The sequence below is a fragment of the Akebia trifoliata genome, chromosome 4 (genome assembly GCF_017979445.1).
Source record: "Akebia trifoliata isolate Shusen 1 chromosome 4, ASM1797944v1, whole genome shotgun sequence".
Classification (NCBI taxonomy): Eukaryota; Viridiplantae; Streptophyta; class Magnoliopsida; order Ranunculales; family Lardizabalaceae; genus Akebia; species Akebia trifoliata.
This window is the reverse complement of record NC_141378.1, coordinates 25,342,543-25,414,631: the sequence shown is the minus strand read 5'-3', so window position 1 is coordinate 25,414,631 and position 72,089 is coordinate 25,342,543. Positions and strand designations below refer to the sequence as shown.

The window sequence follows — 72,089 nt, the reverse complement described above, 5'->3', positions numbered from 1 at the left end:
GTATTGGGCCAGGATTCCTAGGCACAATCGATAATCTCTAGTGGCTCGCCAGGCTTCGGGTTTTACATTGATAGGGTGACAGCGAAAGCGATACGGGCCTAGTAAAGGTACTAAGTCCAATCTTCCGTTATGGACTAAGGCTTGGCTTCTTCCTTGGAAATGTTCAGTCCTGTGGCGAGGTTACCAGAATATCTAATCTTCAATAAGGGCCTGACTAGCGGTCCTGAAGTAGATATCCCCATGATGCCACAATAGTCATCGTGAGTGGGGCACAAGTTCATATGCCCTATATGGAATATATGAAGATAGGGGTTCCATCGCTTAGCCATAGAACGTAAGAGGTTACAGTCTATCTCAAATTCGTGGAAGTAAAGAGCACTGTTCAACATGAATCTTTCAAAATTGATTTTCTCTACAGGGTGCATCCCTATGACGGTTGTTTTGACTAAATGGTCGATCGGGTTATTACCAGCGGCTAACATCCTGGTTTGACACAAAAGGATATTTTAGTACTCTTTCAAGGTCCATGTAAAATATCAATTTTTTTATTTTCTTTTGGAAAAATCTTGTTCTTATGGAAAATATTTTCTGAAAATATTTTTTCTTGGAAAACATTTTTTCTAGAAAACAATACTTTTTCTGGAAAACACTTCTTTTGGAAAACACTTTTTTCTAGAAAATACTTTCCCTTCGTTAACAATTTTTCTTCTTTGAAAATTTGATTTCTATTTTGATTTAAATTGCCTAGTCCATCATGATTGTTGGATCGAGATGGACTGGGTCATTATTGAATTTTTGCAAGAAACAGATTCTTTATTGGGTCGGTGCACCCCTTTTAATTTTCGAAAACAACATTGTTGATCCTTGAGGACAATCATACACTCTGATCTCATCATTCACATCATTCACATACACTCATCAATCAAAAGGTTCCATTCATTAAACAATCCGGGAACACCCACGATAAGTTCGAGTCGTGACCTATAGGAAAGGTTTCTAGACTCTAAGCTTACTACGTGCAATGCATTTTATCTGGCCACCCTTGCCCAAATACACCTATATACCTCTCGATACGTGGTGACTTGGTTTGATATACCGTATAGGTGATAATCTAAAACCTCAACTCACTTCTCTGAAGCCAAAAACAGCTAGTTTGATCTCCAATTGAGAGGTGGCGCACGATGCAGAGCAAGGGCCCACTTAAATAACTCTCGTCTAGAATAGACATAATCTATCCCCCTCGTACAGTAGGGTACAGCGGGGCAAGATCTCGCTTAGGCACCGGTTTTGACTAAGAAGTGCAATTGATATACTTAGATTATCTTTTACATACCTATGGGTACGAGTCAAGAGTTGTAGCTTTCATAAATGATTTGGCATCTCACGAGGGGACCAACCACGTACTACTACTACGTTGGCAATCGGGACATGTGACTGTGTGGCTCACAATAGGTCAAAGGCTCAGGTCGTTCCAGCCTCAGTGCATCAATATACCTTTTAAAGTCACCTGATCAGATGGTACTGATGTCTCAGTTTAATATACCCTAAGGTACATGATTGGAGTTGTGGTTTTCATGAATGACGTCGCATCTCCAAAGAGACCGAGTCACGCACTAGTGTCACGTTGGCTATATGGGACGTGTAAGTGTGCAAAACAATATACGTGCATGTGGTGTGTGCAAAACAGGATGGGGTGTGCCCGAGGCCTTTTTCAAACAAATGGGCCCATGGGTCCAATCAAACCAATCATTATAACATAAACCACATGAATATTTAATCAAAATAAACACCATTCCAATCACATAAGTAAAGGTAAACACATTAAACATATACCAATGTTAGAAGCAAGCATTTAATCCAACATTATTTCCTTATGTATTCCAATCAAAGGTTATTTTGGGTGATCCAAAATGATTCAAAATTTCAAGGGATATCGAATTGAGGATATAACAATGATTGATGAGATAAAGAGGATGTTTTTTTTATTTTTTTAGAAAACAAGTTGATTTCAATCAAAAGAATTTTATGAAACAAAACCAAAACAAACAGATATACACCCCTATGTTGATGTCGGCAACATTCAAGACTTGATTTTTTATTTTTCTTTTGAACTTTTTTTTTTTTTTAAACTTTCTTATCGATTTAGGGACTTGATGGAGATATAATTCAATGTAAGTTAAACCCCTTAATTGACAGAAAATTGTTCGAAAATTGTAATAATTTTATGGAATCTGATTTTAAATCAAAATTGTTAGATCGATATTTTTCGATTGATAAAAACCTGCAAAAATAGAAGAACAGATCGGGAAACGGCTTGATGCAACAACGTTATGTGATTGGTTTTTTGGAACCAATGGGTGCTTAGCAGCCATCCCCGTTGTGATGTGTTACAATCATTGTTGCTGTAAGAAAAGCTGATTATCTATTTCGTTCTACCATCTCCCGTCCAATTAATATTCGGCCATTAACATTCTTGACTATCCAAAACCGAGGGCAGCAAAGAAAAAAAAATTCTAAAATCCCACAAAGCCATTCAAGAAAAGAGTCGAGAGAGCATGTAACATTGTAAAAACTCATAGAATCTCTTGGTGACTCATCTGTCATATTAACTTGCTGGAGAAAAAAATTCTTTAATTTGGTAATAATTTCCTCTAACAAGCTGATTTAAATCCATTATCCGAGATGAAGAAGTTCTCTCTGAAATGTCTCTTTGAGTCTTTTGTTTGAAAACCAATAAAAATCAAAAATCAAACTCATCTCTATGAAGAATATCGTACTCAAAGTCGAGATAAAAAAAAAACACCTAAACCATAAACGATTGATCGAGAGAGGAAAAAGAAAAAACAAACACAGCCACCAAAATCGAGAGGCGAAACGATATTCGAATGAAAAGAAGCACAGAGGTGGAGGTTGAAATCGAGTTGATTCATGCAATCTTTGATTTTCGTTGAATTTCTCATCTCACAGAGGAAATCGCACCTTCTGCCAGCCCTCTTTGTTCATTGTTATCCGTTTTATCGAGGAGCAACAAAATGAGAACAAACTCGTACAGCAGATCTCTTCGTTGATTGAGATTTACAAACCTAAATATGGGTTAAGAACCCTTGGGGAGTCGATTTCTCTGTTTAGGCCGACAGAAACAAATGGGGAAGAAGACGATGGATTCTTTTTAAAAAAAAACTGTTTTAAAAGGGTGAAAAAGTAATAAATAAGTAAAAGGAATTTTTTACTAACAACGTCCCATTGAACATCGTTGGGTTTAAATGTTTAAACTGATTTTTGCTAGGGACACACCACCAAGAGCTACTGTCCGTAGAAACTTAAAAAAAGAAAAAAAAAAAAATTTATTTTTGTTGTCAATGGGCAGCATATCTTGCCTAAAAGAAACATCTAAATAATAAGTGAAAAACAAATAACTAATAAAAAACAAAAAAAAAGTTATATATCAAACATGTTTTTTTTTTTTAATCCTTTGTTATCCAAAAACGGATCGACATACCTTAAAAGGAAGAATAACTATAAAAAAAAAAAAAATCATTTTTGTTTCATTATTCCATCATCAATGATCATTATTCCACCCTCAACAAAATTATCCATTAAAATTTGGTATTATTATTTAAAGTCACCCTAAGTGACTCTCGATTGAACTATACAAGAATAATAATATGCCAGATTAACGTATCCAAAATTGAACCGAAATTAATGATTGGACCCACCAATATATAAAAAAAATGATAAACGAACAACAAAGAAAAACAAACTAAAAATTAAATAGAATCAAATAAAAATAAAACAATTAGGTCATTGGCAATGTTCCCATACTTGGGATTTTTCAAGTTTGATCATCAATGTCCCCAGTGGAGTCGCCACTGAAAGCGCCCTCGATCCGCGGGGTGCGCGGATCCGCTTTTTACCTTTGAGGTTTGGGAGTTGCCACCTAGTTATTATGGTCTAGGAACCGGACTGACTCTAAAAAAAGGTAAATATTACTAATCTACGAAAGAAAAAGAGTCTGGGGATCACGTTACGGGGTTGGAAGGTGTTAGGCACCAACCCCGCCCGACAAATGCCGGTCTCTACCAATTCCCAAATAACCTACATCGCTAAAAGACCAAGCAATAATAAAAAAGTTAAGAAACCTATACCTTTCCGAAGACAACATTCTCGTTCCCTCAGATATGATAAAACTGCTCCTTGTACCATACTCTTTGCTCCATTCTGTCTCCGAATCTGATTTCTGATCTCTGAGGCGAGGTATCTCTTTCTTGGATCTGAATTCTTTAGATTTATTATGGATTTTGGGGTGTTTTTGAAGGGCTTCTAAGTATTTTTCAAGCTAAAATCGAAGTATGGGTGTTAGGTAAGGAGTTGGGACTTCAAAACTGGGGTTTATGGGAGGCTAGAGGGGCTTTTTGACCTACTTCTCTTAGGATTTATGATTTGATACGAAAATAAGGTGTGAGGACCCATATTTATAGATTTTTTTTAAGGGTTGATTTAGATAGAATTAGTGTTTAATTAGAATTCTTTTAATTAGAGTTATATTTTAATTAGAATTATTTTAGGTAGAGTTGTATTTTAATTAGAATTATTTTAGGTAGAGTTATATTTTAGTTAGAATTCTATTAAATAGAGTTATTATTTACTTAGAACTCTATTAGTGTTTTGACTTTTGGTCTTATTTGATTGACTTTAATTTTTTTTACTTTAGTCTTACTTGGTTCACTTTAATATCTTGACTTTAGTCTTACTTGATTGATTGACTTTAATACCTTGACTTTAGTCTTGCTTGATTGACTTTAATTTTTTTGAGAACCCCGTTCTATTATATCTTTAATTCTTTAGACCCCCAAATGGAGGGGTCCTTAAAGAAATATCTTGGCAACCCTCAACAATTTTGCCTGAGAGCCTAATTGATCGATTTTTTTTGTTCAAATTTTTAAATTAATTTTATTAATGTTTCACTTTAATTATTTAATATTTTATTTATTAATTTCGAAAATTTTAATTATAAAAATTGTGAAATTATCGTTTTGCCCTCGGAGAGGACTTTTCATGTTTTAAGTCGATTTTCAATGTTCCAGGATGTTTTGGAATCAATTTTTCGTATGGAATTCAATGGGAATGTTGGTTTTTGTCATTTATAAAAATTTTTGTGTGAAATGGTTGTGAACTTTATGAGGGGCATTTTCGTAATTTTATCAAATTTTGTGAAAATTGGCGAAATGATTTATTTGATTTTGGATTTGTTATTTTATATGTTCAAAAATATTTTCCTAAGCGTAATGTAGGCTCTAAGGTTGTTTTGATGTTAGGGGTATTTTGGTAATTTTATCATTTTTTAGTAATTTTTATCATAAAGCTTCTTTTTGGTCTGCAAGATGATGATTTCTATGTTTCTGGGGTGTATTTTCCTAGCGTAGCGTGGTTTCTACAGTTTTGTCAGTTCGAGATACCTCATCCGGATTTCTGAAACATATCTAGTAACAAAATAAAGCGTTGGAATAATCATCCATCATTGAGAACCGTTGCGATCGGGTTGATGAGTTGATTAATCAGGCGAATGCAAAAATGGAGTGTCTACAGTCGCTAATAGTACCATCATTATATGTTATATCGACGGCGAACTATTCACGTTAGTGTAGGACTTATAGCGACACCCAATATTGGCCGTCGCTATAACGTATCGTTTTAAAAAAAAATAATTTACTCTATAGCTACACTTTTGGCCATCGTTGTAAAGGTTGTTGAAGAAAAAAAAATTTTATTTTACACCAGCTCCCTCATGTATTGCAGAATTTTGGAGATACCCCTATGTTTTGAAATTGATGACCATGACCCCAATTACCAATATGAAAAGACCCAAATGCCCTAGTCTACTAGAGTTCATTGTGTTACTATTACCAGATTATGATACAAGATGAGCTACTAATTTTACTTTTACATTACAAAAATTAATGGACATGGAGTAATTATAACTAATTAGTTGCCTTTGCTAAGGTCTTGATAGGATATGAAGCATCCGTGGCGATACCACATATTCCCTCTTCATCGGCTATGTCGCACTGCATCCTTATGTAACCTTTCTCACCCCATTCTGGTCCCCATGAGCTCTTCACTCTCCAATACTTGGTCCCATCTAGAGTTGCTCCATAGCCCACGATCGCCACCCCATGATCTAATTCTTTGCCACAATCTCCCGTGAATACGCCCTGTGATCATAGTCAAGTCGATTCATGCATATAAATTAAATTCAAGGAATTTTATGTATTTAGAATATAAGAACTGCAAACTAACCTAACAGTATATCTATATATATACTAATTGAGGGCCACTACCATTATTTGTTATCCTCCATACTTCAAGGGAGTTGGAAGAAACTTTCTCGATGTCCAAAATAAGTCAAATGAGAAACATTTGGTAGTCCTAGTGTTACTATATGTATAATGTTACACAGTAAGTTTCAAGAGTATACCTTGGCATAAAACAGAATATTTAAACCCAAATTCAACTATGGATTATCAAGAATCTAATTTAGAGCTTGTCAAAAATAAAATTAAGTGCAAGATTTACTTAAAGGTATCTAACTTCCACTTTGAAAACCCAAATTCATAAATTTTTTTAATGAGAAATTAAGCTCACAACTAAGAAAAAACAAAGGTTAGCATCTTCAGTTCCATGGAACAGAACAATCACCAAATTAATTGATTTTTCTTAGATTACACCAAACCCAACAACTACATTTCATCAACTTTTGCTAACACCAACCTAAATATGTGTTAGTCTTTGGTGATTTACACATGAATTGGGGTGGCGTTAGCAAAAGTTGGTGTTGTAATAGAATCTTTCTACTCAAATTCTTAAGAGAAATACCTCGAAATAAAATTTGAAGTGAGAACCATCAGCGTCAATGGCAACAGATACGGGCTGAATAGCAATAGCTTTCGTCAAGGCATTCTCGTTGTTGGCAGGTACATTTTCATGTCCATCAATTGATACCGCACAAGAATCTATTGTCCAACATCCTCAAACTCTCCAATATAACCTGAAATGGGAAACTATTGAACCTCAAAAGCTAATCGTATTAGATCCATAATTAATAAAGAAATACAGCTCCATGATTTTCTAGTGATTGGCATATACTCACTTAAAGAAAGAGTCAGACTATCCTTCCAGATTGACAGAAATCTTCTGAAATTTAATGTCAAAGTAACTCTACCTTCATCATAGCCCCAAATATACTATCTGTGAGAAATAGAAAAATGGAAGAGAGATGTAATAATATTAAATCCATGATAGAAGAAATCAAGACAAGGGACACTACTAAAATGAGATAGGATATAGAATTATCAGTATGTACTATGAAAAAACGAGCAACTCAAGAAGGAGCCCAAAGAAGATGGCAATACCTCGGCTAGATCTTCTACAAGGCATTAGAGCTGGTCTGTCTTTGGAGAGTTGGAATATCAAGTTTTGCCTGTTTCAGTTCCATGGTGTAGAGGCCATGGGAGATGTAGATGTGGGTGCCATTGCCTTTGGGGGGAAAGCAATTGGAGCATGAGATGGTGGTGTAATTTCGTTGGGAGGTGGACCAATGGGTGTTTTGATGGATTTTGTTGTATTGCATTTGAAGGAATCATCTTTGTTTACAACCAATAGAGAGTCTGATCCTTTCTTGTACTTAACAACTACAAAACAATTAGACCCACAGAATCAATCAAATAACAATAATTATAAAAAATTAAATAAATAAAATACAGAAGAAGCATACCATGAGGGACACATGTATTTGGTAGTCCTTTTTTTCATCTTTGACCAGAAAGGATCGATACAGACTGTGAAGTTAAAGAACTTGAATCGGCTTCTCTTGCAGCCTCCATTGGTGGAAAAGTTAAGAAGTTAAAGTCGGAGATGGGTTCCATATCGATTACGCCTTCTAAAACCTTCACCACCATTAGCATGGATGGCCTTAAATTGCAATCACCTTATAAACAACGAATGACACATTATGTGAGAATGATCTCCATGGTGTGATCATCCTCACTAAAAACCAGCCACTTGACCCATCTTCTTACAGGCCCAATGACCATGTGTGGTATCAACTTCCAAGACGTCTATGGATCCCAACCAAGCCACATGATTAGATCAGTGGTATTGTCTATGGATCCCAACAAGCCACATGACTAGGTGAGTTATATTTCAAGCAACTAGAGAGAAAAAAAAGGTGGACATGAAAGTGTCCAAACCACTCTGATACATACCAGGGTATGGTACAGCCTGCACTTACCCAATGAGTGTAGTGAAGGAGGATAGCACAACTCCCAGGGGGAGTTATAGTCTCACCTAAGGTGGGGATTCTCCCAGAGATACCAACAAAAGGGGGAAAAATTGAAATAATAGAGAACCATAACAAATGAGAATACAAATGAAAGAGTGGGCTAACAGGAAAAGCAAGAAAAATGTGAAACTGATAATTGATAGATGCATTTATGCTGCAAAATGCAAGTGGAATTATGAATTATTCTTACCACACACAGCTTCAGGATTGGACAGCCTGTGACAACCAGAAATAAAAATTAATAAAAAATAAAAAATAAAAATCTGCCATAAATAATAATCTGGACTCGACAAAGAGATGTTTGTGCCCATCACTAGATCAGTCCTTTATTTAAAATTTAACCAAGATGGTGCATAGATAAAAACTAAGATGAATGTCATCATTCATACATAAAAAGCTTTGTCCTTCTACCTACCTTTTATTGCTTTCTGCCATACTAAGATGGAAGCCGCTTACTCATCCACACCCAACCCATTCCCACCACCAGCACCTTTTATATCTAAGAGTAAGCCTCTTACTCTTGGGGCTCCAATGCATGCTGTGTGCCAAAGTTCAGAGTTTCTCATTGGTTGAGAAGCTATGGATCAACTCTGCTCCAATTGTCGTGTTGGTCCAGGGGCTCACTGTTTGATAATAGGATGCATTCAATGTGTCACCTTTAACTCCTTCGTCCACAACAAAACATATAATAATTAATAAACCAAACAATGATGCACTCTACATCCATCATCCCCACTAGTTGATTTGGTCACAAAATTTTATACTTCGGATCTGGGAAGAGATTTGTTGAGTATGAGATTCATAGATAGTGATATCAGAAAGCCTAGTACAGCTGCCACAAAGTTGACACCAAGTCCACACGCGTGGCAATGGAGATAATAAGGCATATGTATATGAACCTGGGCTTGCCAAATCAGACATTTTTTTTTCATTTCCTTACAAGTTGTGATACCTTCACTACAACGTTCTGAATTTTCTCAATAAACCAAAGTTTATTCAAATGGTTTGATACATTGAACCATAAGTTGGGTTTAAATATAATTCCTGTGTGTGACAGGAATTAATAATTTTTATCAGATTGTTTCTATAATTACAAGTAGAATTAATAATTAATATGGAACTAGCATTTGATAATATAAGAATCAAAAGCTCATATTTACATGGCAGGACACACATTAAAAACAAAAAAGAAACATAAAGAGAGAAAAAAATCATCACCACAAGCCTGATCTCATCTTTGCTCCACTGCCTTTGTTGCCGACTAGAGAGCTTCAAAGCTACATACACTACAAAGATTTGCTACATATAAAAAAAAAAGTTCAGATATCTACCAAACCTAATTATTTATGTCTTGAAATATGAAACAATACCTTATCTTTTCCCTCCTCCTTTATCTGGGCTTGGGACCGGCAATGTAAAATATTTAATTTTACATTGGTGGAGTTAAAAAGGGGTTAGTTACAAAAAAATAGTTATTAATTAAATAATATGTATGTAAAAAAGTCTAAAGTGGAGAAATTAAATGTACCAAAAACTAAATGTATCCAATTGACTTTCAAGGTCATTGACTGGGAGGATGACTATTAGGAAACATGGTGCGAAAGTATAGGGCTATATGCTCTTGGACTTGGCTATGGATCTCTCTTTGCATTTGCATCTGCATCTACATATGTATCTGCATCTGCATCTGCATCTCCATCTCCCTCTGCAGCTCAGCAATCCTCTCCTCATGTTGTCGATCACGTTCCACTTGCTTGTTTTGCAACTCAGCAATCATCTCCTCATATTGTCAATCATGTTCCACTTGCGTGTTTTGCATCTCATTCAATTGGGATTGCATCTTGGCATAAGTACTACTACAAGATGAGTTAGAAGTAGATGTAAAGACCGAACTCGGGGTCGGGCCTAGGCCATATGTACACACTTTACCATGCCGCTCTGGTCCTAACTCCTCAGTAAATATCTTCTCGCTTATGGGTGTAGAATCAGATCCATCACTATCTTTATGTTTTTTTTATCATATTATTCTGTAAAAAAAAAAAAAAATACAATAGTAATTATCTTAGAATAAATAATTTATCTTACAATTGACTTCTTACGTACAATAAGCTTGGCCTATTTAGGATCACTGTAAGACCCATTTTTCCTAGTATGAATTTTCTTGAAAACTTCAGCCCGGGTAGATGGACTACCATCTTCTTTCTTGGCCTATAATAACATTAAAAAAAAAGAATTAGTATATATCGTAGGTCACTTAAATATTAAAAAAAAAAATATATATATATATATATTAATTAACATATAAATATGCACCATCTCCGACCAATACTGTGCACAACTCTTTGTCCCCCCCCCCCCCGTATGTTTAATTACTTGGTTTTCCTATTCTTGCTATTTCTTTTTTAGATAACCTACACAAATTTAATAACACTACAAACATATAATTCTTTAAAAATGATTAATTAAGAAATTTGTAATAATTTATACCTGAGCCTCGAGGGTACTTCAATAATAGACAAGCCAAGTCCAATCAGCCTTTGAGACGCCAGTAGGAATATGTAGCAATCTCTCCTCATGTGTCTTATATTTTTTGTAATCATTCTTTAAATCATTCTTCCAATCTCTATACCTCGCCGACATACGTTGCATCACCCACTTCTTCTTTGAATCATCAATTTCGGTCTTATTTTACAAAAACACATAATTTAAGAAATAAATAAAAAAATGATATAATTAGAAAAATAACAAACACATTAATTTATATTTACCTTGACCGCTTGCCATAGTGAGTCCTTTGAATGCTTTGGAATGTCAGCTTATTTCTTATATTGCAAAGGGGCATAACCAGAATGCCTAACAATAATCCCCAATAATTGTGAAAAATGACTAGCATTCTCTCCTATCACTTGATCATATTTATTCTAATCTAATGACATTTTTTGGCCCATCTTCTGGTCAAAATTAGCCAGGCCTCGCGTAGGACCTCTCTTCCTCGTGCTAGTAGAAGCTAAAAAGATGAAATCATAACAGAACAAAACAAAAATATGTTAACGATAAATTATCTAGATGCACATGTCATTAACGATAGTACATAATATTCAAAATAATTTAATACAACATATCATACCTGCACTACTCACACTATCTCCAACGTCCCCGGATGGCATAACTCTAGAAGATTCTCCACGAGACATATCTAACTAAGCAATTCATAACAATGAAAATCAATAAATTCACCAATTAAAAGGAAATTTCACTTAACAAACTATCATTAAGTAAAAAAATTTATTGAAAAATAGGTAAGGAGTCCTCAAGAGAAAAACAAGCAACAAGAAAAAAAAAGTAAAACAAAATGACTAAACATCATCATCATCATCATCATCATCATCATTAATGAAGTCATGGTCACCGCCATTTCCTTCAACAAGTACTCCTTGGATATCATTCCTATACCGAGTGACAACATAGTCATCAATGTCGACTTCGATTTGGTACAATTCATGCTCATTCTCATTCTCTTGAAAAGGCTCTTCTTCAAAATCCTATTCAGGTATCATATTGTATAAGTTTCGTGATTGCGTATTTATTACTACACGCCAATCATCATTAGTGTTATCTTTAATATAAAAAACTTGTTGTGCTTGGTTTGCAAGGATATAAGGTTCGTTAGTAGATAATGTCCATGTAATATTCATACAATTGAACCCGTATTCATTTTGCTTGAATCCCCCACGACTCAAAACATCCCACCAATGACATTTGAATAAAATAACTCGATACCCATTAGGATACTTTAACTCTAAAACATCATTTAAGATACCATAATATCCAACATTGTCTGTCACTGGATTCATGTCCGTCGCGCTTGCAAAACTATGTGTCTCTGCAGATACGAACACACCACTGTTTTGAGTCTTTCGCTGTCTGTCGCGCTCTTTTGTGTGAAATCTAAAGCCATTCATAATATATCCCTTAAAATAAATCACATTATGTGATGAACCCAAAGCTAGATTATCGATACATTCATCTACAGGCTCACCATGTAATCGCATTTGAGTAACCTATTTAAAATTTGAAAATGGGATAACTAAAGTTACAAGTATATTGAAATGTACTTAATAAAAAAAAAATGTAATCATGATATTGAATACATACGTGATGTTTAAACCATTCAAAAAATTCTTTAATATGTTTTCACTCCATATCCCTCGCACTCATGTGATTATGAGTGTCTTTAATTAACTGTCTATATTGTCTATAAAATAAATTGTTCCATTAATAAGTGAATAATGAAAATTATGAATATATAAAGAGTAGATTTGAAAAAATTTATCTTACCGAACAAATGGAGTAATTTCATTACAGTTGTTCAACATGTAAAGACGTGTTTGTTCCTACTCACTAGTCCCCAATATTTGTGGGATAGCCTTTCTAATAGAACGACTATTTTCCATAAAAATTGATAACATTCCACTCGAGCCAACATCAATACTATTGTTATTACGCTCTAGTCGGTTGAATCTTGTCTCGACCCCATGCAAGTACCTCGAGCAAAATGTTAACGATTCTTCACAAACATAACCTTCTGCAATTGAACCCTCGGGATAATTTTTTACTACGCATATATGACTTTAGCGTGTGCAAGTACCTTTCTATTGGATATATCCACCTGTAGTGCACTGGACCAGCAATCTTGGCCTCACTAGCTAAATGAATTGGTAGATGCACCATAATATCAAAGAATGCCAACGGAAAGATCATCTCCATTTTACAGAGTGTTAAAACAATTTGATGTTCAAGACACTCTAGTTCCCTTACCTTGAGTACCTTACAACATAATTGTCTGAAAAATGTGGACAACTCAATCAAAACAGAACATACATTCTTAGGCAAGAGTCTCCGTATTGCAAGTGGAATAAATTGTTGCATCAGTACATGAAAATCATGACTCTTCAGTCCTGAGATCTTCCATTGTTTAACTTGAACATATCTTGAAAAATTTGAAGAATAACTATTTGGAACCTTTACACCATTTAAGCATTCACAAAACTTCTTCATTTCAGGTGACGACATTGTCTAACATGCAGGTAGTAGTAACAGTTTCCCCATTTCCGGTATCTGGTTAAGTTCTTTCCTTATACCCATTAATTGCATATCAATACGACTTTTCAAATTGTATTTTGTTGCACCCTCAATGTTCAAAAGTGTTCCAATCAAATTACCGCATACATTTTTTTCGATGTGCATAACATCCAAATTATGATACAATAAAAGATTTTTCCAATTCGGTAAATTGAAAAAGATATTTTTTTTCTTCCAATTTTTTGGTAACTTGCAATCATCCTTTTTTCTCTTCTTCCCAATCTTATCTTTATTTGTCTTACCAAAAATAATTTGCTCATATTCTCATAATTGATCAAGCATATCATCTCCACTCAATGGTTTTGGTGTATATTCCAACTCTTTTTTTCCATTAAATGAATTTTTATTTTTTTGAAATCTATGATCAAGTGATAAAAATCGACGATGTCCCAAGTAACATTCTTTATTTCATTTCTGCAATCTGACTGAACAAGTGTCTTCGTGGCAAAAGAGACAAGCAAGTTTACCTTTAATACTTCATCCTGATAAGTTCGCATATACAGGAAAGTCGTTGATAGTCCATAAAACGGCTGCATACATCTTAAAATTTTATTTTCTTGAGGCATCATATGTCTCAACTCCATCTATCTACAATTCATTCAATTCGTCTATCAATGGTTGTAGATACACATCGATGTCGTTCCTAGGAGCCTTAGGACCTAGAATGAGTAACGACAATATAAAATAAGTTGGTTTCATACACATCTATGGAGGTAAGTTATACGGAATCAAAACAACAGGCCATGTACTGTGAGGAGTACTCATGTAACTGAAAGGAGTAAAGTCATCACTTGCCAATCCAAGTCTAACATTCCGAGGTTCAAAATCAAATGACGGATACTCCTTGTCTAAAGTTTTCCACGCCATAGAGTCAGCTGAATGCCTGAACACGCCGTCTTTTATACGATTATCAGAATGCCATCTCATGTTCTCAGCTATTTTTGAAGACATAAACAATCGCTTAAGCCTCGGTTTTAACGAAAAATTACGTAAAATCTTTGCAGTTATTTTCTTATCTTTTGTAGACAAACGAGAAGGTTCCTCAGTTGACTGGCATCTAATTGATCTCCATCTAGACTCACCACACACTACGCATTCATTTGCATTCTCATGCTCCTTCCAATATAGCATGCAGTCATTCGAGCACGAATGTATCTTCTTATAATGTAAGCCAAGTTCCCGCAGGATCTTCTTCGATTCGTAATAATTCTTTGCAACTTTTCACCAATAGGAAATGCATCTTTTAACAATTCGAGTAACATATCAAATGATTTATTACTTCATCCATTAAGACATTTTAGATGTAACAACTTTACAATGAAATATAGTTTCAAAAATTTAGTACAACCCGAATATAACTCAGTCTTGACAGCTTTTAACATTTAATAAAACTTGTTTGCATCCTCATTTGGCTCATCTGAACTGTCATCATTCGACTCATTAACATCTTCACAATAAGAGTTTGGGATTTCAAATGCATCTTGTAACATTCCTTGCATATCATCACCCTCTTTGGGCTCATCAATTATATATTCATCTTCGAATGTCTCACCATGACGTGTCCAATGTATATATCCCTTATCTATCCCATACCATAATAAATCACCATACACATTTTCTCTATTATTTACCACGTTGAGACATTTGACACAAGGACATTGGATCGCATTATCGAACCTTGAATGAGAAAATGCAAAATCCAAAAACTTAATAACTCCTGCTTCATACTCAAGGGTATCTCTAGGCAACTGAATCCAACTTTTATCTTATCGGCATATCCACTTCACAGCAATATCACCTTTAAACCAAAGCACATGGTCACATACAACTAAAACTAAGGAAACAACTAATCAACTATTGACAAAATATTTTACTCAAATGAAACGATCCATCTACAGATCGTACTTGACCAAATATTATCTATGAATTAACCCAATTTACCCAACCCAACCCATTAAAGTGAAAAATAAGCTAAGCAATCTTCCATGAACGATTATCAAATATGTATTATTAGTAATACATAACAAATCAACATACCCATTATTTAACAACTTATCAAATATGTATTATTAATAATATAAGTCGCAATTAATATAATATGGTGTTATCTACAAAGCTCTTATCCCTTACTAATGAAAATAGATAGAAGTGTCTATAAAAGAATATAAGTCAAAGAGATTAAAAAAAGAAAAAAGAATTATTGATAAGGGTTGACATTGGATAGGAAACAAAGCCACAAGAATGATGTTAAAATATAACATACAAAGTACCATAAACTATAAATGCAATAGTGGTATAACTAAATCCAGGCACACAATTAGACTCGCACAACCTATGGTTTTAATTAGATTATATATGTTGTACTAGAACTATAGCCCAACATTGCAAAATAGCTTCCTTTGGTACAAGGGAGACAATATTAATCCACCATTGCTTCTATTGCAAAAGTATAGATTCCCTTATCCTTTCCTAATTTTCTTCCTAGCTATTATCATTGGTAGTTATATACGTAATTCTAAATTATTAGCTAGTAGAGTAGGAGAAATCCTACCTCTATTAATCTTGAAAAAACATGGAACTTTTGTATAAGTGTGAAAAATATAGGAAAGTATTATCCTTTCCCATGAGGTGATGAAGAGTAAGGGTAGTTTTTTTTATAAGGATATTTTTGAAATTTAAGGGAGAAAAGAAGTTTGTGATTCCATTCCAAATCATGAGGATTCTTTACAGTCTCCTCCGTTGAGGAGATCAACTTTGAGATTTGGTTCTATGTTAGCAATAATGGATCAAACAAAGGTTACTCCAATTCCCTTATTGATCCAACCCGTCTTCTCCAATCAACATCAACCAATGCAGGTGGAGTACTCAATGTTGGTTCATGTTGTGGATCATAGTCTCATGGTTTCATATCTTTATCTCGATATCAAGATCATTTTTAAGTCCAATTCGGATTTGTGAATCAGAAAGAAGAGAAAGACCTTACTACTGGAGAATAATAAGTTAAATCCTGATCTTGGCATCTTGCATCATTCACAAATGATATTAAGATGATTAGGGAGAGTCATCTCTATTTCCAACGATTTTAATAACCATGTATCATGCATGCAAGTAAATTCTCAAATAGTTTATGCGTTCTACAAATAAAATATCGCAACTTGATAAACTTTAACGAAATGAATAGAAGAAATAATAATTCACAAAAATCACAGCCTCGCAATGTTTATCATTCATCATAGGTTTATTCTTAGTCGGTCATTAATTTTCAATGGTCAAGTTATTGTAAGCGGATAGTTTAACAACCCGTCTTCTCCAATCAACCCATGGAATCTAATTATATTTGTTTATGTTCCCATGCATTTTTCTATTACAACAACGGAAACTACAACAGTAATTTTAACCAAAGCTCAAACAACTCAACATCAACCAATTTAATAATTCATTAAAAAGAAATAAACCACAATTTAGTTAGGAATAAAAAAATTCAAAAGACTAAGGAAGCCAAGGAGTACATACATGATCATAGCAAACTATTACATTACTTATTTAAATTTCTTTTTCCTACAAAATTAGCACAAAAATCTTTTACAAAATGAAACTTACTTCAAGCTTATTCCCTCCACCTATTACATACAAGCTTAGTTAATCTGAACTTAAAGCAAATAAAAAAATTAATACAGATCTGAGAGTAAACTTGATAATCTGAGTGAGATCTCAGATTTGATAAGCAAAATTAGGGAGTGATGGTCTCCTGAAATCTGATTTTGTCCAATTGAATATTAGTTAGCTATAAAAATGAGAAATTAGGATCTTGGTTTGAAATTGAACCAAAAATTGAATTAAAATCATAGAAATTGGGATTTTGGTTTGAAATCGAACTAAATTTGAATCAACACTATAGAAATTAGGATTAAACAGAAAAATCAATAAAATATGCAGGAAAGTAAAATATATAGAAAAATCTAGGATTTAGTGATCGATTGAAGAGAAAAATTAACAAAATATGTATGGAAATATAGACATGAAATGTTCGTCATGAACCTCAATACTACATTGTTTAGAGTCACCACCATTCTTTTTTAAAAATGGGTGTGAATGGACACTCGAATCGATTTTTGAAAACCATTTTTTCCATTGCATTGTAGTGACTCTTATTTGTTGGAAAGGGCAAAGTCTACCTAAGATCTAAGTAAGAAGATCCGGTTAGAGGATGGGAAGGTGTTAGGCACCCCATCCTCTCCACCAAAGGTGGTTACCATGCTTGGCTATTTTATTTTGTAAAAATTTAAGAAAATAAATACTAAAATGCATGAGAATGCATGACAAGGGTGGTGTGTGCATTAGAGTGAAATGTCCCATTTGACAAAGGGTTTTGATTTCAACATAACATTAAGGGCATTCTATAGAAAAGAATGACCCATGTAGTTACATTAAATTTATGAATATGAATGTAGGTTTGAACTTTTAAAAAAACTTCATGATGGAGTTCCCTTGACGTCATAATCTTGATGCATGTATGCATGACTAGAAATTTAGTGTTTTACCCCATCAAGAGGGTGACACATTTCTTCATCATTGCCATGCATAGGTGAGTATGTGCATTGTATACAATATGATGCATGATTTTAAGATAAAAATGGACTTCAACCCCCATCCTTTCGATCGAACCTTAGTCCAATCTACCAGGGATGGGAGAGGGTATACATTACATCTTAGAAATTTCTTAAAATAAAAAAAAATGAGAGGGTTAGAAGAAGAGAATGCAAACTTTGAAATAAAATCTATATGTTAAATCCCACCTTGTCCCTTGATGAACTTGAACCTTGAAAAGTAGACTTGAGAGTTGAGTGAGATGATTGAGGGTTGAGTCAAAGTTTAGAAGATGAGAGAATGAGTAAGAATTTTGGTAGAGTTTTAGGTTGAGGGATGGGGACTTGAGAGCATGCATTGTTCATAGAAAATGAGGGTATTTATAGAGTTTTTGGAGAACTTTTGGGGATAAAGTGGTCCAACCCTAAAAATAAAGAAAATAGACATGGGATTTAGGTTATTTCTTTTTGGATTTTTCATTTGTATGAGGGTAAAAATGACATTTGTGAAGAAACCCTAAAAGCATTATTTGATCTTTAGTTTTTGATAAATAGAGATAAGAGAATAAAAGTACTTTTGAGAGGATGAATAGGGGAGTGACATGTGTAAAGGTGGAGTGGTAGGTGAAAAGTAAACCTTGATTCATTTGTAAATAACTTATAAAGTAAGGGTGGAAGGATATTTTTTGAAATGGACCAATGGGAGAACAAAGTGCTTTTTGGGAGGGTGCGTAGGAGAATTACATGTGTAAAGGTAAAATGGTAGGTGAAAAGTAGATCTTGGTTCATTTGTAAATAACTCATAAAGCAAAGGTGAATAAATATTTTTGAAATGGACTAATGAGAGAACTCCATGTATGTACTTGAAGATTCCCACCTTTTGAGGGTATGATTGGAAGTTTTCTCACCTTTATGGATTATTACCAAAGACCAAAGTATCTTTTTGGTTTGACTAACATTTTTGGGAAGGGCATTCTTGAATTTTCACAAGGGGGAGTTGACTCTCTAATTAGATGATGCATTGGGTATTGAGGGCTTATGGGAGATCAACATGTGTCACCTTTTGAGGGGATGCAAGAAAATGGGCTTGGTGTTGGGCTTAGAGTGAACTTGGGTTATGTACTTTGGACTTTGAAAGTGGGCTAAAATAATGGACTTGGATTTGGGTTAGAAGATGGACTTTTTCTTGGACTTAGATAGGGTTAGGAATTGGGTTTGGTTATGGTATGGGTGATAGAGTAGTGAATGGGCGATAGACTCGGATTAGGGACAAGGTTGAGCATGCAAACTATGTGACATGATGCATGTATGCATGAAAATGATGCCAAGTGGCGATGCGACTCCGTGATAGGCTTGAGTTCTTAGTTGGAATCAATTCGAGAAAATTTGAATTTTTCTACGGGTTCGTGCAAATTGGGGTGTCTACATGAAACATACCTAAATTTTCGAGGTCGAAATCAGATCAGATCTGTATAGTTGAACCCTCATGCGTTTGAGAGATCAAGAGAGAAAGAGATCGATAGAGAAGCAGAGAGAGATCAACAGAGACAGAGGCTTCTTTTTCGATTTGTAGACGAGAGAGAGTGAGTGAAGCTTCGTTTTTGAGTGTCGATTCCTTCTCTACTAAAGCAATCAACGGAGATGAGAGAGAATGTGTGAGGCTTCGTTTTCAAATTTCAGATGTGAGAGAGTGAGTGACATTCGAGTTACACGAGAGAGAGAGAGAGAGTGTGACATTCGAGTTTCAGACAAGAAAGGGTGACTGGTTTCGTTTGAGACGAGAGACAGCGAGGATAAAGGAATTGAAAATGAGAGTTTCAAACAAAGTCGGACAAATTTTCAGCGTGAGTGAGTGAGTGAGTTAAGAGCTAGAGTTAGTGATTTAGGCGAAATAAACATTATATAGCGATGGTCAAACTTTGACCGTCACTAAAAGTGGTTGTGGTAGCTAATTTTTCTTGTAGTGTACCCTTTATATACTTAGGGTTATAAAGAGGTTAAATGGGTCGGATCCAAAACCAAACCAAATGGGCCCAATATTTTTCCCAGGGGTGAACCCCCGATTATGGTGGGGAAACCCCACACATTACTAATTAAACGGGTCATACAGGTCGTTAACGGATTATAAAAAGATTCGCTTTGAATCCACGACAATCCCATATATAAGAATAGAAGACATAACCCAACATGTACACATGAGCACAATTAATAAAGTAGCCCCCAAAGACTTGAGATGTATCTCTTGGCTTCTCTGAAGACCTTGTATGTCAATGTCCCTTTTTTCTTGCTATTTACTTCTACAATGACATCCCCAATACCATTGTAATCATTAAATCCTAGATCATGAACGTATGAATCCACAAAAAAATAGTTGACATTTCAGCGAGTCCCAATGCTTCCACTGCAACACACTTTTTCCAATAACATAATTGGTTTTCACTTTAGTGAGATACATAGATTCCTTTGCTTTCTTCTTGGATAAAATTCCTCCTCACATATCGGGGATCATCTCTACTTAAGCCACTAGTCAACATATCTAAAAACTAACACTACTACAAACGGAATAGGAAGCGCTCAAGTTTTTATCTTTAATGTCAGATTTTTAGTAAACAATGTTATAAAGGTGTAATTTTCACAGAAAATTGCGCAAAATTTCTATAAAGGTTTATAAATTATATAGAATTTTTGCGGTTTTTCACACGAACTCTAGAAAAGTTTATAATAACTGTTTTTCCAAAATCGACGTGACAATCAATTATTAAATAGATTTTGTTCACATACTTTAGTCATTAATCAACCACCTTAGTGTATGTTCGGAGACCATGAAGAAGAAAAGAAAATACCTTGGCATATTAGCATGAAAGGGTTTAGGAAAGTTTTGACTTTTTGTTGTTGGATTGCACTCTTCATAGTGGCTGCAAACGTCAGGTGGGGTAATGTGCTTAGACTTTAAAAATTGATGTTCTCTTTGTGAATGAAAAGGAAAGCAAAACTAGTATAAGCAACCAGTGTGTAGCCAAGAAAGCATAGGTAAGTTGTGGACACGTGATTTATTCATTCTTGAATAGATCATCCACTTTGGGGTGTTTTGGAGTCGCCACCATTCATATTTGAAATGGGTGTGAATGGTCACTCGGATTGCATTTTTATAAAAAATCATATTTTTTGGCATTTGATGACTCTCATACGGACAAGGTACATGGTCCAACTATTGATTATAAGTAAGAGGGTCCATTTATGGAGTAGGGAAAGTGTTAGGTACCCTGCTCCATCTACCGCAGGTGGTAACCTCGGATTCGATCCATTATTGAAAGTGAAATAAAATAATCGAAAAACCCAATATGTTCCCTCGAGTATGAGGGGCTTAATGTTGGTTCAAATCATTGAGGGCACCCTTATTGAAAAATTGGCCCTTTTGATGATTCAAATAATCATGGTGTATGCAAAAGTGTAAAGAGAGGGATAAGTAGAAGAGGGGAGTTGGAGGGGGTGTTCTTTTGTCCAAACCCACCTTGTTCCTTCTTTGACCTCCATTGACTTTTCTTGATGAGTCTTCCTTGACTTGCTTGAGAGGAAATTGGGAGTTGAAAGTTGAAGGTGGTGGAGTAAGTTGAGAGTGAAGAATGAGGGTGGTTTTATAGGATTTGAAAAGTTATTTTAGGGGTAAGATAGGGTGAAATAAAGAGAAATGGTATAATAGTATGGGGTTTAAGAGAAAGGTGGGGGTAAATTAGAAAGGATTGGAGGGTATTTGTATAAGAAGGTTAAATGGGTTGTTTTACAATCCAAATGGGTTGGATCTTTCAACCCATTTGGGTTGAGTGTTACGTGAAGGATAATAAATGGTGAATATGGGGTGTAAGAAAGTGATGGATGGATTTGAGAGAATGAGGGGTGTAAGAGGGTGGTTGATGATATTTTGGGAGGGTGTGAGAGATGATGCCATGTGTTAAAATGGGTGGAAATGAAAGGTTGAGATGAGTTGATGGGAGAGGATGAGTGTTTGATTTGAGAGAATGGGTGTAAGTTTAGATTGTAGATGTGAATTTTATAGGGAATGATGAGGGTAGATTGGGAGGAGGTATGGGTTAGGGGTGTAGGTAGATTAGATTTTTTTAGAGAAAAGGTGATGGGTTGATGTGGGTAGATTAGGGGAGATATGGGTTAGGGGTGTGGGTAAATGATGTTTTGAGAAAAGGTGATGGGATAGGTTGGGGATGAGGGAAGTGAGTTGGGGTGGTGACATGTGTCCCACCTTGATGATCATGGTGATTGGTATAATGTTGGGTTGGGTTGAATTGGGTTTGGGTAATGTGTTGGGCTTTGGGATTTGGTAGTAGATTGGATTAAAATATGGTTGGGTTTTAAGTGATGTGCTTAGGTTGGGTTGGGTTGAGGAGTATAAAATAAGAACAGGTTGGGCTTATATTGGGTTGAGTTTAGAAGTGTAGAAAAATGGTTTGTAAGTAAGCTAAGACCATTTGTTGAAAGAGAGAGGACTTTTGGAGGTTTGGACTTTGAGGGCCTGATACAATTTTTGTTATCTTTTGGGGCATTTTTGCATCAAGGGCCCGTTCAAATTTTGGTGTCTACAGCTGCCCTTCTTTGCAGGAATTGCGTGTAAAGAATTGCAAAAAATAGACGAAATCCTGATTTGTGCGGGTCCGAGGATTTTACTCAGACAAAGTTTTGAAAACACCGATTTGATTTGAAGAATTTGATAACAAGAAATGGCTACCCAAGCACGGGATCTGACAGGGTCTCGGTTTTGGATAGTTTGGTGAAAAACTTTGAAATGGAGATTTTCAAACAAGTCTTTAGGCAAATGAATTTGGCTTTTGCAAAAATACCATTTTGGATTTTGATTTTTTGATTTTTTTTGATTTTTTTTTATTTTTTGATTTTTTAGATTTTTTATTATTTATTATGGTCCGTTCTTGGAACACGGACTGTTTAAAATTTATTCAGTCCATGCATGAAGCACGGACTCTATTTTAAAATATTTTGGTCTGTGTATGAAGCACGGACTGTTCGGAATTAATTCAGTCTGTGCATCATGCATGGACCAGAACCTTTTAAATTCCAAACGATGCGCCAAGGCGTTTCACTTGGCCATTTTGCTTCGTTTTCTCCTATGGTTCTACTTCTTCCCTTCTTCTTGCTTTCTTACGTTCTTGGGTGGTCGAACAGGCTTTTGCGTGGACATTTGCACGTGGAGATTTGGATTTTAGATACTTGTAGCATTTCTTTGGATCTCCTTCTTGTGTGGAGGTGGGTCATTCTTCCTTTCTTTTTAATTATCTCTTTTTAATATGTAAAAACCTATATTGTACTCGTTTTGAACAATCCATGATGAACACAAAATTTTGATGTACGCTTGTTTGTTAGGATATAATCCCTTTTTATGCCTTTGCCATGTTCGTTTTCTTTAAAATTTCTTTCGCATGAAAACCTTGTCGTGTATTTATTTTGAATGCTTATTTTGCTTTTCATGCTCTTTTGGGAACTTTTGTCGCGTGTGTTTTTAAATACAAAATGTTTGTGGCATGTTCATTGGGATTTATTTATTTTGCCTTGCACGCTTTCCCTATTTATCATGTTAACATTCGAATATGCTCTCTTAGAACCCATAGGATTTGCTTTAGACTTTGGGCAGGTCCCTTAGATGTAGGTGTGATTAGATGGGGTGATGAGTAGGAAAATGGTTAGGTCGTTTGAATGGAATGGGGCATTTTTGATAAGCTGGGGTTGGTTTTGTGGGGTTCAAAGTAGTGAGGTGTAGTTATTGGGGAGGGATAGGCAGAACTTTTGATTTGTGGGAGTCAACTTGGATGAATTTACTTGGCTGGGTCAAATTCTTGGTTGTAGGTAGGTTTTGGTTTGGGTCAGGATTTAGGTCAGTGGGTTTGGTGACAGTTAAAGTTTTGGTTTTGGTAGGCTTTTATCGGGTAGTTGGTCTTCTCCTGTAGATGGTACGCACTAGAGGGAGCAAGGCTGCTTTGATTGGTAAGTCCGGGGGCAGATCGACTATGAGGACCAGATATGAGCAGGAGACTGTCAGGGAGTCGCCTGTGGAGGAGGCGACTCAATCTTCATCGAGTGGTTCGTCTTCCGAGAGCAAGGAGATGGGTGCTTCCCGACGTCAGGCTGTAGTTCGACGTGTGCCTGGCAGGAGCAGGACTAGAGAGGCGGCCAGTCATGGTGGTCGTGGTGATGGTGGTAGCAACAGTGGTAGCGGTGGTGGCCATGGTAGGGGTGTCAAGGGAGCCCGTACTACTATACTTGCAGAGGCTCGAGAAGGCGTAGCAGATACTCCCCTTCTCACTGGATTGAGTAGGCATGTTTCGATGTACGTGCGGATGGACGTGCCGACTCCTTACCCGTCTAGCAGCTACAGGGGCAGTTGGAGGACTTTCATGTTGGAGTTCGCCCTATTCACTGAGGATCTGAAAGGCTAGTTTACCCGGGCCAGTTTTGGCGCTTTTTTGCGGATTCCCTACTTCGGATCAGATTGACCGATTTTTGTCGTGATGATGGAGAGGTGGTTCCTAACTACACACACATTTCATATGCCCGAGACAGAGATCGGCATCAGGCCATCAAATTTTGTCACTGTTAACGGGATTTCCATGGAGGAAGAGGCATTCTCCCCCATATGCTGCCATTGGAGGAGATTGCAGAGTTGATTGGGGTTCCTTACATTCCAGCTGCCGAAGTCGGCAAGCTTCACAAGCTTGGCATGAGATTTTTGTGGTCAACACTAGGCCAGCGGGGTCGTACCGTGAGGCGAGGAGATGTTGATTTTGCCGCAATCTTTCGTCTTAGCTTTTTTACTTCTGCTGGGGAGCTATTTTTTCTTGGAGGACGACTCCACGGTGATGACATAGTTTCTCCCCTTCCTCCAAGACATTCAACGCGTAGCTACCTATGATTGGGGGAGTCTGATCTATGGCACCATCCTTGGTGGCCTAGATTGTATTGTGGAGGGCATCACTGCCCCACGAGGTGGCGGTATCTCTGCCAGGTTCTTCTGGCCTTTTATCGAGGTACTTTTCTTCTCAAGTCTTGAACTCTTGGCATTTCATTTCTCTTGATCTATTGGTCTGATCTTTTTGCTTTCTTTTCCTCCTAGCTTTTTGTACATGTACATTTCCCTATTATCTACTCGAGATGCGCCATCCCGATGAGGGCTATCCTCTTGGTGCTTTCCGGGTGACTCGAGATGGACGCGTTATCAATAGCAATGCTCGTAGCGCCTGAGCCCACTTCGACTGGTGTAGGCTTCATGAGGTGAGTAACTTTTGTTTCAGTTTGTAGCACTAGGATTTCTTTCTAGCATTTTGGAATCTCATTATTTCTGCTGTGCAGATATTTTCAATTACCTTCCCAGATCTTTCTCATTCAGTCTAAGAGCACTGAGAGGTGTGGGAAGCCTTCGATCGAGACATGCGATAGGAGATCTATCCTTGCTTCCTTGGTCGTCTCTTCTATGTATAATATTTTGGAGATCGGCTGCTCTTTCATCATGATCGATCTCTCAGTATCTCGGCAGCTCCGGTGACGCCTTCTTCTACAGATCTATCGGCTGAGGAGTACTTGGCCCAGGCCAATGGGGTACCAGCGCGAGGGCTTCTAGTGGAGGGCAATTATATCAGTTGGTTCAGGACTGCCTCCATTGGTTGCCTGATGCCTACTATGCCTATGCGTGTCAGGATTACTGAGATTGGTGGAGTCTTCATCCGGGAGCATGATGATACCGCGAGTCATGATTTTTGTCTTTCTTTTGCCTTTTGATTCTCTATATCTATTCATGTCTAATTTTCTGATTCTTTCTTAGATTGATGATCTGCGTCGCCTCCAGGAGGGGTATAATGTAATCGAGGCCCAGGCGGTCCGTTGTGCTGAGATGGAGGCTCGGTGGAGAGCGGCTCAAGCGGAGGTGGCAGCTCAGGCAGAGCGCATCCATGAGCTTGAGATGATGCTGGCCATGAGAGAGTCCCGTTCACAGGCTGAGACGATATGTTCTTCTCTTCCCTTAACTATTTCAATTCAGTATTCTTATCACAGTTAGTTGATTTTCTATTGCTTTGTTCTCTTGCGGTGTTTCAAGACTATCGTCGACGTCATGATGGGGCCAGTACATCTGCTCATCCACCCCTTCCTACTCAAGTATATTTAATTTTAGTCATTTCTTTCGCTAGCATACTTGTATATTTACTATCATTTGATTGCTTCTGTTTGTTTTTAGGCTTCGGGTGGTGCCGAACCTTCTACCCGACCCTCAGTTTTCACGGTAGATTTTTCAGAGACTTCTGATATGGGTTTAGGGATGCATGATCTGCTTGCTTCTTCTAGTACCGGTTCTGTCTTCTCCGGTTTGAGGGACGTAGACTTATCTGGTATCGACTCTGCTGCCCAAGGTGTTCCTGGATCAAATGACGATAGATCTTAGGATGTATTCATGAACATTGAACGTATGTATATATTTTTTATCTTTTGTGCACATTGTATAACCCCTTTTGATAATATATAGCAGTGTTTATTTCATTTTGGATTTGAGATCCCTTTGCAAAATTATAAGACCTTTTAGGGTGTTTGAATTCACCAATCCATGACTCCTAGTTGACACATTTCTTGATCAAGGTCTCTCAAAACCCCGAGTCGCATGTTATGAGCTAATTAGGTATGCAAAGGCCTTTTAGGTGTGATCAGGATTTTAGACACCCCAGTTGAGCACGATTGGGACATCGAGGTCTTAGAGGACTTGTTGTGGTCCCCATTGAGTAATCGAGATTTAAAATTGATAACTTCGAACGATCGGGGCTTGGGGGCCCCTCATGAATTAATTCAACATAAAATTTTGAATGTACTGGTCCGTGCATGAAGCACGGACTACGCAAAATTTTGAACGGTCCATGCTTCATGTTGTAGACGCCCCATTTTTGCACTCGCTTGATTAATCAACTCGTCAACCCGATTGCGACGGCTCCTAATGATGGATGGTTATTCCAATTCTCTGTTTGTTACCAGATATGTTTCAGAAATTCGGATGAGGTATCTCAAGCAAACAAAATTGGAGAAACCACGTTACGCTAGGAAAATGTGCCCAAAAACATAGAAATCATCATTTTTCAGACAAAAAGAAGCTTTATGATAAAAATTATTAAAAAATGACCAAATTACCAAAATACACCTAACATCAAAACATCCCTAAAGCCAACAGTATGCTTAGGAAAATCCTTTTAAACAATAAAACAACAAATTGAAACCAAATAAACTATTTCATAAATTTTCACCAAATTCGACAAAATTATAAATATACCCCTTATAAAGTTCACAGTCATTTCATGCCAAAAACATTATAAGCAACACAAATCGATAATTCCATTGAATTCCTTACGAAAAATCGATTCCAAAACATCCTGGAACATCGAAAACCAACTTGAAACACAAAAGTTCTATTCAGGAGCAAAACGATAATTTTTCAATTTAAAAAATTTTAAATTTTGAAATTAATAAATAAAACATTAAATAATGTAAAGTGAAACATTAATAAAATTAATTTAAAAATCTAAACCAAAAAAATCGATCAATCAGGCTCTCAGGCAAAATTGTTGATGGTTGCCCAGATATTTATTAAAGGACCCCTCCATTTGGGGGTCTAAAGAATTAAAGATATAATAAAGGGGGGTTCTCCAAAAAAATAAAAATATATTCTTAGTCAATTTAATAAGACCAAAGTCAAACCCTAACCTTAATAGAATTCTAATTTAACTCTAAAACTATCTAAAAGAAACATAATCTAACTCTAACTCTATCTAAAAAGCTCTTAAAAAAATCTATAAATAAGGGTCTCCACACCCTAATCTCGTATGAAAAAATAAACCCTAGAAAAAGTAGGTCAAAAAGTCTCTCTAACCTTCTCCAAACCCTAATTTTGAAGCCTTAACTCCTTACCTAACACCAAACCCCAACTTTTGCTCAAAAAACACCCAGAAACCCTTCAAAAATACCCAGAAATCCATCAAAAATTATGAAGCACTTAGATCTAAGGAGAAGATACTTCATCTTGAAAATCTGAAGTGAATCTAATAACGAAAACAAAGCAAAGAATCTCTCCACCAACTCTGAGGGAACTATCGTTATGATCATCTAGGTATTTTTCATTCTTATTTTTTTATTATTTATTTAGGTCTTTTAGCAATGTAGTTTTATTTGGGAAAAATAGAAACCGACGTTTACCGAGTGAGGTTGGTACCTAACACCTTCCAATCCCGTAACGTGATCCCTGGACCCATTTTTTTTTTTTGTAGATTAGTATTATTTACCTTTTAGAATCAATGTTCGATTCATAGATCGTAATAACTAAGTGGCGACTCCCAAACCTCAAAAATCAAAAGTGGATTCGCACACCCTACGGATCGAGGGCGCTTTCAGTGGCAACTCCGTTGGGGATTATTGAAGATCAAACTTGAAAACCCCCAAGTATGGGAACATTTCCATTTAGACCTTGTTTTTTTTTTGTTTTTTTTTAGTTTATTTGATTCGTTTATTTTTGGGATTGTATTATATTCTCTCGGCATCATTTTTAACGCATTATTATGGAATATTATTTGCTATGATTCAATTTAGGGTCATTTGAGATGACCCTAAATAATGTAGGATATTAAGAAAAGGGGATTATGTAAGAGGGTAATTAATTTGTGATGTGAAAGGGGAGTGGTGTTTGGTTTAAGAGAATGGATTGTGTAAGAGGATAATTAATTAGGTTTTTGGGAGGATGAGGGAGGTGATGACATATGTCAAAATGTGTGGAGATTAGAGGTTTGGATGAGTTAATGGGAGAGAATGAGTGTTTGATTTGAAAGGAGGGGTGTGGGTTTGGAGTGTTAGATGAGTTTGTAGGGAATGATGATGGTAGGTTTATAAGAAATGATAATGGTAGGTTAGAGGAAGGTGATAGATTGATGTGATTTTTAAAAAAAAAAATGTGATGAGAGTAGATGATTTTTTAGAAAAAAGGTGATGGGGATAGGTTATTGGATGAGGGAGATGAGTTGAGGTGGTGACATGTGTCCCATCTTGGTGATTATGGCGATTGGTTGTGATGTTGGGCTTGGGTAGGTAATTGGGTAATGGGTTGAATAGTAATGGTAATAGGCTTGAATTTGGGTAGAATGATTTAGGTGATGGATTGAATGATATTGGGCTTAGGTAATGGATTGGGTAGGGATGTATTTGGGGTTGAGTTGAATGGGCTTAGGTATAGTAATGGGTTGAGAAGTGATGAGGAGTGGTGAGGAGCTTTTGGTCCGTGGGCCACGTGAGTATGGCCTTGGGTCATTTATTGAAAGAGAAAGAGGATTTTTGGAGGTTTGCGCTTAGAGGGCCCAATCCGATTTTTGATATATTTGGACACTTTACGTTGAGAGCCCAATCAAATCTGGGTGTCTACACTTCTCCCCGCAAGAATTCTAGAATTGTTGAATGACTCAATATACTCCTAACCATGTCCATAAGTGTACAATTACACCTTTCAGTTACATCATTTTGTTGAAGCGTTCCAGGCATTATATAATGTGCATAAATACCTAAATTTTCTAAGAGTTTAGCAAAAGGATCAAGGTTCTGACCTAATTTATTAAATTTATCATAATATTCACCTCCTCCTTTAGACCTAACTATTTTAACCTTCCTGTCTAACTGCCTTTCTGCCTTAGTTATAAATATTTAAAGGATATCCATAAATTGAAATTTTTCATGAATTAGATAGATATAATCAAACTTAGAGTAATCATCTATAAAGATGATAAAATATCTTTCTCCAATCAAATATGTAGTGAGAAAAAGTTCACAAATATCAATGTGTATGATCTCAAAAAGTTTTACTTCTTGTGGCTCTTTTTTTTAGTATGTCTAATTTGCTTTCCTTTAATGCAATCTACATATATCGAGAAATCTGTGAAGTCTAAATTGTCTAAAACTTTATTCTTTACTAATTTCTCTACCCTAACTTTGGGGAGGTGTCCCAAACGTTTATGTCACAAAATTGAGGAATTTTCATTAATCAAGCAACGTTTCAAACCATTATTCGAATGCAAGAAAACTAAAGATTAGACATAATCATAATTTAAATTTATTTTATATAAACCATCAATTAAAATCCCATATCAAATTAAAACTGAACGAAAAAATAATTTAATTGTTCACATTTAAAAGAAGTCAAATAACTCAAACTATCCAATCTAGATAAAGAAACTAAATTCCTAGATATGGTAGAAATATAACAGGTGCTCTTCATATCCATCTGATGGCGACTCTCCAATATCAAGTGATAGGTCCCTATAGTTAGCACTTGTGCTCGAGACGATTTTCCATGAAGATAGATCTTTCACTTTGCATTAATTTCCTGCTTGAAAGGAATCCCTATATCGACTTCGTAATGTGAGTTATGGCTCTAAAATCAATTCACTAAGTATTAGAAGGTACTTCAACTAAATTCGAAACATACATATATTTTCAAATCAACTTCTGCGTTTTGAGAAGTTCTTCTTTATATGTCCCGTCTTTCCACAGAAGTAGCATTTGACACTATTGTCATTCATTCCTTCGGCCTAATTTACATTTCCAAGTGCTTTACTTTTTCCTGATGAATTCTTCTTCCATTTCTTTGATATTCTTCCTTACTTTCTTATTTCTTAAGTCATCACAAAAGTAAATTGTTTCCCTTCTTGTCTCAATCTCACCTCCTCTTAAATGCCATGTTAATCAATTCGTTCACACTCTACTTGTCTTTATTAGTATTGTAATGGATCTTAAAAGGTCTGAACTGAGCTGGGAGAGAGTTGAGGATAAACTAAACTAGGAAAGAATCATCTACGCTTATTTCTAATGCTCTTAACTTTGTAGTCTTGTCCATCATGTTGAAGATGTGATCTTGTATTCCTCACGTCTCATTGTACTTCATAGTTGTCAACTCAGTCATTAGTGTGCCCGCAAATGATTTATCAGCGGATTTAAACTTTTCTTCCACATTTTTCAAGTACTCCTACGTGTTGTTAGTCAGAGGTAAAGAGGTCTTGATGTTGTTAGCGATAGTCATTCTCATGAATATTAAACTAAGCCTATTCGATTTTTCCCAAGTAAGAAGCAAGTTTACTTACTCTATCGTACTACTCTCAATTAGGTCAACAAGTCTTGTAGAGACAAGTACTAAGTCAAGATCTTGAACTCTCAGAGTAAATTGAATGTACTCATACCATTCTAAAATATTCAATTCGATAAGGATTGAGATGGTGGATGCATGAGAATGCAACGAATCGGGAATTGAAATTTTATAAAGACAATGTTCTAATTAGTGCTTTGAGTTATATTAAATAATGATGAACTCATTAATATCACCTAAATTTATCATTTGGATTAAATTAGTTATATTCATTATTTACTCATTTAAGGGTAAAGATAAATTTTATTCACCTTATAAGGTTAATATAATTTATATAATGTATTCAGTTAGTCTTATTACCTTTGGGTATCCAATCTTTTCTCTATTAAATTATGTAGATTATATTACCTTACCCAGAATTCAATTAATTAAATGAAATTCTCCTTTGGACTAATTCCATTTTTCTAATTGAGTATGTAATTGTAAACATTATTGTTCTTTAATATCATATAGATGGCCAAATTTAATACAATTAGAAAACTCATAAATATTGTTAATTAAGATCATTTTAGCGGCTATAAAATTAAGAAATTTATGTTTCTCTAAATTATTCAATAATATTTACTAGATTTGTTAAATCAATTTTTAATGTGTTTCTAACATGATATGGAATAATATTTTTTATAATAAAAATCCAACGCCAAAACCAAGGTTTAATAAGTCAAGAGTCCTAAAATAAAATATCAATTTATTTTATTACAATCTTTTACCAAAACAAAATCCAATACCAAAACCAAGGTTCAATAGGTCAAGAGTCTTAAAATAAAATATCAATTTATTTTATCCTAATCTTATACCAAAATAAAATAATGTCAATAACCAAAATTAGAACTATATACACATCACATCAAAACCCTAAAACTAAAATTGGCAAATTAACATACAAGTATTAATTGAATTGAAAATTAAACATACGTCCATATACCAAAATTGAAAATTAAATATATATGTAAAATCAAAATTGGAGATAACCATACATGTAAAAACGAATTGGTAATTAACATTCATGTGTAAACCGAAATTGGAAATTAAATATACATGCAAAACCAAATTTAAAATTAACATACATGTAAAACTAAAATCAAAAATCAAATATATATGTAAAACCAAAATTGAAAATTAACATACATATAAAATCAAAATTGAAAATTAAATATACGTGCAAAACCAAACTTGGAAATTAACATACATGTAAAATCAAAGTTAGAAATCAAATATACATGTAAAACCGAAATTGAAAATTAACATACATGTAAAATCAAAATTGAAATTAAATATACATCCAAAACTGAAATTAGAAATCAAATATACATGGAAAACTGAATTGAAAATTAACATACATGTAAAACCGAAATTCCAATAGCAATAATAAATAAATAAATAATGAAAAAATCCAAACAAATATCAAATTTAAATTTCAACCAATATTAAATCAGAAATTCAAATCAATATGTTATTAAATTCTAAGATAAAATAAAAATAAATTCATATATATAACCCTAAAGTTTGCCAAACATTTTTCAAAACATGGGTTAGAAGCTTTGGAATGAGCTGATTTTTTGTAAGGATGATCTCTATGATAAGGAAATCATCCTCACCAAAAATCAGCCCATTTCAAAACTTCTAACCCCATCAAAAGTGATTTATAAAAATTGGACGGTCCACGATTCTTCAACTTGTAAACTAGGGTTAGAAGTTTCAAAATGAGCTGATTTTTGGTGAGGATGATCTCTTTACCGTAGAGATCATCTTCACAAAAAATTAGCATATTCCAAAACTTCTAACCCCATCAAAAGTGATTTACAAAAAATGTTTGGCAAACTTTAGGGTTGTCGAACCGCTCCCTATATATATACATGTAAAAGAAAACTATGAAAGTCCCAACAATTATGGTTACATATTAAGTCCAAGAAATTGTCACAAGAATTTTATAAGTCATTAAAATCTTTTATCCATGAATAGTAGTCAAGATATGAAGATTCAAAACCTACACTCTGATACCACATGTTTATTATTTTATACATTCAAATCTCAACACGACTATTATTTTGTCCCAGTGAAATCAATCAAACACATATCTCAAACAATCATTCATAAATAAAAATTTAGTTCAAGTTATTGTTACTTACCTTTTGCCATCATTAAACTTTAATCTAATACTTTTAAAGATGATCCCTTTAATCTCCTAGTTTCTTGTGCTTTGCAAAATCTCAATCGGATTGGATTTTTTTTTAGACTCACCTTCTCCCTTCTCTCTATTTGGATTGACTAAGTTTTTTTGATCGATGGATATCACTTCCTTTTTCTCAACGTTTTCAACATTTCGTGTCATTTCAACAACTTTAATATGGGGTTAGTCAATCTCTTTTATAGATGAAGGTTAAGGGCCTAGAATAATTCTTTTAGTAGATTTTCTATCCATCAAGATCTCCTACTAATTCCTTAAATAACATAATTATAATGATATTGGATTTTCATTTAAAATTAATATATATTATATTACAAAATTCCCGTGCAATGTAGAAACGAAAACCGTGAAGGTCAATGGACCTAGGCCAAGGAGGTCAAAACATCACATTGGTTCTAACATAAACTTTAGATCCGAGTCATTAAAAGATAACCCCTAAGAATTATCCACATTGTTAACTGCATCCCGACAGTCCTCATTAAACCGTTATTCCTCATCTAGCACCAAAAAAGAGTTACTAATCTTCATTGGTTCTCCAAAGATAGCAACCTTCAAGCTCATTAAGATCCATCCCTTGATAGAATACTTTATTGGAACTAGGTCGTATAGCGCAGTTTTACCCCTTAAGAGTACTGTCTGCCAATCCTATAGCAATTTTATTGGAAAAATTGAATAAGAAAAACCCATCATCCACCAATACTACATCCACATACTATCTTGGTCTCAAATGAGTTTTTAAACCCAAAAATACTTAGTTGGGTTTTTTTTTTTTTTTTTTTTTAAATACACAAATGCTTGGGAGAGCTAATGCAAATACTTGATTGGATTTATTACTTTCCATACAATTAGTATTTGTTAACTGTGGAATTATGATATTAAATCTTGGATTTTTATCTTCTCATTAACAAATTTTACATGAGATGATTCAGACAAGATAAGTCTATTTTTCCCCTTAATTCAGATTTGTCAATAAAAAAGAAAAAGAAAATAAGACAAGGATGACTTGAATCTCCGACAATTTTCAAATCATGGGTTGATTTGTAAGGTCATTAAGCCAAGGTGAAGATCACAAGGTACTCTTAGAGATCGTTTTGTGGTGAATCTAAAGGACTAGGAAAATGGCAGTATGAGGGAATAAAAACCCCAAGATATTCCTAGAGATTGTTCCCATGTGAATCTTGAGGACTATGACTCCATGAAGCCAAGAAATAAAATTTTGATTAATTAGGTGTTATTTGGTTGGTCCAGATCATTGTCATTGTCCATCCATGTACCTTTCCAGCCCATTCAATCTGGACCAACAGCTGAATAGAACATGTTCCCCAATCGGGCCCGCAAAACAGTGAAACAACTTTATTATTAAAAAAAAAAAAACAACTTTCTCCTCCAAAGCTTGTCTCAAGTCAAACAGTTTCAGAGGTCCCATCAAAGGATGCCATTATTCATGATTCCCATTTTTTTATTTTTTCCTTTTTTCTAAAGCAACAAGGGTTATTTAGACATACCTCTCCTCCACGTTTGTTTGTTTTTTTTTTATATAATTTGAGATACCCCTGTACCTTCTTGGACTCAACCTTCAAGATAGTCTAACTTAAAATGACTTAAATGTTCAGGATTTTCCTGTAGTCGGGGCAAACTATAATTAATGATAAAATTGAAGAATTTGAAATTCGATTAGTTTTGCAAAGAAATATTCAAAAAAAAATTGGATTAAAAGTTAAAGAAAAAGGTATTTAGGTCATTTTTAATTAGTCCACTAGAAAATGCCCAAGTAAAGGGGCAGTGTTGTCATCAAAAAATTGAGGATGGGTAGTGAGAAAATTGGAGGGAGGTGAGAGAGAGTGGGGGCATGTCATTAGTTGAAAATATTGGAGTATCTCAAATTAAAGTATAAAGATAAGAGCAACAAAAATTGAGTAGGTGCAATGCCCCAACTGCCCACTGGTTCATTACTAGCTCTGCTCCTGCTCGCACTTCAACCTCTAGTAAAAATTCCTTGATTCTTCTCCCAGAAAATCAATCATCTTCAACCTTCTGCAAAAAAGTTTACTCTCAACTTCAATTTAAGAGTTTATCTACCTCAACCTTCGAATCTACCATGGTAAGATAGGATATTTAGTAACAAGAAAATCATAAAATTTAAGATAAAAATTCTAGGATTTTCTACAAAGGTTAAGGCAGATTAGAAATGACCATTAAAGATACGGTTGATTAAATTGAAAGTAATATATTGAAAATAATTGGTTCCTTGAAGAAAAATCAACATAAATATTTTTGAAAACTTCATAACAATGGAATTTTAGAATATAAAAATCTAAGACTTTTTTAACCAAGAGTTGAGGCTAATACATCATGGAGGTCGAAGAGTTTGAAGTGATTGATTTTGAAAAGAAAAATCAAAACTTTTTGTGCTTGAGGTCCAAGATGAGGACATTTGGGTCATTGTTTAGCAATCTATTGCAGAAGACTTGAGATCTAGGGGGGCATGTCATCAGTTTGAGAACACAGGGTGTCTCAAATATTCACCAAAACAGTAAATCAATTAAGGTAAGAATGTTGATTAATTGGGTTCTAACAAACAAGACTACATGACCAATAAACCTGAGTCGAGAGAGAGACCATTGGACTAATTTCAATTTTCACATCATCACCACAAGTCCATCCACCAAGAAATTCAAAATATCTTCAATTACTTACATCAGAAGGTCTTCTGCTGAAAATGTGTGGTAGGATGCTTGAGAGTGAGTGACAGTGATTGCTTTCCAGTTCTTGAGCTAACGTGGTCATAGTCAGTCAATTTTGTTTTCTTTTCAGTTTGTATTGTAGCTTGAAAGAGATGACTCAGTACTCAGCTCTTCCATAAAAAGATAAAGAAAGAGTACACCCCATTTTCTACCTCTGCTCTCAGGGAAAACCTCCCAAATTCTCTCTCTCTCTCTCTCTCTCTCTCTCTCTCTCTCACACACACACACACAATGTTCACTCAACAAAATGTCAAACATTGAGCCAATTAATAGAAGAAAATGGATAACTTGAATGTCTATAGAGAGCAAAGGTTCTTACAGTTTACAACATGGTTTCAAAACTTGGTTTAGCGTGTCTCCTATTGTCCATGTCAGATACCGAGTCGTCTCAGACGAGTTTTCTGATACGTTTGAGATGTCTCGTTCAAAAAAAAAAAATTGAACGTTGGATTTAATATCTCAGTCTGAAAAATTGACTTGTCCATCCGTCTCATCCATGCCTGTTACTGAGACGACTCAGGGGATCCGTCTCAGTCTCGGACAAGTTATGAAACCATGGTTTACAATGGTGGTAGCCCTCCCCACCTGAACCCAAAGTAAATAAGATACCACTTAGTCCCAGAACATAACTAAGAGAAAACAAGAGATTGAACAGGACTCCTATGCTTCATATGCCAAGATTACTAACTCCCACCCAATTTCATTACACAAAGGAATTCTACAATACTCTCTTGTAGTAGATCACAAATTGGAAAATATTAATCACATGAAATGTGTCTTTGGAAGAGAACACAAAATTGGCCCAATTTGGATCAGAGCTTTTTTGGGGCTTATTAAAAAATCTTCCACCCAAGACAACAGTGACAAATTATGTCATAATCCACATTATGATGCTTCTTCATGTATATGAAATCAATAGAGAATTACACTTTTTTTTCTCTAGTATACACAAGTGAGCAGAGAAAAAAAACCTCGGAACCCACATTATCGCAATCGTCCCTAGTCTAGATTTGTCACTATCGAATAGAGCTTGAAACTGTGAAACCAAGCAACCATTTTTCTTCATTGGATCATCCTAGTAAGCTTGCATTTGGAAATGAAAATGGTTGATGTGTAATTAAGACTGCACAACTTCAATAGCTCTACCGATCTTTGCTTCAAAACAGGACTACAACAGCTCTGAATTACAAGTAGGAGCTTTGCTGGAAGACCCGCCTCCACAGCCACCGATGAACACTCCTCAGGTGCAAGATTGCAAATTGCCGACAATATCGACAATGCATATTGTGTACAACCCTCTGATACTCTCATCAAAAGCCTCACCAAATTTGGAATTGTACTAGGGCAAACCTTCAGAGCCGACCGCCCATCAGGCAAAACCGAGAGAAAGTCCAATATGAATAATGCAGACTCCAAGCAAACTGGATTCAAAGCGGGTAATAGCTCTACTAATTGGGGAACCGCTCCAATGCTCACGACCAAGTTCCCAGCTTTCGAATGTGTACAAATCAGCTTTAGAAGACTAAGTCCAGCCGAGATCCCATTCAAGTTCCTCTTATCCTTCACTAGCCTCAATAGCCCAACCAAAAGACTCAAGCTTGAGGCAATTTCCGTTCGAAAATCATCTTCATCCATCAACATTTCAATCAATTTGGTACAATTGATTTTGGTTTCAATTGATCCTTCATTCAATATGTCCACCATTAACGATATCTTAGACGGCTGCATCAAATTCTTCTTTGATTCTGAATCAAGGGTCAAGTTCACAAGAATCCCAATAACTTCTGACCCAACAACATGAGAGGTGAAAGGACCCAATAGAGATGAAATCAGAGCAACCCCACCTTCATCCACCACTGTTTTCTTCACAGAAGTGTGAGATACCACAATTTGTTGAAGCTCCTTGAGGGCTTGAACCCTAGCTTGACCTTTAACCTTCTTGAGTGTCTCAAGAAGCTCAGATGCTCTACCTTGCACATCCTCTGATCTCTTCTTCATAAGTAAGTATCTTTGAGAGAACCAAGTATAGATGAGATGAGTTAAGGTGGTGTTTGGTGTTATTGAATCGTCCCAAAGCTCTTGCATAGTTGTGGGGCAAGTGAAATGGCCTAAAGAGAACCATTTGAGAATGTTGGATCTTTCATAAGTCTGACCAGTACGAAGGGTTACTGGGTCTTGCATTGGTTCAAGAGAAATTGGACAGATGAAGACACATGGAACATCTACTAAATCTAGCTCTTCAATCATCTTCTTCAAATCAAATTTCTCACCAACACTCCCCATGATGCCATCTTTGACTGCAGTTTCAAGATCTAGAACAAACCCACCACCACCCACATCAAATCTAACATCCCCATCTCTTTTCCAAGCAGAAATCTGAAGCATTGGCATTTTTTAACAGACTTTAGAGAGAGAAAAAAAAAAGACCCAAAAACAGAATCCCTCCTAGAAATCTCTATAACAACAGTTCAAGAAGCCTATATCTTCATGTGCGGCTACACATGAAAAGTGTGAAAAAAAAAATAAGAGAATGGGATGATTTTTTTTTAATAAAAAAAACCCATAAATTATTTCTCATTGAAAGAACAAAAACCCTTTGGTGGGGACATTTCTTGTTTATTGTTTCTTGTTTCTCTCTTTTTGCTTTATCTGAATTTTTTCTCCTTTCAAAAGACTCATCACCATCATCATCATCATATACATCATAAAAATATAATGTTTCTTCCCTAAAACCAAAGCTATCTTTCTCTTTACTTCCTCTACAAGCGCAAAAAGGTTTGAAATCATCAAACCCAAATCAGAACTCAGAAGAACAAAAGATCTAACAGTACCCCATGAAATGAAAACCCCACCAAATCACCCCTCCAAAAAAAATTCTAAAATTCAGAAGAAAAAACAAAGAAGTGAAACTTAGAAATTAAATCCGGAATTTATTTTCCTTAATAATAGAAGAGAAGAACCGAGTAAAGCTACCCCCAGTCCCCTGCAACGCTCCTCTTCTGCTATGCTGTATTTCTATTGCTGAAAAAATTTAATTTATTAATTTGACCATGCCATAGTGTCCCTTAACCCCTTGTCGACGGTTGGAAATACTTAGTAATGGTGGGGAAAACTTTGATACTGACATATAATATAATAGTTTGATAGAGATGTTCCCAACTGCTACGTGCCTTACACTGACTCGTACGCACGAACACATTAAAATAATTCAGCCTTTGAATGGATTGAAAGTTATTATGATGAACAAAATTCAAATAAAATATCAATTGTTATGGGTTATGTGGTCCCTAATGAGCCACGTGGTTCTTGGAATGGGGCTATCGAACTTTTGATGAAGCATAATCCATCAAGGCATGTCTCCACAATCAGTGGAAATAATGGTGTTTCAAAATCGTGGCAAATCGCTAGATTTTGAATATGACTCGCCCATATATGACTCATCTTACATTTTGAAAATATGAGTTAATAAATTCTGATATACTTTTAGAGTAATAATAAAATGACTCTTTGGCATACTCAATGGACTTTCTTAACGTGACATGTACGAGAACTGTAGATTAGTACTCCTTGGGAATGTGTAGTTGGTATAGATATACGATTTTAGCACATGTCAAGTTAGGAGAGTTGATTAAGAATGCTATATGGGGGAGTCATTTTATTAAGATTCTATTCTTTATTCATATAAATCGTTCTATATTTTGAAAATATTGGCCCAATTACTAAAATTTGATCAATTTATTTACTTTTTTATATTTTTTATAACATAATAATTATATAAATTTTTAATAATTTAAATATGGGTTAGGTTCCACGACTTCTGGAACATGACTAATGTAAAACCACATGTATTCAATCATTTAGAAGAAACCCCAACAATTGATTTTTATGCATATCATGATAAATTCCAATGGTTAGATTGCATGTTTTACAAAATTGAGATCATGTCTATATTAAGAGTTACCAGTCATTTATATATATATTATTTATTATTTAATAATTTAAATATCTATTATTTAAATAAAAATATGATCTTGTGATTGAACATGTTCAAACTCATTTATTATATAAAGGGAAAATTATGAAATAAAACCAAAAAAAAAATTATTTCTTAAAAAAAATCAAATTTGTTGATAATTATAATGAGGATACTAATTCGGCCATTAAACGGCCGGTCAAATTCTCTCTCTTTCTTTTTCTCTCTCCTCTCAATTTTTTTATAAAAAATAAAAAATTTGACTCGGTCAAATTCTCTCTCCTCTTTTTTCTCTCTCCTTCCATTTAAAAAAAAACGAAAATATATATTCGGCCATTAAATGACCGGTCAAATTCTCACTCCTCATTTTTCTCCCTCTTTCCATTTAAAAAAAAAATAACGGATGGTCAAATTCTATAAACATCTACCACTTCTTTTCATAATATATTCGACCATTTTTTTTTCATAATTTCCCCTATTTCATAAACATCAAGATTTTAAGATGATCTAAGATCTTGATCTTATGATCCAAATCCTAAGATATTGATGTTGATCATGATCGTGATCAAGATCAAATCGTGATCGTGATGATCTTAATTGATTTTTCTTCATATTTGAATCTATTTAATGTGATATTTGGTTTAGTAAGATTTGTCTAAATATTATTTCAATGATAGATTTAGTAGTTTTATGCGATTTTATTTACTAATTTGATCAGTCATTTAATGCTTGAATATAGGGGAAATTATGGAAAAAAATAAAAAAAAAAATTATTTCTTAAAAAAAATTAAATTGATTGATAATTATAATAAGGATACTAATTCAGTCGTTAAACAAAATTGCATACAACCACTAAATCTATCATTGAAATAATATTTAGACAAATCTTATTAAACCAAATATCACATTAAGTAGATTCAAATATGAAGAAAAATCAATTAAAAAAAATTGATCTTGATCTTGATCATGATCATGATCAACATCAATATCTTATGATTAAGATCACAAGATCAAGATCTTAAAATCAAGATCTTAGATCATCTTAAAATCTTGATGTTTATAAAATAGGGGGAATTTAAAAAAAAAAAATGGTCGAATATATTATGAAAAGAAGTGGTGAATGTTTATACAATTTGACCGGTCATGTAATGGCCGAATATATTTTTTGTTTTCTTAAAAAAAATGGAAAGAGAAAAAAAATGAGGAGAGAGAATTTTACATAGGAGAGAGAATTTGACCGGCTATTTAATGGCCGAATATAATATTTTCGTTTTTTTCTTAAATGGAAGGGAAGAGAAAAAAGGAGGAGAGAGAATTTGACTGGGCCGAATTTTTATTTTTATTTTTTTTAAAATTGAGAAGAGAGAGAAAAGGGAAGAGAGAGAATTTGACCGACCATTAATGACCGAATTAGTATGCTCGTTATAATTATCAATAATTTTGGTTTTTTTAAGAAATAAATTTTTTTTTGGGTTTATTTTCATAATTTTCCCTTATATAAATTAATATAATTATTTATAATTTTATATATAGTAGAAGGTGGCATGTGCAAACTATGCAAAGGGCTTATTTGTAATTTTAAGAGATTGATTAAAGGATTTTGAGGATTATCAATCAAAGAAGATACTTTTTTTTTTAATTTCTAAGCAATTTGATTATATGGTCGTGGTGTGGGGGGTGTCAATGGGTACCCATTAACTCAGAACTAAATCAAAATCAAAATTGAAAAATCCCAATTTCGATTCCCTTTTTTTTTGGAATAGATTAGAGCTGGGTCTAATATGAAATCGAACCAATAGGAACTGGAACCATTAGATTCTATTTGATGAGTACTTGGAACTGATTTATTTTTATGTTATACATAATTTAAGAATTTCCTATATTTTAAAGTCAACATATATTATATAAAGTTCTTCAAATTTACATATATATATATATATATATAAAATGAGTCATTTCACTTTAAATTTATTACTTGTAAAAAAGATGAATTTTAATCTTTGAAAAAAAAATTTCATTAAATCATAGTTATAGTGAAATAAATTATTATTAAGTTGACATTTTGTAGATAATATGTTATTTTTTAGAAGGAATTTTTTAATAATGATTTAAAATATTTTTTTCTCATTCGATTCTTGAGAATCAGAACCGACAGGTACCCTTGATTTTGGTAGTTCTAGCTCCGGTTCTACTTATTTTAAAATAAGATCGGAATTGAGAAGAATTGAAATCAGAAAAATATAGTGGTTATGGTTCTAATTTTCTTAGGAACCAACCCATTGACAACCCTAGTGGTTGCTACTTGATTTTTCACCAAAGAGTTGTACTAAGTTTAATATTAAAAAGGAAATACTCAAATTAACTGAACCGACAAGAAATAGGCACAAAACCATATATTTTTTCCTTTGTGTATCTCAAGGAAGTCTAGGGTTCTTTTTACATTCCATGTCAATTGAGTGAATTTGAATATCTTTTTTTGAATTAGTTTAGTATTATTTTTTACCAAAGTGAACTTGATTATATTAAATTTAGACATAAAAGTGAGGGCATTTACGACCACTCAAAATTTGGTGTAAAACCTCTTCTACTCAGCACTCTTTCATTGTAATAGTAGTATAAGGTGGCATGTGCAAATGCATATATATATATATATATATATATATATATATAGGGAAATGTTCAGCAACAAACATTTTGACAAACATTTTGGCAAAACATTTTTGAAAATATGGGTTACAGGTTTTGGAATGGGCTGATTTTTGGTGAGGATGATCTCTACAGGGAATAGATCATCATCACCAAAAATCAGCCCATTCCAAAACTTCTAACCCATCAAAAATGGTTTACAAAAAATGGACGGTTCACAATTTTTCAACCTGTTAACATGGGGCTAGAAGTTTTGGAATGGGCTGATTTTTGATGAGGATGATCTCCTCACCGTAGAGATCATCCTCACCAAAAATCAGCCCATTCCAAAACCTATAACCCATGTTTTGAAAAATGTTTTGCCAAAATGTTTGTCAAAATGTTTGTTGCTGAAAGGGACCCATATATATATATATATATATATGGGAAGGGTTCCGTAGACACATAAAGCAACACCGTGTTTTGTCTTATATGGGCAAAAATGTTTGGAATGGGCTGATTTTTTGTGAGGATGATCTCTATGGTGAGGAGATCATCCTCGTCAAAAATCAGCCCATTATGAAATTCTAGCCCCATGTTTACAAGTTGAAAAATTTTAGACCGTCCAATTTTTGTAAACCATTTTTGATGGGGTTAGAAGTTTTGGAATGAAATGATTTTTTGCAATGATGATTCCCTCACCATAGAGATCATCCTCACAAAAAATTAGCCCATTACGAACCTTTTTAACCATATAAGACAAAAACGCTGTCGCTTTATGAGTAGCTTTATGTGTCTACGGAACCCCACCCATATATATATATATATGGATAGCGTTATTACGATCCCTATTACGATTCACATTGCGACACACCGTTTGTCTTATATGCGCAAAAATATTTGGAATGGGGCTAGAATTCCAAAACTTCTAACCCCCATGTTTACAAGTTGAAAAATTGTGGACCGTCCATTTTTTGTAAATCATTTGTGATGGGGTTAGAAGTTTTGGAATGGATTGATTTTTGATGAGGATGATCTCTAAAAATCAGCCAATTTCAATACTTATAACCCCATGTTTACAAGTTGAAAAATCGTGGACCATCCATTTTTTGTAAATCATTTGTTTGCAAGTTGAAAAATTGTGGACCGTCCATTTTTTGTAAATCATTTGTGATGAAATTAGAAGTATTGGAATGGGCTGAAGATCATCCTCACTAAAAATTAGTCCATTCCAAAACTTCTAACCCATGTAGGGCAAAATGTTGGGTAAATTGTTGGGTGCTGAACGAGACCATATATATATATATATATATATATATATATATATATATATATCTAAGAAGGCTTATTTATAATTTAAAATACCCATTAAAATATTTTTGAAAGGTCGATTATATAAAAAAAAAAAAAAAGATCTTTATGTAATTTTGAAAATCAAGCAAATGCGATCATAGGTTGAGGGATTGCAATTTTCCTAATTTTTTATCATAATAACATTGATTATCTTAAGCTTAAATGTCAAGTTTGTGCATAATTTTGGTGTCCTACTACTTCTACCCGGCCATCTCTCATTATTATAGTGAAGAAAATGGGTTGTGATAATATGACTCCTCCATGTGGCGTATTCAAAATACTCTCCTGAGGTGGCATGTGTTAGAATCAGTTTATGCCTCGGGATACAAATGAACATAGATTATATGGAGATATGCTGTATCTTGAAGCATAAAATCTATGATTCTAACACATGCCAAGTCAGAAAAGTATTTGGAATACGCAACATAAGGAGTCTGAAAATCATTACTCAAAGAAAATATTTACATTAATGATAGAAGATGAGATGATTTGAGCAAGTCAACTCAGTTTTCGAGATTTAATACCAACGGTCAGAACTCAAGAATCCATTAGAGAAACCAGCAACGTCAAAAGCGTCTTTTAAAAGTTAAAGGTAAAATGCAATCCACACGAAACAAAAAAAGCCAGTCTGTTTTCTACTCGCCAAATGTGTCCTCGAAAGACGAACTGATCCAGCAGTACTAGAATGCTTTTTTGGGTGTAGTAGTAATCCTCTCACCCAAAATTATAAATCTCGAGGAATATCAACCGCTTCAACATCAGGACGAGGTTGTTACATTGTCGGCGGATCGGATGTTCTATATTATTATTATATAATATATAATAATAATAAATATCTCTAAAAATGCCAGGTCAGCCTTTGACTGGGAAATTAAGTTTGACTACCATCTTCAGGTTGACTGCTTTGCATGGCGAGCCACTCAGGATATTTTGTGTAAGCTTTGTCCTCTTGTCCAATAAAAAACCGACACGTTGTTTGGGAGCTGTACCATTGCTCAAGCTAATTCAATTTTTATTTATGTACTTAATAAGATAGATTAAAAGTAAGGTTGTAAAGTTAGTTGATTTGACTAGCATTCTTTAGTCGCAAGGTACAGCTTGTGCCCCGTGCCTCTTAATCTTTACTGAGAATCTATACCGAATAGTCCCTATTAATAGAATATATTAATCTATTAAGGATTTTTTCAAGATTTTTTAAATAATTACCCAAAATACCCTTGTAATAACTTGACAAAAGTGATTTGACATATAACAATATACTTACTTAAATTAAAAGTTTCACCAATTTATTTAATTATTAATATTTTAATGAAAAATAAAAAAATAAAAAAAATTTATTTATTAAAAATTATTGATAAATTCAATATAATTTTAATTGACTTGCTAATTTTCAAATTGAATGAATTTGATAAAAACTCAAGTCAAGGTTTAAAATTATGATTTAATTTTCCCTTGATCAGAAACGGTCCTAAAACCGTTTTAGACGTGTTTAGAACTCCCAAAACTGTTCATAATGATAATTCTTGGTGTAGTAGAGATAAAAGACTTACCATTTGACAGAGTTGACTGAGTTGAGGTAACAAGTCACAATCGAAAGGAAGTATCCTTCATTTTGTGAACTTTCTGACATTATAAATTTAGTAGATTAAAAATCAATCTAGTCTGAAACTTCTAACCCCATTAAAAGTGATTTAGAGTATGGATTGTCGATTTTTTATCAATTTTTATCAATAATTTGTAAATCACTTTTTATGAATTTAAAATTTTCAGATTGAATTGATTTTTTGTGAGGATGATCTTCTCATCATAGTGACCATCATCGCAAAAAATCAGTTCAATCCAAAGTCTATAACCCATATTTTGAAAAATCATTGTTTTTACATATGTCCCATGAACCGCCCCCCAAATTAATTGAATAGATATTTTCCTTTTTCTTAATATATGGATTTTGTAGGTTCCGTTGCATTTCCAAATTACACGATACAATGGAAGCTTACCCACTTTGGTGTTGAATCCGTACACTGGGACAAAGGTTTGTGTTTTGGGAAAATTACTTAAGAACTTAATAGATGATGCCCTTTTACCGTAAGAAAAGCTTTCACCTACCCAAAATATCCCTTCTTATATGTCTGATGTTAATCATACCATTTTTTTTTTCTTTTTTCATATTACAAGTGGTTGAAAGTTTTGATACCTTTAAAAGTTAATAGATATTATGTAACTTTTTTTTTTTTTTCATCTTTTGTATAAGTTTATTATTTGTGAAGAAGAGGGATTTTAATTTTTGAAAAATAACCGATTCATATATTTGCTATAACAATTTGTAATTATGTTATTTATGTTTTTATAGATGATGTATTGTGTTCTTAAAAGAAATCATTTTGGAAATAATTTGTTAATGATAATTTTTGTTATTTTATAATAAAAAGAAAATCGCATTTAAAGGAAATAGAATGTTATCATAACTCGAGAAATTTTTTTTTTTATTCTTATTTATTTATAAAAAGAATTGGAACCAATAGATACCCATGGTTTTTGATGATTCTGATTCCGATTCTAATAATTTTAAAATAGGAATAAAAAAAATATGATGTTTCCTCTTCTAGAATCTTAGGAACTGAATCAGAATCGACCCATTAACACCCCTACCCCAGGTGCATGGATCCAAAAAATGTTTAAAACTTATTATTTCCTCTTTTCTTACCCCCTCCAAATATCGAGTTGACTTGTTCGGTTCATCTCATCTCGAACAGGAAAAATCATTTTTACTCAATTTATAATTATTTATTAATAGGGAATAAGTTTGTACAATGTGAAAAAAAACCCATATTTTACAATCCAAGGCATTGAATTTTTTATTACCAAAATTTTAATTTTCTCGACAGGCCAAAACTATCAAATTAATGGATGATGAGAGAAATCTAGTGGATCTAAGCTGTTAAATATGGGGAATATCAAAAGTTTCAACAGCCTTGGTCTATCGAATTGTTTAGTTCCACACCCCCTCCCACATCCAACACACAATTTTCTCCCTCAATTTTGGGTGATTTAGAAATCCCCTATCTTTTGGTGATTATAATAGAACCCTCCCGCTTTAGTGAATATGTTTGAGATACCACCACCTGCCCCCTTTGACCATGCTTCCCCCCCTTACATTTGCGTGAATATTTGAGTTGTGATTAGAAATTTGATGACATATTGCCCATTTTGACGTTGTTGCACTTCCCATGCTCCTCCCCTTTATTTTTTGGGTGATTTAAAAATCCCTCTATCAAATTGGTAAATATTTTTCAAATTGAGGGATATTGTGTTTTCAAATTGATGGCATGTCCCTTTTTGACTTGTTCTTCTTTAATATACTAATAAAAACTAACCTTGCTATCTTCATTTTCACTTTGTAAATTAAAATATTTAATTTTTTTTGCTAAAACCAATCATCTTGAAACTCTTCAATATCTATAATAAATTAATTTTAATCTATTTAACTTCATCTTCAATCCATTATTTTGAATGTTGTCCTAATCTCTTATACTTCAAAAGTCCTACCTTGCTCTTCAGAGTTGAAAGTTAGTTAAAGTAAATTAATTTCAAGGTTGAAAACTAGGGCAAAAGATTCTAACCAAGAGGTTGAAGATGATTGTTTTGGGAAGAGAACTCAAAGGGCTTTTGGTTTCATGTTGAAAAATAGGTTAATAAGGTAGTTTTTGCATCAGTCTATTAGAGAAGACACATGCCAACAGGGCATTGTAGTTTTGGTGAATATGTATGAGATACTTTTGTATAACTAATGGCATTGAGTCCTTGACTTGGGTTTTCTATGATATACTAAGTAGAAATGATCTAAATACCCTTTTTTCAATCTCTCACAAAAAAAAAAAAAAATCCCTTCATTTTTATCCCCAATACTACTATTTTCAAGCTTTTCAACCTTCCAGAACCTATAGTTGCCGTCATAAAAGAAAATCTTAGCTACACCACTGTTTATTAATATGTATTTAGATGTAAATCTTTATAATTTTTTATGAAATAAAATGGGTTAGAGGATTATTAGTCACAATATCATATTTTTATGTAGAAAAAGAATATTTAAATTATAAAAACAATCATTTTAATAATAAAAAAATGAAAAAACCCAATTGATTCGATTGAGTTTATCACTCGGATGACATTAGAAACCATGATGATCCCAAATCTTATTTGTAAACATTCACATCTTAATTTTACCTTGCTTGCATGATTTCAAATCTCAGCCGAGACCGAGATGACTCGCCCGGGTCTTTTTGGTATCGTTCACCAACAAGACAAATTTATACGTCTCAAGCTCCACATCCTCTCACAAGATAAATTATGACTCGAACAATATTTTCAAAATCTCGGTCAATTTAGTAAAACTCAGCCAAGTCAACATGGATTTTGTATATTTTAATTAAAATAACTATTTTTAGAAATTAAATATTTATTATCTTTATAAAGTATGATTTTATGAATAAACATCTTCTAATCTATATTATTTCATCTATATATATATATATATATAAGAACTATGATTGTTTTCATATAAATATAGGACTAAAATATAAGAGTGATAGCTAGTTATATGATTTATGTAAAAAATTTAATCTTAATATCACACCAAGGAAGACCAACCTAATTGGCTTTTCCCTAAACGAGGGCCTCACGCCCATCAAAAGAGCAACCAAACACGTCCACACAATCACAAAACTTATCATGAAAACAACATATACCTAACACTGTCAACAAATGTAAAACACACATGGAGCCAGAAAAGGATTCAAAGGAGTCTAAAATTGGGTTAGCCCGAGTTAGGTAATTTATGACGGGTTGGATGAGTTTGACTAGTTCAATAACCATAATTTCATTTTGATCAGTAAATAAATTTTATATCTAAAAATTTCAACATCAAAAAAATAAAAACACTAGTAAATAAAATCACATACAACCACTAAATCCATTATTGAGAGAATATTAACTCCGGCTCAACCCAAATTGAGGTCGGGTTGAGATATTCAAACCCTTCCACTTAACTCGACTCAGACTGGCCCATCAATCGGGCTGAGTTTGGGTAAGCCCAACCAAGCTGTAGCCCTAATTATTATCTATAATTAAACTCACCTCATATCTGTGAACGTAGAAGGAAAAATACGAAGAGAACTCTATCTGGCCCAAGTAATTTATTATAAAACATCCAACATACATGGAGCATGAGAAGTGTTCAAAGGAGTAATGGACATAATACCCCATAGCATCATCTACATCATCTATAATTAAAATTACAAAGACAACTCTCCAATCCAGCTCTCTTCAATTTTCTAACACCCATGCAGGTCCCTCCACTTAAGGTACACAAGCCCAGCATGATAGTGTGTGTATGCTCCTGCAATGACCAAGACATGAAATAGTTGGTGGCTATGTCCTGCAATGTCAAACTTACCAGGTTTCCATCGCTCAGGAATCCTCGTGGCATACACCAAGGCTCCAACACCATAGAAAGCACCCATCAATAGCTCATACCCTGTGGTATGGATGGCTTCGGGTTGGTGCCTGAACAAAATAAGCTTGTGTAGTATAGGCGCCACTCCTGACACACCCATTCCAAAGAAAAGGGAAGCACGAATGCTCCGGAACTTGGGGCTTTGGAAGACTGGGAGGAGTGAGACCAGCACAGTTGCGATCCCGAGAATTGTTATGAAGCCCAAGTAGAGGTTGCAGAAGAATGGGTCGCACATGAAGGAGTAGTAGACAGGTGGGTAGAAAGATGTGGAAATAAGGGCTGCAATGCCAGCATAATCAAGTCTGAGCATGATATAGGAGACACGCTCGGAATGACATGAGAGAAGGTGGCATGTGCTGCTAGAGAGCAAGCAGAACATGGCCCCACCTAAAAAGGCAAAGAAGGGCCACCGTGTGATTGGCCTAAACATCAGGGGTGCTATCATGTTTGCCACATCTTCTTTCGCAGTCCGCTGCATTTCATAGAAAATACGTGGTAACAATCACATTAGTAATATGATTAGATGAAAATGGTTGTAATCGTTTTTTTTTTTTTTGTTGTTGATACGTATAAGGTTAGTGATTAGCAAATGAAGTTGGGTTCAAGGGAGTTTGAACCTTAGGACATAGGAACAACACTCCACACGTCTTACCACTTCGCCAAGTTGGCACTTCAATGGTAGGAATTCTCATGAAACAATTGTTAAAATCAGGTGCAGATAAACACGCCTCCTCCATCACTTTGAAGAAAGTCCAGATTTTTTTACAAAACTTATTTCTTCTTTTAAGGCTATGATGTTCAGATACTCTAGTATGCCCAATGAATACGTATAATGTATCCACATGATATAATACCAATATACCAATATCATTGTTGGAAACTGCATGGATACGTTTGCTTTCCTCTTTTCTCATTTATTTTCTTCTCTACAGAAAAGTTTCTGTTTTGTAGGCAAAAAACATAAAAATAGTAAATTATATACAAATCTTACTGCATAAAAGTTTGCAATATTAGATATTTTATAACTATGGTATAGAAAGAACAATGCTTAGCATAAAAAGACCAAAATTAAAGCATAGAATCAAAATATTGGATGAGAAATTTGATATCCATGTCCTGAATTTTGGAAAATGAAGAGTCACATCTTCATTTCCAGTACCGGTGTCCATATTGGGGCATCTTAACTCGAAAATCTTTTAAATATGTGAACTAACCAAAAAACTCTAATTTCTTTTTCAATGTAAACTGCAAGAAAGGTCGAAATCATCGAACGGAATCATATATAAGTATCTCAAGAAGGTACAAGTGACTCTTTTGACAAGAGTACTTGTACTGCAAAACACAATTTATTTTTCAGACAATTTTGACATACTTAGAACTGCATTTATGAGTGATTTGAAAAGACGATAGTAGGAAGAAATTTTTCAAAAGAAAATATATATATTATATATATATATATATATATATTTTAAATAATAGTTGAATGTTCATAATGAAATTAGTTAACATTACAAAATATAACATTTGCAGATTACTTGCACAGCAGGGACAAAGTGTCTTAGAAGTTACATTACTCCAGTACATCTTGGACAACAGGGCAAGTACTCCATCTAAGTTCAATTGAGTACTACAAACATTATTGTTGTAAATAAGTTTCAAAACAGTGAACTCATTTACCTCAAAATGGGTAACATTGAAGGTAACAGCTAGTAAAAATAAAACTACTTTGCTTGCACCATATGCTTACAAAAGTGACATAGACGGGAACTTCCAAATGCTAGACTTCTCTAATTAACTTAATCAAATAGAATTGAGATAGTGAAAGGAAAATAAAACAAATATTAGAAGAGAGAGAGAGAGAGAGATTGAAACAAACAAATTCTTCATCTTGAACAATAACAAGATTAAAAAGAATTAATACTAAAGTAAATAATGAGACAGTGTTCTTTTCATCAAAAACAACTAAACATTGCTTGTAAACACCAAATAAAATTTAGCAACAAATCCCAAAGATCAGTTTGGCAGAAAATAAACATCATAAAATTAATAAATATACAAGTTTGTCCCTAAGGACCTACTATTCTATGATCTTACTTTCAAAGAGTAGTACAAATGGCTAACAGAAACCACCACAAGGAGAAGAAATTATGATTCTCTTAAGTAACTCTTTGAACAGGAAAACCATTTGGCATGATAATTTTCATTTATGCCTAAAGAGAAAAAAATTGACCAGAACATTTTTCTGCCAAGCAGTCTACAAAGGAAATACAATTATGGTAACTTTTCTAGAAATAAGCACAATATGTAAAATACATGAAAGAATGGGAACAAGGGATAAGGGCATTACCAGAACAAAAACCTCAGTACGGTTGCTACTGGTGAATCGCTCAGGCAAACAATTACTAAGAAGTTCCATAATATTCCAACTAGACAGTGATGGGAGCATGTCCATTGAAGGCAAGGAAGTTTTCAAGTCATCTCGCAATCTTTGCAAATCAGGCATGTTGGGTATGGAAGGAAGGCAACTCAAGAGCTCAGCTCTTTTCAATATGTCAGGCAAATGTTGCAGGCTGCGGAGATCCACGACCTCTGGAACCTTCATTGCGGTGTATATAGTCAAAGAAAGGAAAAGGAAGAACCCGATCAAGTGCCTGAAGAAAATATGAACCACCAATTGTGGGGTATAAGTGCATCAGAAGTACATCACAAATTTATCAACAGGTATAAAATAAGGAAAAAGAAGCAAGAATGCATCAGTGCTTTCAAAGCTTTCCACCACTAAGAAAGGGTTCTCAAAAGCAAGAACCACCATATCCAAAAGCATTACAACTTTGCAATTTAGATGGGCCTAAAAAGGAGACAGATGGGAGTGAGAAGAATAATATTGGGAAAAGATCACTACATGATAAACAACACTAAGAAGTTCTGACAGAAAATTATATACTCTAAAGTAAATGCATGAGTTACCCTGAAATCTATAAGAAAATACACAGCCACAGATATTACTTCAGTCAGAAATTAGATGCGTTGTTTGAGTTTTTTCTTGATGGATTTAATTGTGAAGCTGAGTTTTGATCCCAGGTCTATGGTGCTACCACACATACAACCTTTTAACACTTCACCTTCCATTGATTGAGTTTGCTAAAGGAGCCTCACACAAGCTTCAATAGTCCTTTCCAAAAAGTGCAGGATTTCTTCTAGTTCTTACAGAAAAATAAGCTTTAAAATTAAACTACCTTCATACTTCAAAAAAAAAACAAAAAAAAAAACACTTTTTGTGGAGTGTTACCCCTTCGCAATCTTGTGGGGGTTTGGTTGGAGCGTACTACTGGGATCTTCGAAGGTAGGTGTAATTCTTTAGAGGATGCGAAGTTTTCAATGTTGGGCCTACTGTTCTTTTGGTGTAAAGTTTTTAGGGAGTTCAAGGGAATCTTCGAGGATTTTTTTGTTAGATGGGAGCCAGTTTGTTGTGTTATCTTGGACTAATGTGTGTGGTTCGGTGGTTCTCTTTTGTATCTCTTGTATGGTATCTTTCAGCTGGTCATCTTGACTGCACTTGATTAATGGATTTTACTTATTAAAAAAAAAAAAATTAAAATTAAAAAGCAAAGCCAAAGAAACATGTGTGGTGTGGTGTGGTGTTGTGTTGTGCAATGTTCATCTGAGCAGAGTAGTTCTGTTACCCAAGAGTGTGGAAACAACAATCCTTAGAGCCACAGGGAAGATTTATAAAGGATCCAAATACAGATCAAAGCAATTATTTTCCCTGCCTTGGCTACTCCCTAAACCAGAGTTAGAATGCTGTGAGAGAAGTGATATTGGTAAAGGCTGAGTCAGGGGACAGGGGATGAGAAAAACCTTAGGACTGACTAAACTGGTCAAGCAAATATAATAGGCATGATTACATTTAGGTCCAGCAGACAAGAGGAGATCATGACCATGCATCGGAAGGAGAAAGGTTTTGATAGAACACTAAGATTAGGTCAAAGATTAATCACTTCTGAATTCATCCTGTTTTTGGCTAGGGAATGAAGTGAGGCTAGCCACAAGAGAAAATAAATGAGTTTCTCTCCATTTCTCTTGTTTGGATTGTTAAGTGGGGGAGAGATGAGAAAAGAAAAACAGTGAGTTTTCTTTCTCTCCAAAAGTAGAGAGATTTGGAGAGAAATAGAGAGAAACCCTTTTACAATATTTTACAATTCCAACTCTGTCCCTAGATCTCTTTTAAGACATTTTAAAATATCAAAGCTATCCCAATTTCTCTCCTGTCAATCCAAACATGGTGGAGAGAAACTGAGTTTCTCTTCTCTCCACTTCTCTCAATCCAAACATAGCCGGATACATAAAGATGGCATGCCGCAGAAAGAAGACTGATTTGATCTTAGTGGCATGAAGCAGAAACCAACTTGGTTAGGGAGTTAAGAACCGGTTTTGCTATTAAATTTTAGAACACGATAGTTGGATCTGTACCTACATTAGAAGGTTACTGTAAGTAAGGTTGGATCAAAGGGATAGGATTATGAGGTCCTGTATGGGGTGCTTAGAAACCGTTTTTCCTAGAAACTAATTGTTTTTTCCATTAAATCCTTTCAAATAGAATTTTTCTGAGAAAATATTTTGGGCTTTACAAGAACATAGGAATTATCTAAGAATTTTTCATAAAAATTTGTTGGAAACTTTCCCGGAAAAGGCTTCAGGGTGACACCATAAGTAGTCCAATTTAGGTACTAAGTTGAACTAATGTCCTGATGGAAAACCTATAGGGTGGCCTTGTAGATCAAAAGATTTTAGGAAAGAAAAACTATTCTGACTCAGAAGTTTTGCACAAGCTTTTTGGAACAATGAGCACTCCAATATTATTTTACAAGGTATTTTAAGGAAAGGTTCTCTGAATGTGTACTAGTAAAGATGTTCAAGACTGTTTCCTCGGTGGATTTTTTTTTTGTTGAGAAAATCTGGATTCATCCATCAAGAGAGTGCTTCTAAAAAAAAAAAAAAAAACAGTGCTCCTCCTATTGAAAAGATTGGAGACACATAAGGATAATAAAGGGCTTAGCAGATTTCAAATTTTGCCTTTGTTGGCCATCTTTTTACATGGCTAAGCAATCTTACTCACATTGGACCCATCGCCCAGGTACTTTGTCCAATGGTAGGCCAAGAAATACTGAATGGTATGTGGGCAGGGATTTCCAAGAAGTAAAAATAACCTCTTGTTTTATTTTTCCAAATTTGGTGAGCATCTAGAAGATTGGAATAGCTAGTGAGTTACAACTCTATCGCATCATAATTGGGGTATGGCAGTAAGGCCTTAGGAAGCTTTGAAGCTTAATACTTGTCACGTCTACCATACTAGTTATCAGGTAAGACAAAAGATCAGATTACCTTACATCATTTAGGGTGGGGCTGGCTAATGTGAAAGGTATAGAACCCGGACATTTAATTTCACCTCCAAAATAGTGTATTTAAGCAAAACTTCAATGGCTCAAGAGACAATTATCACACAGGTATAAAAGCAGGAGAAAGAAACAAGAATCCATCAAAGCTTTCCACCACTCAGAAAGGGTTCTCAAAAGCAAGAACTAGAACGTCTGAAAGCATCACAACTTTGCAATTTAGACTTGCCTAAAAAGGAAACAGACAGGCGAGAGACGAATAATGTTAAGAAATGAACACTTCAATATAAACAACACTAGGAAGTATAGAAGTAAATGCATGAGTTACCCTGAATCTATCCTCAGATAGTACTTCTGTCAGAAATTTGATGCATTGTTTGAAGGGTTTTTTTTTAAATAGATTTTATTGTGAAGGATATGAGGTCTATGGTACTACTACCAAATACAGCTTTTACCACCTCACTGAGGTGACACCTTCCATTGTTTGGTTTCATAAAAGAAAACCTCACACAAGCTTCAATAGTCCTTTCCGACAAGTGCAGGAACAGGATTTCTTCTAGTTCTTACAGAAAAATGAGTTTTAAGGGTAAACAACCTTTGAGGTAAAAGATAACAAAAGCCAAAGAAACATGTGTGGTGTTGTGTTGTGCAGTGTTCATATGAGTAGAGTAGCTCTGTTACTCAAGAGTGTGGAAACAACTATCCTTACCGCCACATAACAGATATGTAAAGGATCTAAGTACAGATCAGCGCAACAATTTGCCCAACCTTGGCTTTTCCCTAAACCAGAGGTTAGAATGCTGTGACAGAAGTGACATTGGTAAAGGTTCGGTCAGGGAATGAAAAACCTTGGGAGTAACTAACCTGTCAGGAAAATATAATAGAAATGATCACATTTATATCAAGAAACCAAGAAGAGATCATGATCGTGCATGGGAGGAGAGAAATTTTGAACGCATACTAAGATTAGGTGAAACTAACCATAAAAGAAATATTTCTCCAACCTCTAAGGGTACCTAAAGATTGCTTGGTGCAGAATGAAATCTAATTTGATCCTTAGTGTCACGAAGAGGAAAACAACTAAGGTTAGGGAGCTGAGAACAAGTTGTTCCTATTAAAAATATTTAGAACATGATAATTGGATCTGTACCTACATTAGAAGGTAGAAGGTTACTGCAACTACGGTTGAATCAAAGGGATGGATGTATGAGGCCTTGTATTGGTGCTTAGAAGAAACTTTTTCCATTAAATTCCTTTCAAATAGAATTTTTCTTTGAAAAATATTTTAGGCTTTATAGCAACATAGGAATTATCTAAGATTTTTTCATACACAAAAATAAAAATTGGGAAGCGTAAGACAAATTACAAAAGATCAAATAACCTACATCATTTACGGTGAGGCTGGCTAAGGTGAAGGGTATAGACTCTCGATATTAATTTCACCTCAAAAGTAGTGAATTCAAGCAAAACTTCAATTGCCCAAGAGACAATTCCACGACCTAGATTAAATTTTGGTGAATGGCTATTTCCTAAAGATATTTTCAATATTGAGGTTGTTCAATGAGTCTCCCTAAATTTTTCATTCCGATTCATCGACAATTTGAGAGATCGTTACATGGGTTATAATAGCACCTGAATTTTTATTTTTGTGTCCAGTATCCATTTGTGAAACTTGAGACCAAATAAAGCAATCAAACACTAAGCAAATTAGCAAATTAACAAATATTTGATTGCAATCAAATTCAAAGAAATTAAAAACTCATAAACAGAATTTGAAACCCCTTTAAAAAATTCAAAAGAATCCTTACGTCCAGACATTAAGAGTCTCATTATGCATGGTGAAAATGCTGAGGAAGATCTGCTTCAGCGGCCATTCCGATCGATAATGGCCGATAATATACTCATTATCCCTCAAATACTCGGGTAAAGAATGGTATTCTACAAGCTGATACTTCACTTTCTTCCACAATCCCTTCCCTTTCTCTTTCTTCGAATTAACCAAATTCTTATCTTCACAATCTAACCGTCGATCCTCTATTGTATCCAACAAACCCTTTGATTTCTCAACACTTCTACCCATTATCCCTTCAACACAAATTAAACCAAACCAATATTATATTAATGGACCAAACAAATAGAGTAAAATCTTTCACTTTTGACATCAAAACGAAAAACCCAAATCCGAAAACGAAGAAAACATACCTGAGGAACAAAACCCAGAATCAAATTCTTCCGGTTTCAATTTATTTGATCCCTTTGGAATCAATCGCTCCACCACACAACTAAATAAAGAAAAACTCAAAAAAAGGGGGGAAAACTAACTTTTACCCAGAATGGTGACACGTGGTCTCGAATTTTGAACAACTTGGAATTTGAGAGAACTATCTGATAAATATTGAAAGAGAAGAATATTTTTTTTTAATGTTTCGTTCAATATGGGAGATAAGAATTAAGAACAAATCATATAAAAGAAAGGAGTCAGTTCTTGAGATAAAAGGGAAATAAAAGAAAACGAAAGAAAGAATCTTTCATCTATTCGTTGAGGAGATGCGGAGATTCTTGGGAATGGTGTTGTTGATTACCAACTTTGTAGTTTGTACGGTTCAGAGTTCGAGAAAAGTTGAGGAACAGTCACAGGAAAGGGACAGTGATATTTTCTTATCATTATATTTATTATATAATTAAATAAGAAAATATCAGGTGCATTTAGGTGGACCAATATCATCCGACGCCATTACTCATCATCAATTCAAAGATTTATAAAAAGTAACTTTATTTAGGTGGACCAATATCATCCGATAAAAGTACTTTTATAAAAACACTTTTATTATTTCTATATTGGAATTGCTTAACTTATGCTTAACTTAATTACTTATATTTCTTTTTCTTTTTTGCTTAAACGATAAATATGGATATTAAGTTAAGCATTTGATGACATTTCACAATTACTCTACACAATAACAATTACAGGGAGATGTATCTCAATAGAAAAACACTTTTCTTTCTTTAACTTAGTAAGATTTTAAGTCTTACGAAGGAACCTTAAGCTCAAATGGATTAGCGCATTTACATTACATGAAGAAACTCAAATCCAAAAAAATCGAAACATAATTTTTTTGGGCTTGATCCAAGGTTTTGAAAGTGGATGGCTGTCGAACTTCCACATAACTTTTAAAATTCAAATTCAAATTCAATGATAAAAAATAATAATTTTTATTTTATTTTTTTTTAAATTTATATAATTGTCTACTCTACAACCTTGTCGCATCGGATCATGTTTGGATGCTACAAGGTGAGCTCAACAATCCTTAGTAAGAGGTGGATTCTTAGTTAAGTTAGTAAGGTAGTTGGATTTATTTCATTAGCATGTTAACACGTCTCTTATTAATTACATTTTTCTTTTTCTTTTTTCATTTCATGGGTTTGGGCTCGATTGCATGGAATGGAGTGGGAAAAGTTATTTGCAGCATAAGTTAAAAAGTAGAAGTCACAATAAGTCACTCTATTGTGACTTCTACTTTAAGAGTTTATTTTTGATCAACCACTCATTTAAATTGCTATTTTAAAGTTTTAACCCAAATGTGATTATACATTTTCTTTTAACTTTTTCTCCTTAAAGGTCATAGGAGCACTTTCAAGAAAATTTATCAAACATAGCCTTACTTGCCATTGATTTTTTAGGAAAATTACTTAATTTGTACATTAGTATTGAATTTTCTTTCTAAATTCCACCTCATCTTATTAAAATATTTGAAATACCTCAAATACCCTTTCATTTATATGATAATTAAAATGTCTACAATGGGAAAAAAAAAAGTTATACATAAGGGTCGGGTTCAAGAGTCAATAATGTAGCTAATAACATAGCCAACACATTTTATCATATATGGACAAGAAATTTTGGAATGGGCTGATTTTATGTGAGGATGAACACTATGTGTAGACACCCTATTTTTGCACGCACCTGATTAATCAACTCATCAACCTGATTGCAACGGTTCCCAATATGGATGCTTATTCCAATGCTTTATTTTACTACTAGATATGTTTTAGAAATTCGGATGAGGTATCTCAAATTAACAAAATTGTAGAAATCACGCTACGCTAGAAAAATATAATCTCAAAAGCCTAAAAATCATCATCTTACAGACAAAAAAAAGTTTCACGGTAAAAATCATTAAAAAATGATCAAATTACCAAAATACCCCTAACATCAAAATATCCTAGAACCTACAATACACTTAGGAAAACCCATTCAAACACATAAAACAACAAATCGAAACTAAATAAATTATTTCGTCAATTTCACAGAATATGACAAAATTATGAAAATGCCCCTCATAAAGTTCATGACCATTTCGCACAAAAAACTTCATAAATGATAAAAACCAACATTCTCATTGAATTTCTTACGAAAAACCGATTCCAAAATATCCTGAAACATTGAAAAATAACTTAAAAAGCAAAAAATCCTCTCCGAGGGTAAAACGGTAATTTTACTATTTTAATAATTAAAATTTTCAAAATTAATAAATAAAATATTAAATAATGTAAAGTGAAACATTAATAAAATTAATTTAAAATTTTGAACAAAAAAAATTAATTAATTAGGCTCTCAGGCAAAATTGTTGATGGTTGCCCAAATATTTATGAAAGGACCCCTTCGTCTAAGGGCCCAAAGAATTAAAGATATAATAAATGGGGTTTCTCCAAAATCTTAAAGTCAATCAGTAAGATTAAAGTCAAGATCTTAAAGTCAATCAAGTAAGACTAAAGTCAAGATATTAAAGTCAATCAAGTAAGACTAAAATCAAAATCTTAAAGTCAATCAAGTGAGACTAAAAGTCAAAACCCTAATAGAGTTCTAATTAAATAATAACTCTATTTAAAACAATCATAATTAAATAATAACTCTAGTTAAAACAATTTTAATTAAAATATAACTCTACCTAAAACAAGTATAATTAAACAATAACTCTCTCTAAAATAATTATAATTAAATATTAACTCTATCTAAAAGGCACTTAAAAAAATCGATAAATAAGGGTCCCTATAACTTCTTTTTGTATGAAAAAATAAATCCTAGAAAAAGTAGATCAAAAAGCTTCCCCAACCTCCTATAAACCCTAATTTTGAAGTCCTAACTCCTTACCTAATATCTATACCCCAACTTTAGCTCAAAAAATACTCAAAAATCCTTTTAAAATACCTTAGAATCCATAAAAAAATAGAAAAATTTACAGATCCAAGAAGAAGATACCTCAACTTAGAGATCAGAAATTAGATCCGGCAACAGAATGAAGCGAGGAATACTGTACAAGGAGTTTTTCTATCAGATCTGAGGGAACAAAATCGTTGCATTCAGAAAAGGTAACTATTTTTTATTATTATTATTTAGGTCTTGTTAGCAATGTAGTTTTATTTGGGAATTAGTAGAGACCGGCGTTTGCCGGGCGGGGTTGGTGCCTAACACCTTCTAACCCCGTAACGTGATCCCTGGACCCGTATTTTTCTTTCGTAGATTAGTAGTATTTGTCTTTTTAGAGTCATTATTCGGTTCCTAGACCGTAATAACTAGGTGGCGACTCCCAAACCTCAAAAGTCAAAAGCAGATCTGCGCACCCTGCGGATCGAGGGCGCTTTCACTATGATAAGGAGATCATCCACACAAAAATCAGTTCATTCTGAAACTTTTAATCCTAATTTATAAGTTGAAGAATCGTGGACCGTCATTATTTACCGTTAATTTGTAAACCACTTTTGATGGGACTAGAAGTTTTGGAATGGGTAAATTTTTTAGGATGTTCTCCTAACCATATACTCCATATAGGAAAAAACTCATTGGTTATATTATTGGCTCTTATATATATATATATATATATATATATGTAGACAAAGTATTTTGTCCTATGTGGGCTAAACGTTTTGGAATGGCCTCTCACAAAAAATCAACCCATCTGAAATTTCTAACCCTAGTTTATAAGCTAAAGAATTGTGGATTGTTAGTTTGTAAATCACTTTTTTTTTTAGAGAAGGGGGTTAGAAGTTTTGGAATAGGTTGGTTTTTTGTAAGGATGATCTCATCACCATAGAGATCATTTTCATAAAAAATCAACCCATCATGAAACTTTTTAGCTGTATAAAACAAAACTTTGTCTAGAATGTGTATACAATTCTGTTTATCGAACATTGTCCATATATATATAGGGTGGCGTTCAGCTCACAATCTTAGGTTCACAAAACGCTTACCAAAGTTTTGTCTTGTGTGGTTTAGAAATTTTGGATTGGACTGCTTTTTTGTGAGGATGATCTCTATGGTAAAGAGATCATCCTCGCCAAAAATCAGTCGAATCTGAAACTTCTAAATCTATCAAAAGTGATTTTAGAATTGTGAACTGTCGATTGTTTATCAAAAATTTGTAAACGACTTTTGATGGACTTAGAAGTTCAGATTCAATTGATTTTTGGTAAAGATGATCTCTTCATCATAGAAATCATTTTCACAAAAAATCAATCCAATCCAAAAACTTTTAAGCGACATAGAATAAAAATTTTGTGAATGTTTTTTGAACCTAAGATTGTGAGCCGAACGCCCCTCACCAAAATTTAGCCCATTCTGAAACTTCTAGCTCCATGTTTGCAAGTTGAAGAATCGTGGATTGTCCATTTTTTATAAATCACTTTTGATAGGGTTAGAAGTTTTAGAATAAAATGATTTTTGGTGAGAATAATGTACACACCTGAAAGCGCCCTTGATCCGCGGGGTGCGCAGATCTGTTTTTGACCTTTGAGGTTTGGGAGTCGCCACCTAATTATTACGGTCTAGGAACCGAACTTTGACTCTAAAAGGCAAATAAACTAATCAACGAAAGAAAAATACAGGTCCGGGGATCATGTTACGGGGTTGGAAGGTGTTAGGCACCAACCCCGCCCGGCAAACGTCGGTCTCTACTTATTCCAAATAAGACTACATTGCTAACAAAAAACCTAGATAGAAAAAAAAATAAAAGAAATTTTACCTTCGAATGCAACGATTATATCCCCTCAGATCTGATGAAACCGCTTCTTGTACCGTACTCCTTGCTTTGTTTTGTCTCCGGATCTGATTTCTGATCTCCGAGGCAAGGTATCTCTTTCTTAGATCTGAGTTCTTCGAATTTTCTTTATAGATTTGGGATATTTTTGAAGGGCTTCTAGGTGTTTTTCAAGCTAAAATCGAAGTATGAGTGTTAGGTAAGGAGTTGGGACTTTAAAATTAGGGTTTATAGGAGGTTAGGGAGGTTTTTTGACCTACTTCTCTTAGGGTTTATTATTTGATACGAAAATAGGGTGTGGAGACTCCTATTTATAGATTTTTTAAGTGTTTTTTTAGATAGAATTAGTGTTTAATTATAATTTTTTTAGTTAGAGTTATATTTTAATTAGAATTATTTTAGGTAAAATTGTATTTTAATTAGAATTCTATTAAATAGAGTTATTATTTAATTAGAACTCTATTAAGATTTTGACTTTTGGTCTTATTTGATTGACTTTAAGACTTTGACTTTAGTCTTACTTGATTGACTTTAATATCTTGACTTTGGTTTTACTTGATTGAATTTAATATTTTGGAGAATCCCCCTTATTATATCTTTAATTCTTTGGACCCCCAAATGGAGGGGTCCTTGAATAAATATCTTGACAACCATCAACAATTTTGCCTGAGAGCCTAATTAATCGATTATTTTGGTTCAAAATTTTAAATTAATTTTATTAATATTTCACTTTAATTATTTAATGCTTTATTTATTAATTTTAAAAATTTTAATTATAAAAATTATAAAATTACCGTTTTACCCTCGGAGAGGACTTTTTGTGTTTCAAGTCGATTTTTGATGTTCTAAGATGTTTTAGAATCGATTTTTTGTAAGGAATTCAATGGAAATATTGGTTTGTGTCATTTATGAAATTTTTGTGTGGAATGGTCGTGAACTTTATGAGGGGCATTTTCGTAATTTTGTGAAAATTGACAAAATGATTTATTTGGTTTCGATTTGTTATTTTATGTGTTCGAATGGGTTTTCCTAAGCGTAACGTAGGCTCTAGGGTTGTTTTGATGTTAGGGGTATTTTGATAATTTAGTTATTTTTTAGTGATTTTTATCGTAAAGCTTCTTTTTGTCTGAAAAATGATGATTTCTAAGCTTTTGAGGTTATATTTTCCTAACGTAGCATGATTCTTCTACAGTTTTATTAGTTCGAGATACCTCATCTGAATTTCTGAAACATATCTCATAACAAAATAAAGCATTGGAATAAACATCCATCATTGGGAACCGTTACAATCAGGTTGACTAGTTGATTAATCAGGTGGATACAAAAGTGGGGTGTCTACAACACCATATAAATTATCTTCACAAAAAATCAATTGTAGAAACCCCATTTTTGTATCCACTTAACTTGACGATTTGTCATCCTGATTGCTGTGGATTCCTAATGATGAGTGCAAAGATCTCGAAGGCTTGTGAGTAATATCCTTGATTTCTCTCATTTATAGTCCTTCCATCTCCCTTAATCGTTACGACTCGACATAGAAATTTACATACTTAGGATCGTTACATCTTACACCTGATTTAACAAGTACATATGTAAAATCCCGAATTTTCAATTCGTATCTCGAGGAAAAAAAATAAATAGTGGAATTTTAAGAAAATCTTGAAAGTGGGACTTAGGGGTAAAACTTTAGGATGTTTCTGATCATTTTTAATGGAATCTGACCTCACCATTAGATTCAAAATGATCGAAAAACATACTTTAGCCTGTAAGCACGCTCAAATGCGAGTCCGAATATAAAAGTTGCAAAATCCTCGATTACCGGGCCGGACCAGGCTAAAATAGTGACTTTTTGTTAGAGTAAGAATTATTAAGATTCGATTACACCATTGGATCCATAACGAAAAATTATTAAATATGAACTATTTATATGTCATTTTTGGAGATCAAGAAGTCGAATTATCGTCAAAAATGAAAACGACGTCAAGTTTAGGGGTCACATCAGGCCAAAAATGTAGACTTTTGATAGAGACATAATTTATAGAAATTGACTATATACCATTAGATCCAGAATGAAAAATTAGGCGAAATAAAGTATTCATTTATTAGTTTTGGAGTCCGGACGATCAAGTTATCGTCGATCAAAATAATTGACAAAATACCGAATTCGTCCCAAATTTTATATAAATATTATTTTAATTTTTTTTTATCTCATCTTCCCCAACTCGTCCATACAGCCATGATAATAAACGAAAAATTTATTTTTTTTTTCGATCTTCCACCTCAGATCCCTCGCAAACGGTTAACTTTCAACGATCGCCGCAGAAGAGAAAAAGATCCGCAACTGCGTTCTCTACAAAACCCACCCAACCTCTTTCCATTTCACTTTCTTTTTCATCCAGTATCGTAAAAAATCAGTCGTATTTATATACGGGAATTTCGAAACTTTGACCTCGGATTTCGTCCGTTTCGGGATCAAATTGTCTTCCGACGTAGAAGGGAGAAACGTCCGTAGCCTCATTTTCTACATAACCCAACCAAATTCCTTCCGTTTCTCGTCTTTTTCAACCCGTATCGTCAAAAATCAGCCGTACGTATATACGTAGATTTCGAAAACTTCGACCTCGAATTTCATCGGTTTCGGGGTCAAACCGTCCTTCGTCGCAGAAGGGAGAAAGGACGACGGCGTTGAGATTTTCAAAACCACCAGGCCAGATTCAAAAATCAGCTACTTTGAAATTCAATCTATCTCGATTTCCGCGCACACGCTTCATTCCTTTCGCCTAGAGATAGTAAGGAACTCTCAATTTCTATTAGTAATCATAGATTGTGAAAATTGCATTTAGGATTTTATCAGATAAATTTTGATGTATTTCCAAAATATAGAATTCTTTTGTTATTTAAAAATTCACGCCAGAAATTGCATGTTTGATATGTTTAATTGTAATTTTTAACAAATTATACGTGGGTAGGGTATTTTAACGGGTTATTTCCATCAATTGGGTCGTGTGCACTGCTCGGACCCCGTTTTGATATAAAATTTGTATTCTTTTTCAATATTATTGGTAAAAAAAAAAAAATTTATAGTTAGAAAATGTGATTTAATATTCAATGAACTCATATTGAGTTGATGAATATCAGAAAATGGATATTTTATTGAAGAAATTGAAAATTGTAAAAATCGGAAAAAGGGAAAAAGGGTATGAAACGGTAAAATGTCAGAGTTACACCCGAGGGGTGATGTCTGCATTTTACGTTGTTGTGTTGTGTGTAGGTTGGTGAACAGATATCCACGAATAATGTTAATGGTTGCATGTTTATTTAAATTTCTGTTAGCGCGAGGCGCTGTATATATTTCCGTTATGTTATTTATTTTAGGCCGAGTGGCCACACTTGCATGGTAGGAAACTGGATATCCATTCTCAACATTGTATTGTTAATTTCTCTTTTATTTTCAAATGAAAGTAATATATATATGTAGCTATTTTGTGAGCTGTTAAAGAGTCTGTGAATGCTTGAAGGGATAGTGCGTCATATCATCCGGAGTGGTGTACTATCCTGGGATGTACGGTAGGGACCACAAAGCTCATACGTGGTATGGGATGCGTATGAGAGTGGAGTCACAACTGGAATCCGGGTTTATTCCTCTCTATCTTTACCAGTGAACTTGTAATGTAAAGGTGATCGTATACGAATGGTTTGTATATTTGGGAATCACATGTACGCCTGATAGGCATAGACGAAGATGATTAGTCAGTGATCACAAACAATCTATAGTAGTCGAACGTTCTGACACATCGAAAAGAGACCCATTGCTTACGGTCACGTCAAACGGCCAACCTGAGCCGGATAAATGGTTAACCAAGCGTGGTAAACAACGACTAGCCACAAAATCAGGAACTAAAAATCAAAGAAGAATTGTAACATCATGTCCCGACTGGGAGCGATCCAGTCGTGAATCCCAACTCTCTAATTCCAATACTCCACCATTGTGTATTATGTATCTGTTGCTTATTTTGATATATAAAATAAAATCCATGTTTAATGTTTTCATTTGATCAATTAGATTTGTATAAAAAGATAATGTTATAGTGAGTAATGATGATCGATGTAATGTGAGTTTTAAAATGTTTAGTTGCTCATCCTTGACTATATGTACTAGTTAATCGTAGTTTCTTCTTTAAAACTTTGTATATTTTAAAATGATTCAGTATGTTTATTCGTTCATGTTAGGAGAGATTATTGGCAGAAATTGTTTTCTTCCTTACTGGGTAACCATTGTTACTCACCATTTCCTTCTCTATTTTTTAGTTTCAGATCTGGAACTTGGCGAAGCAGGTGTAGAACATGAGTGAGGACTATCTAGTAGGTCAGATAGACGACCAGAGTTCGTAACCTAGTGAGTACTGAGACTATACTCCCCTAGTGGTGTCAATTCATCTAGGTAGTCTTATTGATTTTATCCCGAGCGTTAGAACTTTTGTTAGAGTGAGGAGTTTTGTATAATCTTATACATTAATTCCTTCTTCCGTATTCTAATGTATCGTACGATATTAGATGTATTTAGGCTTCCGCTAGTATTCTATTTTATGTGTATATATGTAGGATTGTATGTCGTTTATCAGGTGCAGGTTATACGCCTTGGAATGCTAACATAAACAGAGGAGACTATGCCGAAATTTCAAGGTGTCACCTAGTACCTCGAGATCTGACATGGGGATTTGTGTTAGTGTTCGGCGGGGTGCCACAACATACACTTATGTTCACTATACATTTCGATAATCTAGAGACCTCACGACGCTAGGAAAATGTTACTCCGAGACTTAAAAATAATCATGTTGGGAGTCAAAGAAACCTCACGTTAAAATTCGTAAAAATCTACAAAAAATAATAAAATGACGAAAGTACCCCTCATGAATTTTGGACATCCGAAAAATCTTGAAAGTAGTTTCGTTGCATCCAAAATATGATTTCGAGTCTAATGGGATCCAAATAAAATAAAACAGAGAAATTTATGAGAAATCACAAAAATGATCGAAACGCTCCTCAATGTCTGACTTTGACCTTGAGATTTTAATTTTTAGGAAAACATAATAAAAATTAAACAAAATAAGATCAACCTTAAACTAAAATTAAAATTTATCCAGCTAATTAAAATTTAAAATCAACTTAAGTTTCAAATTAAAATTCAATTTAAAAATTAATCGACCTATTGAAAATTCAAATTAAAATTAAGTTTTAATCGAACAATCGAAATTCGAAATTAAATTGAAATTAAAAAATTTAAGCATCAAATTAAAATTTAAATGATAATTTGTCGCCAAATCCCAACTAAAATTCAATCAATCAATTAAAACTCAAAATCAAATTAAAAATCAAAATCAAAGTAAAATCTAATCAACCAATAAAAATTTCAAATTAATTGCCCATAAAATTGGAATTAAAATCAAAATAATCACTTAAAAATCGAAAAGATAAAAATCGACCAATCACGGATTCATTGACGAGAGACCACCAACGAGGTGAGTAGCTTGGGATCATTTCCCATTCTCTTAATAAGAAATAAGAAAGAAAAAAAAAGAAATATTAAAAGCAAAAATAGAAAGAAGAGAAGCAAAAAACTAGAAACAGTGTTCTATAAAAAGAGAGACGTCTCTCTTTCTGGGGGGCTCTCACACTTTTGAAACAAAAAAAAGGGGAAAGGAGCAAGATAATTTTTTTGATCTCTCTCTCTCATTCACGTCTGTGCAAAGAGGCTCTCCTCTTGGACAACAACTAATGGAAAAACAAAAGAAAGAAGAGAAGAAAAGGAAGAAAAAAGACTTACATGGGCAGTAGCCAATGCTCTAATATTTGTTATTTTTCTCTTGAACACATGCCACCAAACTTCAACCTCTTCTTCTCTTGAATCACCCAACAACAATAATTTTAGCCTTCTTTCTTCTTCTTTTAGGATGTCCCCAACAACAACTCCCAGCCATTGTCATCCTATATTTTTTTCAAGAACTCCATTACAACAACCACCCCAACTCTTTTCCTAATCTTTAACACAACAATTACTCCTCTTTCTTCACTACGTTTAAACACAGCCACTACCACCTCTGCAATCTTCTCCCTTTATCACGTTCAACGCAGCCACACCGCTTCTGCACTCCTCTCTCTTTACCATGTCCTAACAACCACAACACAACCATTGCCATTCATTTGTTTTCTTTTCTCTTGAACGCCCCATAACACCATTGTGGCCGTGGTTTTTCTTCTCTTCTTCATGCCCCCAACGCCAGCCATCTTCAGATAGCACTTTTTCTACACAGCAATTGTTATGTTTTTCTCCTTCTATCGATGAAACTTGCAAGTCGTCTCGAGTTGCATCTAAAGGAGCGCATAGCAACCATCATTCATAGGATAAGTTAAAGCTTGTTCCTGATTTCCTACTCTTCATTAAAAAAAATTTTATTTTCTTTCTTCATTATTCATTTATTTTATTTTCGAAAGAATGCATTTTTTTTTTCATTATGAATGTTCATATTCTCTATATTTGATGATTTCACGTGACAATGATTTTTACCAAATTTACGACTAATGAATATTCATATTTTCTAGATTTGAAAATTTCATGTGACATTGATTTTCACTAATTTTTCGATTTATGAATGTTCATATTTTCACTAATGTTTTATATGATATTTTCACCAATTTCATGTGGTATTTGATAGGATAGTGATTTTCACCAATTTCATGATTTATTAATGTTCATATTTCTTAGATCCCATATTTTTATATGACATTGATTTCACAAACTTTATGATATATGAATATTCTTGTTTTCCAGATTTGATATATTTACATGATACTGATTTTCTTTTGAGAAGCATAAATGTTCACGTTTATCCGATTTGGTGATTTTATATGATAATGGTTTTTGCCAATTGTGAGATCCATGTATATTTGTATTTCCTAGCTTTGGTAAATTCACATGGTATTGATGTTTGCCGATTTGTTGAGTTACCATGTGTTTGTAATTTCTAATTATGAAAATTTCGTATTCGGAATTTTTATTTTGAGAAATTTATTTTTGAAACTTTCTAATTCGGGAACTTTGTAAAACTCTATTTTGAAAAATCGATATTCATTATTTTCAATTTTGGAAAATTCATATTTGCAAACTGCTAATTTGGAAAATTTAATATTCATAATTTTCTATTTTGAAAATTTTATTTTTATAAATTTCTAATTTAAGAATTTGTCATATATGTGTAATTTTCTATTGTGGAAAGTCATTATTACAAATTTCTAATTTGGGGACCGTTATATATTTGAAAATTTTCTATTTTGAGAAATTCATGTTCAATAAATTTCTAATTTGAACATTCATCATGCATTCTTAAATTTTTGATTTGGGTGATTCATATTCCTAATTTAAAAACTTTATAAATTGCCAATCTGAAAATTTCACGTTCATAACTTTCCAATTCGGAAAATCTGCACAAATTCCTATTATTGCTGATTTGGGAAATATTTGTATATGCAGGATTTTAATTGAGAAATGTTGCTACGTAAACTTTCGAATATGGAGGAAATTAAGGCTTTTTCATTTTTGTGGAATTTGAGAATTATGTAATATTGGGGAGAATATTAGCCGTGAGATTCGTTTAACACATCTGATATATATTGATGATGATGGGACCTTACCTTGACTTTAGTTTTTACCCGTTGACCGTAAGATATTTTTTGATCGTAGTAAAGACCGATCATTGCGATCGAGCGGATTCGATGCCTAACACCTTGCGAAACCTGTAATCTGACCCTTTACCCATTTTTCTTACTCGTGAACCAATCCGATCCATTTTGGAGTTATCTATAGTTCTTAAGTCTAAACTATGTAGTGACTCCTAATTCTTAGAAAATCCCTAATTTACCAATCAGACCCCTACTCATTTTGTTATTTAGTGAAAAGAGTCGAGGCGATTTCATCAGCTCATTCCAAAACTTCTAACTCATGTAAGAAAAAACATGTAGGGTAAAATATAAGATAAATAGTAGGGTGTTGAACATAACCACACACACACACACACACACACACACACACACACACATATATATGGGGAAATGTTCAGCACCCAACCATTTGCCCAACATGTTTTGTCCTACATGGGTTAGAAGTTTTGGAATGAGCTGATTTTTGGTAAGGATGATCTCTACGGTTAGAAGATTATCTTCACAAAAATCAGCCCATTACAAAACTTCTAACCCCATATTTACAAGTTGAAAAATTGTGGACCGTCCATTTTTTGTAAACCATTTGTGATGGGGTTAGAAGTTTTGAAATGGGCTGATTTTTTGTAAGAATGATCTCTTCACCATAGAGATCATCCTCACCAAAAATCAGCCTATTCCAAAACTTCTAACCCATATAGGACAAAACATGTTGGGCAAATTGTTGGGTAAATGGTTGGGTGCCGAACGGGACCCATATATATATATATAATGGGGTCAAGATCCGTAGACGTAAAACTACTTAGAAAGCTACATTATGTTTTGCCTTATATAGGCAAAAAGGTTCGGAATGGGCTGATTTTTTGTGAGGATGATCTCTATGGTGAGGAGATCACCCTCACCAAAACTCAGCCTATTCTGAAACTTGTAGCCCTATGTTTACAAGTTGAAGAATTCTGGACCGTTCATTTTTTGTAAACCACTTTTGATGGGGTTAGAAGTTTTGGAATGGGCTGATTTTTTGCAAGGGTCCTCACCATAGAAATCATCCTAACAAATAATCAGCCCATTCTGAACCTTTTTGCCCATATAAGACAAAAACGTTGCAATTTTATATTTATTACGGATCCTAATCCTATATATATATATATATATAATATATATATATATATATATATATATATATATATAATATATATATATATATATATATATATATAATATATTCTATATATATTGTAAGGTCAGATTCCAGTGAAGGTGTTGATTGACTTTGCCCTACTGATCCGAAGTTGCTCCTTCCACCTCGCTGTAAGCATTGGTGTAGTACTTACCAAGAATTCTCCGATGTTCAAATTAGAGTTACAGAAGAATAATGATTATAATTGGCTGAAACCCTTCCTCCATCAGTCCCAAAAAAAATCTCTTTAACCTTTGTGAATTCCGTTATTTATATATCCTTCCTTCAAATCAGGATTTCTCCCTCTAGTAGGATGCGATTCTGAAGAATCTCCTAATTACCAGGATCCTAAACGGAATTGAGATTGGGTCCATTATTTTAGGGAGATTCCTCCCAGATCTCAAGACTTGACATGCGTAAAGCAGGATTACGAATATACTCAGACCAGGCCTGCCCTGCTTGATAGGCTAAGTCTTATTTAGTGTTACTCTACTTTTCTAGCCAAGCTAGATGCTTACTATTTTGGTCTGTCCTACTATTATTCAGCACTAGAAATGGTGACTTACACGTGATACCACTTAACCGGCTTGAACATGTGTACGGTCTGGATAAATGTGCCATTATTACCCTATATATATGGGTTCCGCTCAGCAACAAACATTTTGGCAAAACATTTTTCAAAACATGGTTTAGAGGTTTTGGAATGGGCTGATTTTTGGTGAGGATGATTTCTACGGTGAGGAGATAATCCTCACCAAAAATCAGCCCATTCCAAAACTTCTAGCCCCAGTTTACAAGTTGAAAAATCGTGGACCGTCCATTTTTTTGTAAACCATTTTTGATGGGGTTAGAAGTTTTGGAATGGGCTGATTTTTGGTGATGATGATCTCTACGGTGAGGAGATCATCCTCACAAAAATCAGCCCATTCCAAAAACTCTAAACCATGTTTTTGAAAAATGTTTGTTGCTGAACGAGACCCATATATATATATGGGTCCCGTTCAGCGCCCTAACGTTTACCCTACGTTTTAACAAACACTTTTCGGTCATTGGATATAAGGTAATTGAACGGACGAGATTTAA

At 34.1% G+C, this 72,089-nt stretch overlaps 1 protein-coding gene and 1 pseudogene across 1 annotated transcript; both read right to left on the bottom strand.

Annotated features, from left to right (window-relative positions):
* Positions 1 to 36,670: 36,670 nt before the first annotated feature.
* On the bottom strand, positions 36,671 to 39,244 carry LOC147404601 (U-box domain-containing protein 30 pseudogene; annotated as a pseudogene).
* Positions 39,245 to 49,333: 10,089 nt separating this feature from the next.
* LOC147404600 (heptahelical transmembrane protein 4-like) lies at positions 49,334 to 57,684 on the bottom strand. Its single transcript, XM_086440629.1, has 4 exons — positions 57,282 to 57,684; positions 56,888 to 57,164; positions 52,034 to 52,337; positions 49,334 to 50,158 (listed from the first exon to the last, which is right to left on the bottom strand). Exons 2-4 carry the CDS (start codon positions 57,157 to 57,159, stop codon positions 49,505 to 49,507), a joined length of 1,230 nt encoding a protein of 409 aa, XP_086296755.1. The 5' UTR covers positions 57,160 to 57,164; positions 57,282 to 57,684; the 3' UTR covers positions 49,334 to 49,504.
* Positions 57,685 to 72,089: the final 14,405 nt, after the last annotated feature.

Excerpts from the sequence above, each read along its gene's own strand:
- LOC147404600 (XM_086440629.1), bottom strand. The coding sequence starts at position 57,159 with ATGGGTAGAAGTGTTGAGAAATCAAAGGGTTTGTTGGATACAATAGAG. Across the intron at positions 52,338-56,887 it reads GAGACTCTTAATGTCTGGAC|GCACTTGATCGGGTTCTTCC; the intron begins GTAAGGATTCTT and ends TATTTTCTTCAG. Across the intron at positions 50,159-52,033 it reads GTACTGAGGTTTTTGTTCTG|CGGACTGCGAAAGAAGATGT; the intron begins GTAATGCCCTTA and ends TATGAAATGCAG.